At 41.9% G+C, this 53,479-nt stretch overlaps 4 protein-coding genes across 6 annotated transcripts in view; 1 reads left to right on the forward strand and 3 right to left on the reverse strand.

Moving 5' to 3' along the window:
* bace1 (beta-secretase 1) overlaps positions 1-2,806 on the reverse strand; it is a 13,910-nt gene extending 11,104 nt beyond the window's left edge. The window contains exon 1 of the mRNA XM_083914091.1: positions 2,007-2,806. Coding sequence (XP_083770217.1) covers positions 2,007-2,351 — 345 coding nt within the window. The 5' untranslated portion in view covers positions 2,352-2,806. The remainder of the gene's footprint in view (positions 1-2,006) is intronic.
* A 7,206-nt stretch (positions 2,807-10,012) lies between these two features.
* Positions 10,013-11,954, reverse strand: LOC310947381 (apolipoprotein A-I-like; the record flags this gene model as incomplete). The annotated part of the gene is made up of 4 exons (XM_083914171.1): positions 11,816-11,954; positions 11,047-11,098; positions 10,748-10,892; positions 10,013-10,616 (listed from the first exon to the last, which is right to left on the reverse strand). Exons 2-4 carry the CDS (start codon positions 11,087-11,089, stop codon positions 10,013-10,015), a joined length of 792 nt encoding a protein of 263 aa, XP_083770297.1. The 5' UTR covers positions 11,090-11,098; positions 11,816-11,954.
* An 8,331-nt stretch (positions 11,955-20,285) lies between these two features.
* On the forward strand, positions 20,286-36,874 carry cep164 (centrosomal protein 164). Of its 2 annotated transcripts, XM_083914088.1 has the most exons (27): positions 20,286-20,424; positions 20,799-20,882; positions 21,572-21,683; positions 22,622-22,847; positions 23,546-23,710; positions 23,815-23,934; positions 24,055-24,135; positions 24,389-24,490; positions 27,662-27,712; positions 27,815-27,951; positions 28,345-28,887; positions 28,991-29,122; positions 29,213-29,408; positions 31,145-31,219; positions 31,337-31,459; positions 31,666-31,809; positions 32,049-32,132; positions 32,216-32,284; positions 32,370-32,629; positions 32,742-32,927; positions 33,412-33,592; positions 33,702-33,809; positions 34,297-34,399; positions 34,545-34,931; positions 35,058-35,130; positions 35,232-35,351; positions 35,912-36,874. In XM_083914088.1, the coding sequence occupies exons 2-27, from the start codon at positions 20,804-20,806 to the stop codon at positions 36,006-36,008; spliced, it is 3,954 nt and encodes a 1,317-aa protein (XP_083770214.1). In that variant the 5' UTR covers positions 20,286-20,424; positions 20,799-20,803; the 3' UTR covers positions 36,009-36,874. The 2 variants fall into 2 exon arrangements, with proteins under 2 accessions (XP_083770214.1, XP_083770215.1); XM_083914089.1 differs by lacking the exons at positions 20,286-20,424; positions 20,799-20,882; positions 21,572-21,683; positions 22,622-22,847; positions 23,546-23,710 and having other exon boundaries at positions 23,826-23,934; positions 24,394-24,490.
* A 715-nt stretch (positions 36,875-37,589) lies between these two features.
* Positions 37,590-51,434, reverse strand: sidt2 (SID1 transmembrane family, member 2). Of its 2 annotated transcripts, XM_083913595.1 has the most exons (26): positions 50,509-51,434; positions 50,105-50,226; positions 47,983-48,147; positions 47,810-47,855; positions 46,539-46,640; positions 46,274-46,357; positions 45,995-46,160; positions 45,575-45,668; positions 45,116-45,171; positions 44,869-44,895; positions 43,398-43,436; positions 43,237-43,314; positions 42,534-42,649; positions 42,344-42,417; positions 42,198-42,264; positions 42,044-42,117; positions 41,834-41,957; positions 40,942-41,059; positions 40,588-40,724; positions 40,368-40,476; positions 39,861-39,937; positions 39,732-39,778; positions 39,539-39,644; positions 39,325-39,435; positions 39,028-39,141; positions 37,590-38,452 (listed from the first exon to the last, which is right to left on the reverse strand). In XM_083913595.1, the coding sequence occupies exons 1-26, from the start codon at positions 50,770-50,772 to the stop codon at positions 38,390-38,392; spliced, it is 2,580 nt and encodes an 859-aa protein (XP_083769721.1). In that variant the 5' UTR covers positions 50,773-51,434; the 3' UTR covers positions 37,590-38,389. The 2 variants fall into 2 exon arrangements, with proteins under 2 accessions (XP_083769721.1, XP_083769722.1); XM_083913596.1 differs by lacking the exon at positions 44,869-44,895.
* Between the last annotated feature and the right edge of the window lie 2,045 nt (positions 51,435-53,479).

Raw genomic sequence — 53,479 nt, forward strand, 5'->3', positions numbered from 1 at the left:
GGAAGACTGGGATGGAGAATGTTGTGCATTATGGAAATGAAAAAAGTGATCTAAACATTTTTGGGGTATGCACTGGGTTTGGATAACTCATCCGGCATGAAATACAGCGAGGCTATAGTTTGGATCAGTGTCACTACCTGAATCAGTTTCTCAAATCATAATCTTGTCAAATTAAGCCTCTTATATTTAGTCTAGGTAAAGTTATTGTTGAGCTGATTGTGTTTAGACACCATTTGACATTTAAGAACTTTGACTTTTTCGTGTTAAATAAAGGCGTTTTTTGTGATTTTTTTAATATACATCTGAAACTAACGTGGCTTTAATATCGTAATCAAAACTTTGGTATTGCATCGCCACTAAATAAAATATCAAATGATACTTCGGCCTACATTATGGGCACTGCAGCAGTGTGAATGACAATGACTGAAACCCTGACCACTCGTTAAAGGATGCTCAGTCCACCCACCAATACAGTCTGTCTGTCTGTGCTGACCAGCCTTAACTGGTTGGTAGTCAGTGTGGTGCCCAGCGTAACATCCCATCCAGACAGACCTCTCAGATATAGGAATCATCATTAACGCTCAGTAGCAGAATGACACCTCCGTCTCTCCCTCATCATCTCTTATCTCCTTACCCTTGGTTTCTCAAACTCTCTCACTTTCTGTCTTATCTCACTCTCATTCACTCCTGGTCTCCATCTCTTTCTCTCATAGTTTTATTCGGTTCTCTTTTTGATTCCCTCTTTCACCTTCTCTCTCTCTCTCTCTCTTTCTTCTCCTCTTCTACCACCTCATCACTTTCTCATGCCATCCTCTATCCGTCGCCCTCTGTGTGCCAGCCTGTACACCGCAGCTGCACCCAGCTGGCACTCCTCTCTCTGCAGAATTAATGGTTCCATTATCTGTCTGTGTCATTCAGTCCTTTCTCTCACTTTCACACACTCACACACACACACACACACACACACACAGGCCATCTGTCATTGCAGGGCCATCGACAGGTTGACAATTGGATAGTGTATTTGAGGTAAAGAAAAATAACTTTACCGGTAATTTTGCATTACCTATTAACATCATTTTTTTTTAATAAATTTTACATTAGAAATTAAAAAAGGGGGATATAGTTATATGTCTGCAGATTGTGTGCATGGTGCTTAAAGATGAGTTAAATTTACCTTTTATTGTTGTCCAAATAATTTCCCCCTGGGATTATTAAAGTATTTCTGATTCTGAGATATCTCAGTCATGCATCAGCATCAAAGTGTGATTAATGTCACGTGTATGAACCACTCCACTGGTTTCCTGCTTAATTCAGAATGAACTAAAAGACAGTGTTGATTACATATAAGGCACTGCATGACCTTGCCCTCAGTAAGATTTCTGATCTCCTTGTTCCTCATCCTGCTTGACCACTCCGATCATCTAATCTTTTTTCCTCCATCCCCCGCTCCAAACGCAAACAAGAGGTGGTGATGCATTTGCGGTTTTAACCCCAACACGCTTTGGACTTTTAAGAAGCTTCTGAATACCCATCTTTATATGCAAGTGTGTGTTTTTAAGTGCAGGGCCTACATAAATGAAGCTTAACATGTCTTTGATGTTAACGCTCTGGCAATTGTGGGATATTTTTTCACTTCCATTTTATTTGATCAATACAGATCAGTGAATTTAATTTGATTAAAATGATTTTAAGGTGGCACCGTGTCACAGCAGATAGTAATTTAATGCAACAAACCACCAATAAAGCAGATTAGATTTAACAGAGGGAGAGGGACATCAAAGATGAAAATTGTGTTCTGCAGGAGAGCCACTCTGCACAGGGAAATAAGGCATAAAACCCTACCTTTAGAGCGATTTAGTGTGTGTGTGTGTGTGTGTGTGTGTGTGTGTGTGTGAGTGTATGTGTGTGTGTGTGTGTTCTATTCATTTGATTTTCTTGATATATCTGCTATTCATAGGCTATTCAGGAGTGCTTTAACATGCTCTTTTATGTTATTAAACCCCTACCTTCTGCGGAGGAGAGCCCACGGCCATCTCCACGTAGTATCCCTGACCGGACTTCCCACGCAGGTTGTCAATCATGTCCACGAAGCTGATACCGCCCGCTGCCGCTCCTCTTCGCCTGCGCGCAACAACGTGCTTGCCCGCCTTGCCGCGCTCGCGGGTCGCGGCAGCGGCAGACGGCAGCGGCAGCGGTGGCTGTTCATTGCGAGCGCCTTGCCGCAGTGGCACGCGTATGGCTAGAGGCAGGCCCGAGGCGTCCGGAGCGGGTTGACCGCTGCCGAGCAGACACACCGTCGTCCATATGAATATACATGTCAACCAGCGAGACTGTAACGTCGACGTCTCCATGATGAAACTCGCTAAAGTTGTTATATTTTTGGTATACGCTTGGTTTTGACGCTCCGCTCAGTTTGACATCCAGTCTGCCGCGGCACAGGAGCAGAGAGCAGGTGGCGATGATGCTAAAATGACGGCTAAAACCATGATGGATCCACGACATGAAGAGGGGACATGGTGTTTTTATTTCTTCAGGTTTTCTTTGATGTTAAATGGCGAAAAAAAGAAACCAATATCAGAAAGCGACACCTTAAATAGGCTACAAAATAACCAAATCAACCCTCACAGCCACGCCAGGTTGTCACAGATCATTTGACGGGTAAATCGCAGGCTTTCCCCGGTCCCGTGCTCAGTTCATCGACAAACCGCAGGCCTGTGTCGTTTTTCTCCCGCACGTCCTCATGTCAAACGACCCAAAACCATCGTCGGTAGGCAGGCTGGACGGCCATCTACCGTAATCCGCATCCTTCCCCCTTTTCCCAGGCTGACCCGTTCCTTCAGTTCTCCGCCTCAAGTCTTTCACCTCCTCCTCCTCCTCCTCCATCCACCCCGCTGCATCCTTCAAAGCTGCGAGAGCATCACCACCATCAAGTTACAGATATCAAACAGCACCACTTCCTGTGCGCATTTTCTAAATAAGACAGTAACGACTATCAAGCAGCACCGCACCACCAATCGGTAAAATGACGGTATTTCTTCATGTCTGCCTATTATCCCCTAGTGACAGAGGCGATTCTAGAGTCTGTTGGGGCCCTAGGCAAAAATTCACAGGGGGCCCCTCGAACCAGGTTCATCGCCATTAAAATTGCAAATGTACCCTAAAGTTTTTTTATTCTAGTAATTTTCCATATATCAATACAACATTTAAACAATTGTAATTCAAACATTTTAATATGATGAAAAATAAAAAAAAACTAGGGGAAGACAACATTAGTGGGATGGAAAACAAAAACAATAACACCTTGGGTGGAGTCCATAGACTGCATAAAAAATGGACATAGCATACCCGTCGGGGTCCTTTCTCTCAACTTGATCCAATCGTACTCCCCTATGGGAGTCGCGATCTTGTCAAACTTTGCCTCAGCTTTATTTCCTCTTATCAAAAAAAATAGCATTGATGTAACATTGGGGGTAAGGACATACGTCCATCTGGTTGATGTCTACCTCTGAGGAGAAGTGAGGCCAGCGGCTAGCTGTCACTCAAGGGGCCATGCCCCTAATTATTCATAAACTTTAACGTCGAAAAAAATAAAAACTAACCTGGTACCAAAAAAATTAATTCCCCTCAGTGTTGTCATGGAGATATGACCTAAACATACCGACTAGAATGTTTTTCTGTACCAGGCCTTAGAAAGGTTTAACGATGCTGTGAAAACAGCCTATTGAATGGCAGCTAGCCGCTGGCCCTCCTCGGAGGTGTACGTCAGCCAGATGGACGTATCTCCCTCCCCCCATCGTCACATACATGCCCTTTTTGGTAAGAGGAAATTAGGCGGAGTCAAAGACTGACAAGATGGCGACTGGTAGGTGAGTACAATTGGATCAAGTTGAGAGAACGGACCCCGACGGAGACGTTACATCCATTTTTATACAGTCTATGTTATTTACAAGCAGTGTTAGAGTCACAATATTGATTGAAACACACATGCGGGCGATTGCAACAGCATGGGAGCAATTGTACCAACACACTTAATACCTTCAAATAAGTACCAAGGACCACAGTAAACCTCCAAGAATACTACCATTACAAATACCCAAGATAAGTTGAAAAGTAGGATTTGTTGGTTGCCAACCAATACCGCAGCATTTAAAGTTAATACAACATCTGATTCACAGACATTGAAGATTCTGAACACGTGAGAAACGAACTCTTAGTGTGATTGAACCCTGGACTATTTCACAAAATACAGTATACTACATAAAGTATAAATATATTTTTAAACTGAACACACAACACTTTTCTTCACTAACTATTAGAACACATCAATCTAGCTGATGTTGTTATTAAGCCGGACACCATTTTGGGGTCAATTGTCAGACCACCCATGTCAAGAGTTACCCTGCTGACAATGAATCTAGACTCACATTGGCCTAAATAATAATGATCATCCTCATTATGTGTAATGTTCTTTCTAATGTTGTTGATTGCACCAGACCTTATTATTGTATATAACTCGACTATGTTTAATTTAAAATAAAGTGCTTTACAGGATTTTTGGCTGAAGCACATCATAGCCTATAATGGTTGGTTGGTTTGTCACAACGTCTTTTACTTTGAAGGCAAAACCGCTTCCCTTGCTCCTTCAGGAATACTGAATTCTGGGTAATGACGTTTTCACCTTGAAGGCATTTCTAATCCCATGTCATATTATGTATTATTTCATCCAAAGCCATTTGCATTTTCTAAATTAGTTATTCTTGTCATGATGTAGGAAAAATCAGACACCAAGATTTCAGAATGTCATTTTATTATGGCAGACAACAGATGCATTGTAGTTGCACAAATATAACCAGAAAATACCAAAGGCTATTATTCTAATACTAGTGAGACTTAGTGTGTTTGCCATTCTCTGCTGCGAACTTCTAGTATTTTATGTTTTAGTCGTAGTCCTACTTTGCCGTAGTGCTCTTATTGTATGCTATAGTATTTATGTCATTGCAGTACATCATATTGCCAAATGCATTGTGGCACATTAGTATTATCACTATACATTTATTTTGTGAGGTAGACCACAAACTATATACATTTATTATAAAACACAAATTAAAGTTTTATGATATCCAATGAAGATGCGAGCAGTATGTCATATTTAATTCAAAGCTCAGTCAGTTTGCTTCTCTTTCCTTATAACAGACTGCTTCTCTCTTGAGATGATCTTGGACAGTCCCAGTAGGAAGGAACGGGGAGGTAGGACGCGGGTGCTACCACACTCTCCCCATCTGTCTTCTCCATGGTGACTCCCACAGAGTCTTTACAGTGGTGGAACAGTCCACTCTGCTCCGCCAACAACGGGGCTGGGTCTTCCTGTCCTGAGGATGCAGGAGAATACAATTGGACAGTATTAAACCAACATATTTATACCCAATACCTATCAAATATAAATCACCTATTCACTGCTGATTTAAAAATCATTAGATAGCAGTAAGATTGATGAATGTGGCTGAAGGTCAAAGCACTGCTGAATAAACCACAAAGACGGCTTCGATCTGTGTTTGAGAATCATTTATTTAACCCTGCCACTTGTAGGATAGCATCTAATCAGCAAACTCACCCAACAAATGAAAAATAGCTTTATTCAACAAAGCAAATTAAAAAGTCAAAAGACCTTAAACAACCCCTGTGTTGAAATTGTGGATGAAAATATTTAAAAAGAGTGTAGACTAGAATTAAACATTATGTGCGAAGCAAGATTAAATATGTTGAGTCGTTGCACTTAACATACAATAAAGAGTGATACTCACTGGTTGAAGTCTTTGGGCCCCAATTTCTCTGCTCAGCAGGTTTGGCAGTGAGGGGCTGAGCTCTGCCCTCTGGTGGACACCACACCGCCAGGGGTCCAGCATAACCCACCCTACACATTTACACAGACAGATACTGTATCGTCACATAAACCAACACAGTCTCACACCCAACATGTCAAAAACGGACGCTTGGTCAGGAGCCCTTGGTGTTAGTTACTGACTAAAAAGGTCTCCTTAAACGTTGCAACACAGTCTCACACCCAACACATCAAAATCTGACGCTTGGTCAGTGTTGGGTGTGAGACTGTGTTGCATAAACATACTAGACGGTGGTATACATGCCCGTACACACACATATGTAATCACCATAATCATGTCCCTTACACTCAGGGTGTAAAATTCACATTTTTTTCTCTATTAAAATGTTTACTAGCCACTCAATAGATTACCATTGTATTTTTGGCAGAGTGAAGCAAATGTGCTATCCATTAATATATTTTACCAGCGTTTGGGCGGTGTATGATGTTCATTTTTTATACCCTGCTCACAGTTTTCCATAGCCAACAACCTGCCATGTGTGAACCCCCTTTGCATACAAAGGTCAAAGATTAGCTATCATGGAGGCTGCTGCCTTATCACTATGTACCAGCTGATAACAGCGACAAAGATAAACTTTCATCTAGTCTTTTTCAGCAAAAGTGTTTCACATGTGTTTCTTAATCGGGCAAACTGCAAACTCTTCAGACCTGACTGAATGACTGAATGACTGGACGGACACTCACCGGTCCTGGGGGTCTGTAGTCCTGAAGCCTTTAGCGAACGGGTTGCTAGCAATTTTTAGTTGAGTGATCTGAGAGAGAGAGTGAGGGAGATTAAAATAAACAAGACAACAAGCAAAAAAAAAAGATCCTTAATCCTATACTGGTTGTATAAGTTAATGCACAATGTAAAACCTATTGAAGTCTACCGATCCTGGGTTTTCCTACCCGATGGTTCTGATAAGCAGTGACGGCCATGAACCGTGTCTCAGGGAAGGAGAAAGAGCAGAAGTTCCTGAATGCATTTAAGTGACTGTTTGGAGCTGGATCCACATACACCACATGGAAGCGCGGCTGGTAGCAATGCATGGAGTTCAATATCATCTTTCAAGGAGGAAGGTGGAGAAAACACAAAACAAACATGTCAAAAGAGACCCAAAGTGTTCTTGATGAAATGGAAATCAAGACAGTGCACATTTGTTTCTTAGGTCTATGCTCTTTGTATGCTCTCAAAAGTAAAAACATGTAGGTGGCGCATTAAAGACATTGACTGACATGTCCGTTGTCATCCAGCAGGTTGTTGGTGAGCTTGAGAGTGTCGAAGGATACAATCTGCTTCATCCACTGGGCTCCACAGGCAGGTGAGTCTGGGTGGAAATGCATCCTGCTTGGGGCTATAACATCCGCTCGCCCTGCCACCAACCAGGATGAGCTGTGGAACGCATATCTGATACACACGCATGTTTCAAATTTGTAATATAAGACTGGTAAGGTAAGATGAAGCTTGAATAAAGGTAGATGGAAATACTAGAGGAGATGAAAAATACGCTAAAAACGTATCAATCTCTGTTACACATTAAGCACTACACACTCTGTATGTGTGTCTCACCTGTATCTTTTATCATCAACAGGGATAAAGTCCATGAGCAGGACGTATTCCGCCGTAGGATCCATCCCGGAGATTTGCACCTGGAATGTCGGAAACATCCTCCTGCCGTTTATGAACACGCAGATGGGCATAATGTAAGTGACACCAGAGAAAGACAGAAAATGGAGAAGTGCATGATAAGGTAATGAAGAATATACTGTAAATATGAGTGTTATTGTTACCTTCCAGCTTTTGTAACGATCATCTCTGTGCCCAGCTGGTCAAACTCCTGCCAAAGTGCCTGCATCTCCAGCTGAACTCTGACCCCGCCGACTTGGGGGGCCTTGGAGCTCGACAGTGACCCCCCGTCTGCACAGCAGGGCAGAGATAGTTCACAGCTCTGAGACAGATGAGGACCTAAGGAAATAAGAGATTTGCGGTGAGCTGTTGCTCACATTAGATTGGATCACAGACATCTATAGTCATCGTCATCATAGTGTATATTTTCTCCATTGAGTTTAGATCATTTTGATCATAAAACAAACACTTACCATCCATCATATGAAGGTTTACAAGAACTATAATATGAATCAATAATAACAATATTTCTGTTCACTCCGCTCCGTTTTTCCACTTCTGACCAAAAGTAGTAACTGTCATTACATGAAGACCAGTAGGGAACCAAACCCACACTGAAGGCAAAAATCTTCCTCTCAGTCCAGTGCCAAGTGCTGTGGTAGATGTGCATCCAAGTGTTCGGAGTAGCTGTTTGTGTCCAGGAACAAGCTGGTTTTATACACCATGCGACTCTCACTGGGGACCTCATGCCTGCCTCATCCATTACAATACTCATAGTGCCACTGACATGCACTAATCACAGCTGCACGCACATGCTTGCATGTCTCCCCAAGAATTGTAAAGAAACAAATGCGTGTGCGCACACACACACATGCACAGAAGCAGGTACACACACACCCACACCCACACAAAAAGCTTTTTGGAGCATCTAGAAATCCCTGCTTGCATTTCCTAGTGTGTCATATAGCCTAAAGCCATAAGTGGAGCTTGTCTTGACCTACCAGTAGGACATTAATAACATCCTAATCAGCCCAGTGTTACTGGGTGTAGACTGATGAAGACAGCAACAAACGGCTTTTATTATTCATAGCCTATTTTCTTGGAGCAGAGTTTCAACACCATACTAATTAGAGAGTCCGTTATTCCCTTAAAACTGTCTTAAGTGGACATTTCTGGCTTGATTTAAAAGCAAGATTCTAGTTCAATAATAATATGCAACATACCGTTTACCGTATCAGCGATACACTGATTAAGTCCTGGGCTTCTTTCCATTGTTGTCCTTGCTGTCAATGTTATTGTTTGATGCTGGAAAGAGTATTTGTCTCACAGTGTGTGTGTGTGTGTCATGCAAGGCTTTGTGTCACATGAAGACCTGACCGTACTCAATACTCAAAGTAAGAAACAAATAATATATGATCAGTTATCTGATTACAATTGCGAGTGGAAGTATTTAGTGGTGTGGTTGTGGAGTGTGTGTGTGTGTGTGTGTGTGTGTGTGTGTGTGTGTGTGTGTGTGTGTGTGTGTGTGTGTGTGTGTGTGTGTGTGTGTGTGTGTGTGTGTTTAGCCTCATGTGGCTCTATGATGGCACCGTGTCGAAGGGTTCCAGCCTGAGGGATCCAAGGCAGTGTGGGCTTTTCCCTAATAAAGCCCGACATAACTAGTTTATCAATAGGCCATTTTGCGCCGCTTGATCAGCTCATTAATCACAGCTTTCAGGACCACAGGCAGAAATATCTCATATGTTATTGGGTGTCCCTTTAAGTAGAACTGATTGTATTAATAATGTTCTGTTTCAATGGGTCTTGGAATCAATGATGACCCCTCAAAATGCGGTCTATGTATTATGACCTCACCGAGGTCAAAATCACTCCAATGAAAGTGACGGGGTCATTTTTGTTATTAGACTGCATTCTATGTTTTAAAAGTTTGGATAAAGTTAGCTACATTCTGATGTTGATTTCACACGTGGTGAATTGCAGTGGGACATAGATCGTAATAATACAACTTAAATAACATTAATATTCTGCTTCACTAATGGCCACTCATTTAAGAAAGGTTCAAGTTAGAGTCAGAGAGCAATGTAGTATAAACAGTCAGATGTTTATTGAGCTGTATATCATCAAAGCACAGTTTTTTTTCTCATCAGACAAGCATCATTACACAGAGTTTCAGGCACTTGTGGTAGTTCACATACAATTTCTACATAAAATGTAAGCAGTTGGCCATGGCATACGAAGAGTAAAGCATGTGTGTGCTGAGTATGTATGTGTCTGTGTATGTCTTTGCTTGCATGTGCTTGAGCATGTGCGCATGAAGTAAGGTGTTTGCATGGGAGAGAGAGCAAGAGTCCCGCCATTTTGTTGCAAAGAAGTGCATCAGTTAGGCATTGGCTTTTGGGAGGTGGTCTGGCTGCACATCTGAGGAAAGAATGAATGGAGAGAAAGGTGGAATGGCTCTAAGACTGACAGGAAGGGGAGGTTAGTTACAGGGACACGGTAGAGAGGATTTAGTTCTTGGTGACGGAAGAAGCAAAGGCCTCGAAGATACCGTAGAGCTTTGTCTTGATGTCCTCAACCATAGGGGCGATCTTGACCTGCAGTGCAGTGAGCTCCTCTGCGTTGACGCCCTGTGCGTTGTCGTAGGCCTCCTTGATCTGGCCCTTGTATTCCTCGACGTAGGGAGTAGCCATTGCTTTGATCTCCTCCAGACGTGTAGAGATCTTGGCACGCACAGCCTCGACAATGGGCATCATGGCGGTCTTGGTCTCCTCCACATTGGCAGCCACCTTGGTGCGCATTTGCTCCACAACAGGATCCAGCTTGGCCTTCAGGGCATCCATGTGTTGCGTGTGCTGGGCGGCATACTCAGTGATGATGGGATCCAGCTGAGCATGGTACTCTGCAATGTGCTTGTCGATGACCTCCTTCAGGGCAAGACGTTTGGGCTCAAGGTCAGCTTTCAGGGTGTTGATGTCATTCATCAAAGAGGTACGGAAGTCATTTGTGGCCTCAGAGATGGTGGAGACGACATTGTCGGTGACGGGGGAAACGGAAGCCTGCAGAGACTTGATCTGATTGTACAAGGTATCAATGCGCTGAGACAGGGAGGCCCTGGGAGGGAACAGAGATTGGGAAGCAAAACCGTTTTAGCTAAAGTTAAACTAACACATCAATAACTAAATGATTTCAGTGACATGTATTAATGAAAATGAAACTGACTGGGGAGAATGACATGGACTTACTTGAGCTCCTTGTACTCAGTGTCATCGAGCTGCTCCAGGGCTTTGGTGGCACTGTCCTTCACCTGTGTCAGGTAGACATCCATAACAGCCCGTGCGTGGGCCAGCTGAGAGGGTGCATCAGCCTGCAGGGAAGCGGCGTGAGAGCCTGAGGAGGAAAGGAAAGGTGGAGAGGAGAGATATACAGAAAGAGATGGATAGATGGGGTGAAAAAGACTATCAGAAAATGCAGTGTTTTACATGTAAAAGAGAAAATATTAAGGATTTCAGGTTTTGTAAGAAATGGCGCATTCAGTACTCACCGACAGCCAGCAAAAGGGCGAGAGCGAGAGCAACGAATTTCATGATGGTGGTCTAGAGTAGGAAAAGAGGCAACATGTCACACTCACAATATTACATTTAAGGGACTTTCAATAAAACATGTTTGAGCTGCACAAAGAAATTAACAAAACCCCAATTTAGAAAACGGAAACCCATTAATCTAATAAATCTTGAATTCCCCACCTCAAACAATGTTAAAGCCAGATGAGCAGGCTTAAAAGTAAGAACGCTTAAACACAACCCATTTAAGCTACACATTCATCCCTGATTGGTCTAAATGAGTTCCCACTAAGCATATGGCTGCACAGAACCCGTAATCTGGGTAGATTAGGGTTGGCTACAAATTCAGAGAGACAGCTCAAGCAGATTAGCTCTGGACTGCTATGTAATCCTTATTCAGGGTTTAAAGTAAAACACAAGCCACAGAATTACCAAATCATCTCCCTGAGCTCAAAGACAATCTCAATCCAGAGGCACTTAAATTTAGCTGCAATAATATCCCTGCAGACGAAACAGCATTATCCCAAAGTTACAATTAATTCAATTAAATATCTCACAGTTAAAAGTTAACACCAAAATATCTCTTCCTTACAGAGAATTTTTTTTTTTTGCACCAGCTCACAAGTTTGCAGGTTGCAGAAACTTTGGCAGATGAAAAAAGAAAAAAGTTCTCCAGCAGTTACTTTTGTGTGATGACCTACTCTACAGCCCAATTCTCAGTAAAAGAGCCACAGGAGTTGCTTGTCTTACCTGGTGGAGTTCTTGATGAGACTGAAAAACTTCAGCAAGAGCAGACTTTTTATAGTGCCTGGCTGAGGGATGAGTCCATGTGGGGAGGAGGGGTGGGGGTGGAGGTGTGAGGGATGTGTGTCTCCGTGGAGGTGGACCTCACCCCCCTGCCATCTCCCTTAGCAGGGGGACTGGATTGAGAGTTCAATGGTCACCTGCTGGGAGGAGATCACTCAGCACACACGTCGACACACGCAGACAGAGATTTGCTTTACATTATCAGTATCTGTATCATAAATGTACTGTTACTGACACATCAACATTTCTTAGCCAGGGCCTAACAAGTCCCACAATTCATCACATTATTTTAGGACAACAGAATATTTTAGTGATACATATGGGAGAGCTATAAGCATTTGTTTTCAACTTGATAAAGGCCTTTCTTATCTGTCCTGTAGCCAAGTTGCTCTTGTTGTGTGGTAGACAAAGGACAATTCCTAAATCAGGGAATCAAGGAATATGACAAAAAAATGGGAGGGGCTGACAAGACAGAATTATTTTATGATATCAAAAAAAAGTAGAGAGATAGGGGAGCTGAGAGAGGTAATGAAGCAAAAGCAAATTGGCTACATAAAAAAACCTTCAGGTTTCCCCACCTAGCTTAAGCGAAGGTATCCCACAGGGATCCGTACTGGTTCCTGTTTTTATTTTATACATTTTTGCAACTTAACACTTCAAACGACAGTTTAGGTTGCCCCCCCCCCCCCCCTTCAGTGCTTTTCTTACATACCATTTGTACAGAAGAGTGTGTAGGAAAGGAAAGCCACATTATTGACAGTCCCAGTGCTGCCAAAAGGCTGCCAAGAGAAACAAACAAGGGCAAATAGAAAACAGTTACTTTTTGTGATCGACTCTCTGAAGTGTCATCACATTCAATATGCAGTCACTAAATGACAAAAATGCATGCCATCACATTCACACAGTCCCTCAGAATACCACTTAACAGTGCAGTAATCGATCGAGAACAGTGTATCAAGACAAACTTATCTCACTTTACGGATAACCAAGCTTGTGGCTGGTGTGTGTGCGATGATAAATAGGTCAAAGAGTTGTGTGTGCGATGCTGCTGTTTGTTGTCCTATCACCAGTGGACTTTGTCATCATGGCTTCGTGTAATTTGAGTAATAGAAAATGGTTGTAGAAAGTTAACACTAAACTAATAATACACTTATATGTGTATATCCTACATATTATAATGTCTGTTTTCAGGGTCTCATATAATAACCGCCTATCAAAAGATCTATGTCCATTCTTCTGAGATTTGCAATAGAAAAAAATATAATTCATTTCCTGTATTAGAAAAAAAAACGGATACAAAGTGAGTTAAATAAGTTAAATGAGTTAGATAAGGTATAACATGATGTATACATTTTAAGTCATACTTTGCTGTAAAACAATTATACACAAGAATCTCTATGTGATGATTGGTGTACCGTGATAAAGGGAAAATGTCACCAAAGCTATCTGCAAAGTGAAGGCTAGTCTAACTTGTGCAGGGTTATTAGGTGCAACGTTAATCATTGTCATCAGTGGTCAGTGGCAATCAACTGTAACCAAGAAACTGACCTGTGTTTCTTGCATAATATGCTGTACAGTAGTTCCAGAGGACTATTTCAGCACTTTTCTCTGAATACCATCACTCTCAAAATCGTATACTGTCAGCATTTACTCTGAGTGATTGCAACATGTGCAGTTCATATCATATGCAAGGTGAAGCAAGATACGACAGCAAGAATTCAAATCATTTACAGTAACGCACTGTTCATTATATACGACATTCAGGACAATTGAATTGACCATGCTCTATCTTGCAATGTTAACCGAAGTGAGAGATCATTTGTGTATTTGCCCCTTGATTTGGATCCGCTCTGAAATGTGATGGGGTTTTTCATTGGCTCCTGCTACATCCTTTCACCAAGTTTAATGAAATCAAGGCCGGTGGTTTTCCCATAATCCTGCTGACAAACAAATAAAAACCAAACCAAAAACATAACTTCTTGGCAGAGGTACTGAGAAAAGTAAGAACCTCTGTGCTGTGTTTTGAAATCGAAGAGAATGACCCTGCAATAACTACTACCCTGTAAACGTTACGATGTTCAATTAATTTAAGACTCTGTAAAAGGAGCTGACTCAACTAAATGGGAGGATGTAGCTGCTATATTGAAATGGAGTAGATCACAATAGTGACTTTAACTGTTGAATTGGAGGAAATAGGATTTGTACAAACTCTACAGTTCTCCAGCAATGCTTTTGATGTTTAAAAACCTCTTCACACTTATTCCATCACGAGAGTTGAAATACCCTTCAATGACAATGCTTTCTACAATACAGCATGCTGGAAGAATGCTATTGTAAGTTTTCAGTACAGGCTGCATTTGTACCTCAAACTGTCAGAAAGTACAGATGGTGAATAAAATGGACCACATCTGGTCTCATTATCTTCCTGTTATGGTGCAAATGTGCCTTATTTTTCAGCGGGTATGAGCAGTTGAGTCACGGTCTCAACAAAGATGAACATTTATTTATTGTGCATATGTTACATATCTGTCAGAATTGTTTTTTTGCAGGGGTGTTAACCACAAAACGAATGATGGTCTCAGTGCATGTCTGCAGAAAGTGTTCTATGTCCATTCAAACCCAAATCACATTTCACCCTTCTTTGTCTCTCTCTACTTCCATTTGCCTTTTGTTATTTATCATTTGGCACTGGGGTGTCTATCTCGACTCCAACCCCCTGACTACAAAGACATTCACTTTACATTTTTATGGACAGGAGCCAAGCAGAGCTTGATGAGGCAGTGAAGACAGAGGGGCGAGGGAGATGTCACCTCTGCTGACAACATCAATTCTGGTTGGGTCAGACATATGTTATCAACACTAGCCATTTGTCTCACACCAAAAAATACAGCAGACAGGCTGAGGATCAAAGAAAATGTAACAATGGCAGCTTTATAGTTGACATCCAATAATGCGTAAGCCTGAATTTCTCACTGAAGATTGCTTTAGTTGGCTTGGCAAACTAGAGCGCACAAGCAAGGACAACCATGCTTTTGAACCATTCGTGGCAACAACTTGAAGATGCCTCCTAGGACTCCCTGGAAATAGGGAGGGGAATTTTTCTGACTAAACAAACAATTGACAAAATGATTGATCATAAAAATAAGTATACACGTCAAGGCTGAACAGATCAAGGCACATGGCCCCTCTCAATGGCTCCAGCTTGTGCTGTCATTGTACAGTAGTCTTTAGGCCTTTTGCCCTGGCCCCTGAGATAAGAGTGTTCTACATATCAGCTGCTCTGAGCTCAGAGGAGTCAAACAGGCCTTGTCAGAATTATGACTCTTATCTTGAACACCAACCTTTGAGACTCCTTGCGTTGCAGCACGTTGATTCAGCATCCACACGGAGACATCTATCTAGATTACTGCCGTCGTAACTGTTATCAATTCAAACCTAGAACACCTCGCTGGCAAGACAATTGCTAAGGTTGCATGTAAAGTGAACTGAACACTAAAAAAGTTAATCATGGGGATTCTGAAAATCTGGGACTTTTTCACACTGATTAAACTTGGGGATTCTTTATTTAGGGGGGAAAACAGGAAATATTTAAATGGCAACAGTTACATAAAGCCCACTGGTTTCTATCCTTACACGTGTGATGGGATGTATTGATGCTCTAACTAAGAAAAGGAACTTCATTGTTGATGATCAACAAGCAGTTTTACAGTGATCATCAAACAGCCAGACAGATGTGGGGTAATTGCCTGGAGCTGATAAATATTGAATAAGCAAATCCACCATTTGATCAGGCTGTGGCTGAGGTTCAAAGGTCACGTCATTGTTCCAGCTGCCTCCATGATGGAGCACTGTTCTCAAACCAGCAGGGGAGGTTATCTCAGCTGTAAGCAACAGTGGAGCTCTCTCGCTCTTATTTTCTACAACACACACACCACATCAGATTTGCTATACCCAAGTCTACTTAGCTTTTGTGATGTGGTTTTGCAATGTAACATCTGTTGAGGTCGCTTCTGCTTTTAATATAGATATTTGGAACAGAGCCCTGGTCACGGAGCGTCACTGTAGGTTGCATCTCCCTGTGGGTTGTACAGCTTAACAGCAAGAAAGTCCACCCTGAACTCAGATAACCTAAATCATTAGAGGAGCAAAATAAAGGTGACATACAGACACCAGTGAATATTGTTTAATCATAAAATGATCCATAAACTCTCAAGCACACACTCACAAATGGTGAACGCTCACGTAATCAGAGAATAGGGACAGACTTGGGCAACTTTTCTGCCAACAGGTTCTAGTGATATGATATGGAGCATTATCTTCTGCTTTTATGAGCCTCTGTAGCCATTTGCCGCTCTTAAGATGCTGCTCTTATGACGGTTCCGAAGATAATGCAGTGTAATTAAAGTGCACAGTTAAGTGTCAGGGCCTGCCAACATAAAATGAACATGTGCCTTGGTGAACACTTCTGAAAGGCTGCTTCAACAAACTGTTGTTGTTCCTGGTCGCCAGGAAAAAATGCTGGCATTGCACGGAAACCTTAAAGGTGCTGTACTCAAAGATCTGAAGTAAACGTTTCCTCCGCACAGTTCTCGCCGAGCATTCCCCAACTTGTTAAATACCAAAGTTTTGGGATGGCCCTTGGTGTCTGATACAGACACACAAGGCACTCACATCATGCACTAACACGCAGGCGCGGCCAGATGGGCTATCAAAACAAAGAACAGAGAAACTTGGGTTACAACTCATACAGAGGGAGAGTCACTTCACGCTCTACTGTGGCTATACTGTAGCTACGTACTCATAACACACATCTTTACATAGCAAATATGCGTTAAAGCTATATTCATGTTCTCAGTTCTTTTAAGTATATATGCATGTACCAGGCTTTCAAATGATTCCAAAGTAATATGTTAATGTTACACGTTCAGAGCAAGTAACAGAGTCGGATGACATAGTATAACAAAACTCTGCTTACCAGACCTCCACCAGGGAATCCATGCTGCGCGTCCAATGACAGACATATTTTTTTTTACCCGTACCTTGATCTTTTCCTGAACCTAACCAAGAATTTTTTTTTCATGCCTAAACCCAGTCAAGTAGTTTCTTATGCTTTCAGCTAAGCATGTTTTTTTTTTTGCCTAAACCATTTTGATGCCTAAACCTAAGTAACTTTTATAGTTTTTGATTGAATTCACAACATTTACCATGTTTAAAACTCAAAATGTGTTGGTATGTGATGAGTAGGGAATGAGAACAGTTTGCTGCAGTTCAGAAATGTTGATAGTCAACATAGGCCTATGTGTAGTTTGCAGAAACGGTAATATGTGAGCGGGTTGCGAGTCTTAAAATAAGACTTTATTGAAAAGTTTGAACACATAGTTTAGTATAATTAGTCACTACAGGTAACAGGCTATGCTGCAATTCCCCAGCTTGGGATCAATAAAGTATTTCTATTCTTTTCTATTCTATACTGTAGCTACATGTGCTCTCAATAGAATGACACTGCCAGAAAAGCCATATTTCATGAATCATGGTAGTTTTAAAAAGAGTTGAAAGACTGTTTTACGGTACTAGAACTTTACTTGACTGTTTTCATTTTTACAGATTTGTTATACTGTTAGTCCACTTTACCTCAGATAAAGGACTTTTTCCTCCACTACATTTATCTGATGACTACAGGCTCCAAATGTGAAGATTAATATTTCACATGTAAAATAACCTCCTAAACTATTATGCACTGCAAAAGCTTAATCTAACAAGCACAAACTGTGCCATTTTTATTCTTTAGGAGTGTTTTTGACGTAACTGCTAAATGTTTTTTATATACATTTACATTTGTGAATGCTTAAAATGTATTGCGAAAGAATGGCTAAACAATATTGAACCCATCTGTTAGTGGTGGACACATCAGCTTGGTTGCATCACTTTCATGAAATCAAAAATGGGTCACACTGGTTCAAATGTTGGGATGTTTTTTTAACAACGAGATGTAACAGCCACCTCCATCCTTAAGGAAAAAGGACGAGTTGACTCAAATTTGAACATAAAAAAAGATGGACTCGGCTGCCATTTTGTAGCTCATCCACAAACTGAAACCCATACACACACGCGCACACACACACACATACACACACATACACACACACACACACACACACACACACACACACACACACACACACACACACACACACACACACACACACACACACACACACACACACACACACACACACACACACACACACACACACTGCTTGATACATGTTTGGGGTGTTTAGAGAGAAATATAATGCAATCTCACATTAGGACTGTGTATTTGGTGCGTAGGTGTTGTGTTGAACATCAGAGTTTCAAGGCCTGTTTGTAATGCTGAAGCTACCATTGCCCAAGATGTCGAGGCCATTCACCCTGTTACTAGAACCAAACCGCCCACACTATTGACAAACAGGACGGGAAGAAAAGTCATCTTTACCTGAACCCATGCATGTCATGATTCTGGAACACTATGTGGTGCCTATGAACTATTATTAATATGCTAGGTTTTAGGTTTAGGTTTATATTTTCTAATACCAAAAAGAAACATAATATCTATAGTACAACTGAGAATGTGAGGGGGGAGGTTGAGCAGAAGGTGACATTTGAAAGCTATTGGCACCACATTAGGCCTAGAGATTTGCATAATTTACTTAATTCAGTGCATACAGTATAATCACTGTTTTTATATCGAAGAAGTGGAAACTAATTGTCAAGTGAGCCAGTCATGTTGCATCAGTCCCCCCCTCGCCTGCCCTCTTGTGGTGAAAACCCTGAGTAAAGACATCAGGATAGAAGTCAAACTAAAATAGTGTTGTCTATTTGAAGCATTATTCCTAGACTGCACACACAACACTAGATACAACTATGAAAATCTTCTGTAGTTACTAGACAACAGTCAACAATGTACTCCCTTAGAAGAGTGACAAGCATCTGATATCACACCCTGGCTCCGAGACGGGACAAGGGCATCCTTTAGCAACAAAGTGTTAATGCAGCCCCCAGCTGTGGATGAGGCTTTGGGACAGAAATTGCCATTTGCCACACCACAGGGATCCTTCATGCAAAGACACATGCAAAACACACCAGCTTTTCCCTTTGTCACTCGCTCCTGCTAAGCTGTTTTCGCACACATTTGAGAGAAAAAGAGATAGGCCTATTTGAATTTACGAGTCACAATAAAGGCATTGTAGTGTTAAAATGCGGTTTTATATGTATTTTTTTTTTTTAAAAGATTAACTCTCTCTTCTCCAAACAGATTAGCTCAGTTCCTCCACTCAATCTGATGTTAATGATGGATTTAAGGAAATGGCTGTTTCAGGTTTCAGAGTAAATGCTTCATCTTTAAGACGATATGACCAGTGAGAGAGATATTACAGCAGGACCAGCTGCCTGCAGGAATCTGACCTAAAGAAATACATGGTGGAAAGGAGGCTATAATGAATTCTGAAGTTATTTATGAGTCTTTGATGCTCATTTTAAGCAAAGATGGCAGAAATAACTGCCCCACATAAACATATTTCCCTTAACAAGTAACAGCAACTGCTAAGTATCAAGGTAACACTTCAGTCCTAACGCCATGACTAAGAGTAGGCTACTGACGAAATATAAACCTGGATCTCTGGAGGGCTTTGTCTGGCTTGAAGCCACCTCAAATGCTCATTTCCTACATCATACACCCATGAGTGTTCGCCCTTGAGGAAAGCAAAAACAGGCGGAAAGTGGTATTTTAGTTGATTAAGATGTGTTGCAATTGATGCTTTCAGCTGCACGACCAATAATTAAGCACATGGGCTTACCCCAAATGCTTTTCATCATGTTATTGTTTTTTATTGTATTGTTTGAATATTAAAATATATCAATACCATTATCATTTGCGATTTAATTAAATAAATATGCAAGAAATTATAATATATATTTGATAGGAATACATTGTACTTCATAAGTTAAGTTAAAAAGAAACTTGGTTGAAGTTTGAAAAAAAGATAATAACAATGATAATAATAAATAAATTAAATAAAAATTAAATAAATGTATGACAGAGGAAGCTGTGACTAAATAACTAGCCATGGATTATGGTTATTGGTTATATTTATATTAATATTATTAAAAACGTGTATACTTGTATACTATATATAAAAAAACAAATAAACAACTATTTGTTATTCATGTATACCTGTGCTTTTTAATTGTTTACGGTTATCATTTTCTCTGTAGGACATTTTCTGTTTTTCTTTCTTACATGTTTGAAAAAATATTGAAAAAAAAATCAACTTTTGTTGAATGTTGATGAATTAGGAATTTACGAGGACACTTGAACGCCCCATGTTGCTCAGCCAATCAGAGCCACGTTTCCATCGTCAACAGGAAACGGCAAAGCGTCCTTGGAGATGTTGTCAGTCCTGTAACTTTTGCATCTTTCTCCCCCTCTGCGTACACAATGTCCGGGTCAAACAACTGACGACTAATCGGCATTGCCACAGGGACTAATGAGAAAACGATTAAAAGTGTGGAAGGTAAATCACTTATCGCGAATAAGCTATTTTCCAAACTACTTAGCTGAGATGCTAGCTTAATTAGCTTAGCGCATTCCCCTTCCTAGCTGTTCGCCCCGCATTAATGTTCTTAAAATGATTTCACGTCGATATTTTTGTTTATGGATATGTTAATGTGACTTTACTGTTCATCACAGGCATTTTAGCTTCATACATCACCCTCGCTTCTACAATACTCTAGCTAGATTTAAGTAGTTCATCTTATTAGCTGAGCATAATAGCAAGGTAAAATAAATATCTGAAAGAAAAGCATAAAGAGCTAAAGCTGCCACTGCATCAGATACAGTATATTTCCCTCTCTAACGCCATTCATTCTGTTTTGCATTTCTCTGCAGTAACCATGACTGCAGCTGCTCTCATAGGAGACCAGCTGATCCTTGAAGAGGACTATGATGAGGGCTATATACCCTCTGAACAAGGTACACAGTGGTGAGGGTAATAACCTGTGTATGATTGACTCACTGGGCCTATAGATTATCAATACCAGAGATAATATTTGCTAGAACCTCATAGCTGGCAGGTGTGAAATTCTCAGCTCGATTGGTTTTGATATGTTGCTTATTCATGATAAATAATGGAGGATCCTTCCTGACAGCAGCACTGCAGTGCCAATTTAGTTTTATGTACACTATTTTATTCAATATTAATTTATAGAGTTTAATATATAGGGGTGACAGTCCGTGGGGACTTGACTTGGTAACTGGAGGGTCGTCGGTTCAAATCCCTGTACGGACCAGTTAGTGTGGACTGGTAGCTGGAGATATTTGACTTTCCCTCCTGGTCAGTGCCGGTGTGCCCTTGAGCGAGGCACAGAACCTCCAACCGCTCAGGGTGCTTCATCATACGGCTGCACCCTCACTTTGACATCTCTTCATTCAATGGTTTTAAGTGCTGCATACAAATGTGTTTTTCAGGCCTATGTGTGTGTAATGTGATTTTTCCTTCCTCTTCAATCCCATCCTAAACTTTTAGATTTTCTTTTATATCTGTATAATACATATATTTAGTTTTCTCTTTGCTGTGATAACCTGTTAAACCTACTAGATGCTGCATACTACTATTGCATTCATTTTGTGTCATTTGGGTCTTTTTCACTTTCTGTCATCAGAGATCCAAGAGTACGCAAGAGAGATTGGCATTGATCCCGACAGTGAGCCGGAACTCCTGTGGCTGGCCAGGGAAGGCATCGTTGCCCCTCTGCCTGCCGAGTGGAAACCTTGGTAAGGAAGGGGAGAGAGGCTGGGGCAGGCAACATGGCCACTCACAAAAAACAACCTTATGTAGAGATCATTTTAATCTGGAGAATATTTGCTGCGCTTCAGTAGCACTGTCTGGATGTATTATGAAGTCATACTTGGTGAGGAGGCTGTGAGTCTTAGAGTTGAAAGTTGTTGTGAGCAGTAGTGATGATCGTTAGTTAGGCACCAGAGATAACAGCTGTCCAAGCAGCAGCAAGTTCGATTCATTGTTTTTTTGACACTTTAACTAATCAAGGGCGAAGGTCTGTTCTTGACACCTGAAAGTGGAGATGCTTAGCAACCTTCTCTTTCGCCAACATCATGTCAGCTGCAGTGAAACTGTCTAAATTATGCCTCTCACCCTAATAATAAGAGCGAAATCACGTAGATACCAGATTAAATCATTTTAAGATATAGTTTGAAGTGTCTGTGTTGGATTGGTAAAGCAACAAACAGCATTTAAACAAATGCTCAAATTTAAGCCACTATTGGGGCTATTGCTCCACCGTTTCTGCTCTGTATGTGCTAGTGTAAAGTATTCATTTGTGGGATATAGGTTTTGTATATATTTTGGCTTCAATGTGATGCTTTGAGGGAATGGAACTACTGATGGAATTTACTTTATATGGTATATTCATTTATTATTAATATCTCAACTAAAATACACAGTAATCACTATGAAGCTCATTTAGATGCTTTAATCATTCATGGCCCAACACATCTCTGAGATAGGGTTATATAAATTATAATTATAATAATTCATTTGGTCGTAGTGTTCAGTTACGGTTAACAACACAACTCGCTGGTGACATCTCCGTTCACCTACCTACCCATCCACCCGTCATCTCTTCTTCCCTTTCCTGGGGCCTTTTCGGAGGTGCCGAAGTGACCCCCCTCCTCTCCCCCTCCTCCCCCCACAGCCAGGATGTGACGGGGGACATCTACTACTTCAACTTCTCTTCGGGACAGTCCACCTGGGATCACCCCTGCGACGAGCACTACCGCCGCCTGGTGGTCCAGGAGCGTGAGCGTGCCCAGGTCACCGCCACCGCAGGAAGCACAGGGGCCAAGAAGGACAAGAAGAAGAAGAAAGAAAAGAAAGAGAAGAAGGAGAAAAAAAAGAAGGAACCACTTAAGACTCCTGGAGTGAGTGCTTGTTATATTTTTCCACAGTTTTAATCTTGTTTTTTTGTGTGAGAAATGCTTACCTCGCTACTGTATTTAAATGTGTGTATTTTGTCAATACTGAGTCTTAATTGAAACTGACCTCATAGCCATATTAACAATTACTTGTTGCTTGGAGACATCAAAATGACACCTCCGGTTGGCTATTTATAAGAGAAAGTAGGCTGAAAGCAAAATGATGACAAAGACACCAGTCGACATTTTCCAAGACTGGATTAATATTGCAAATGTTTCTGTAATGATGCTAAACAAAACAATATCATACATATTATTAAATCATTATATGACATGGTCTTGACATTCCTGGTCAACAATAACATGGATTCTAAATGTAATTAATTATTGAAGTGTTGCAAAGGGCAGAGCTTAGCAGGAAATTGACCGTAAGTGCGTTGATATCCCATACAACAGGATGAAATTTGTTGAATGAAGGCCTCCATTGCAATGTTGAAACTGGTTTGTGATCGGTCGCCACCCTTTCTTTGACAGAATTAAACCAGCTGAACACACTTTGTGAAGCCTGAAACCTGCTCATTGCTGCTTGCGGCTTTGATTTTGTCAGAAGACATGGTTTGAACCTGGCTTCTTGTGGCTTTATTTATTTAGATGTTTCTATTGTCAGAGTACTTACTTCTCATTGTGTCTTTTTTTTCCTACAGGCACTGAGTTCAGCCCTGGGACCCCTACCGTCTCCGCTGGGCAGCCTGGCTCCTCTGAGAGGCCTGGACGCCCTTGGCCCAGGTCCACTGTCTGGTTCTGCGCCTGCTCTCCGGCGGTCCCTCGGCAGCTCTGGGGGACTGGAGCCCCTAAAGACATCCCTTGGGGTAAGATCCCAGTGCTATATGAAGGACCTATGATAATCAATTTTTACCCTCTCCTAAATCATGACACTATACAGTATACTATATTTAATTTGTTTCTCTTTCAGGGCCCTCGGGGCAGTGGAGCATCTAGTGTTTTGGGCAGCAGGCAGGAGGAGAGGGTGTCTCTCACTCTGCCTGGCTTTGATGAGGATGATGATGACGACGAGAAAATCTCTGAAAACGAGGTACAGTACAACCTGAAGACAAAGTGTGAGATGATGAGAGTAGCTGGTTTAGCTGCCTATGGCTCTGAAATGTATTATACTTTATGTCCCGATCAAACCAAGACGTTGTCCCTTTTTCAGCCAAGTCCTCGTGGTTCAGACCGATTATTGAAGAACCTTCATCTGGACCTGGATGCGCTTGGAGGAGGCCTACAGTATGAGGTAGACAGGAGCTATTACTTTTGACAGCACTGTTTCTATTTGACATCGTCTTGGTTTATACGTTCCTGCAGTAAGTTTTGTGTGTGTGTGTGTGTGTGTGTGTGTGTGTGTGTGTGTGTGTGTGTGTGTGTGTGTGTGTGTGTGTGTGTGTGTGTGTGTGTGTGTGTGTGTGTGTGTGTGTGTGTGTGTGTGTGTGTGTGTGTGTGTCTGTGTGTCTGTGTGTCTGTGTGTGTCTGTGTGTGTGTATGTGTAGGACAGTGAAGTCAGTGGTGGAGCTCCAGCTGAGGAGAGGACAGAGCCGGAGTTGCAGGACTTGTCATCAGGAGACCACAGTCCTGAACCACCGTCCCAACAGGTAAAACACACACAAAACACACACACACAGGTTCCCAGCTTTGTTCTCGTCTTTCTTCCTTTCTCTGCCATTTCTGTGCACTATGTATGTTTGTCACACCTGTGTACCATGTTCTTTGAATGACCATAACATTTTTATAACATAAAAACTTGAACTATTGAGGTTACCATTGTTGCTCTACTGTATCTTTGAACCAGTTAATTTGTACAAGAAGGGCATTTTGTGAAGAAAAGTACCTTGTCACCTGGTAAAAATGCAGACACTGATAACTTCATATTGCATTTCTAGTACTTTTTTCATCAATGAATGATAAGGAGGCTGCTTTTTCTACACATTCCCTGTGTATCACTACCATAGTGTCTTCCTCTTTGTCCTGCTCTCGTCCTACTGTCACTGTTACTGCTTTGCTGTCTGAAACTATATAACAGGAGCATGTGTTAATACCACCAGAACAATGAATACTATAATTTCCCTCTAATTCTGGGATACCCTCAAGACTGTATATAAAGGATGGATGGATGACATGACAGCTCGCCAACAGTGAAGCCAAAACATCCCGATTCACCCCTGGTTGCTGTCATAAACCCTCCATGTTAGTGGATGGGAAATTGGCCAAACAAAAATATGGTGTATGCCATTTTAAATACTTCTTATCATGCTGGTGTATGTTCAGTTGTTCATTTTTTAGTTCGACCCATGACTTGATATTGTGGCTTCTGCCCAGATCACTATTGCACAGGCTCCAGATGACACCACCAGCGTAGGATGGCAGTGCCCGTATCAGGGATGTTTTGGCTTAACTTTTGTGCAGTGGGAGGAAGTGGACATGCGTCGTCCATCTTTATATGTAGTTTATGGGCTTGACCAGTTCAACTCCCCACCACTGCCATTAGATTCTGAGAAAAGTCAATCCTAATTTATGAATCCTGCACATTTCTTACATTACCCGCTAATGAAAGTTGGTAATACATTTATTTCTTTGTTTGAAAGTTACACAATGTTCCAATGATTAAGCAGAACCAATGTTTATGGACACAGTGATTTCTCTCACACATTATCACTTTTGAGGAGAATCGCTGAACCGGTGAAATTACATTTATCAAGCAAACCTGCTCCTGTCTGCGTGCCTGTGTTTAAATGTGTGAGACAGAAAATGTGTATAGTTTTTTCTATGCATGTTTTTAATTGTGTGTTTACCTAATTTTTTCTCTGCGTTGGTTGTCTAACATGAATAATTTTGTTCATGCAAAATGCACGATCCGTCAGTTTTGCATGCAGTCCCTTCAGGACCCCCCCCCCCCCCCCTTTCAACGGGGGTCACAATCTTTTTGTCTGCTTCCTTCCCTCACCTGTCCTTCTCCGTCCTTTTTTCTCTCCCTTGTGTCTCTGCACGCCTTCATTTATGCCTCTGTCTGGGATGGATGGACTGTTCTTCCCATTCCCCTCCATCAAGGACTCTCTGAGGGGCCGCCACCTCCACCTGCCCTCACTGGCGGGCAACAGAAACCATGTCAGTAAGCAGGGTTCCCAGCCTGAACACTCTGCTGAATCGGAGGTAGCAGAGGACTTGCATGAGTCGGTGGAGGAGGAGGAGGAGGGAGACGATGCTCAGGGAGAGAAAGGAGAGGATAAAGGAGGAAGCGAAGCAGAGGAGGAAGGGAGGGAGGAGAAAGAAGAAATAGGAAATGAGCTGAAGGATGGAGAGGCACAGGACGAGGAGGCAAATGAGAGAAATAGCAATGAAGGGGGGGATGAGATGAAGGACGAACAGGGTGGACCTAAAAGTTCTATAGGAAGCAAGAAAGACAAAGATGAGGTAGAGAGCGAGGTAGAGGACGAATGCTGTGAAGGTGGTGATGAAGATGAAGGGGATGGTGGAGTGGCAGAAAACATGAAACACAGTGAAGAGAGCAGTGAAAGAGAGGAGAATAAGAGCGATGAGGAAAGTTGCTTTGAAAACCAGCAGGATGAGACCAAAGACAGAGAAGAGAATGCAGAGAGTGACGATGCAGTACAGGGTTTAACAGAGGAGAAAGAAGAGGCGAAGGAAGAGGGGCAAGCGGAAGAAGAAAAATACAAACTTGAGGAAGATAGCGATGAAGTTGTAGAGAAATGCTTTAAAGGTGATCAAGGTGGAGGAAGTGAGGAGGGGGACAAAAATGACATAGAGAGGGATGAGCTTGAGGGAAGCGTAGATGATGAAGAAGGGCAGTACGAGTGCGAGGAAGAGGAGCTGGAGACATATAGCGAAAGAGAGGAAGAGGATGAGAACGAGGAGGCTTTGGACAGATGCTCCCTGAGCCAGAGGAAACTGACAGACAGTGATGAGGAGCTGTTAAAGAGCTGCGTACAGAGCGCAGGAGGAGAAACAGAGGGGGAGGGACTAGAGGTAGATGACACATCAGATGCCCAAAAGCCCCAAACTGAATCGGAGAGTGAGGAGGAAGCCATCGAGGTTTTTGAGTCTGGAACAGCTCAGGTCCAACCAGCCGAGCTAAGCAAGGAGATGATGCCGAGTGACCTTAAAACGCTTGACCAAAAGAGAGAACCTCTTGCTGGCAGGATGAAGAATGTCACAAATAAATCCCCCCTTTCTGCAGAGGTAGGGTTCGGTGTTGGCTCTGTGCGTGCTCACCTGCCCCCCATTTCACTACCTGACCCCCAACCCTGATCCTGCCTGATCGCTGCAAACAGGTGCATGTCGCTCCCACTATCCAACTCCACTACCTTAGGGGCTCCCAGCCTGAATGTCATCGCTCACACGTTGGAACATCATTTGGTGAAAGGGCGATCCATTTGAGCCCCTGAGGACTGGATTGGAAAGTTCTGATCCCTTTTTCCCCTTGAGGGTACAGGCTTTTGGTAGTCTTTCCTCTTTTAGATTGGCGGTTGAGTTTGAGCTATTTGACCACACACGACTCTCATCTCCTGCCATCGACCTCCCCCAATTTTTGTCTGCTTGCTTCGATTACAGATAGCTTTACTGCGATTTGACAGCATGCCTGCCAGCTCGCCGGCCTTGTTTCGTGTTTGCATGTACGCTCTGCTTTTGACTTGTTCTGTGTGTGTTTCTGTGTCTCCTTTGAAAACGCAGCACGCTTTCAATTTTTAGTTTGTGCGATTTTGTTTGCGTGCGTTCACCGTTGAGCACGTTTGTGTGTGTTACTGCAGGAGTCTGAAGCCAGTGAGAACATTGAAGCTTCATCCTCCGTAGATGTCAAGGTACTCCCATTCACCACCATTCATAACCATTCGATCATTTGTCCGTTCAACTGTTTATTGTCAACCTGTTTTTGTAATCGTTCCGGTTTTTGTATCCTAAAGCTGTCGGATAAGGGTCTGGACATAAACGACCTGTCCCAAACTGACAGTCCACTGGAGAGAGACAACAGAGAAGAAACAAAAGCGGAAGAGGAGAATGGAGCAGGGGCTAAGACAAAGAAGGCAGATGCTGCAGAGAGGTATCTTGTTGTTTTGTTTCATGGAAAACAGCTGCTGTGGAAGACTAGGTTGTATCATCCCTTGAAGAAGTGTGTCTTTATCAGCTCATGAAAAGTGTCTCACAAGGAATTGGAAGTTAAGTTTAGAGCCTTTTTTAATTTTTTTTTTTTCATCATACCTAAATTCAGCAGTTTTTATTCTCACAATGATTTCAGCTGTTTTTGTAAAAGGTATCAAACATTTATTTGTAAAGGTCCCAACTATTACATTATATTATAGATATTGATGAAACATGCAGCTACTGTGTCAAAATGAGGTCAAGAACATTTAGGAAATATCAAAACTTGTTCATTAATAAAAAATAACTTTGCATTTAACATTTGCTTTAGTATAACACCTTTCTCTCTCTTCAGGCATTTGCAGGATCCTGGCAAAGACAACCCTCCAGCTCCGAAAGTTGACCGACTCATCCTCCACCAGTCCAGCCCTTCGCCCTCCCTCTCAAGCCCATCACACTCAGATCAAGGTGTCGGGGTTCGTCTAAAAACTGAAAGCCTCGGCACGTCTCTCGGGCTCCAAAGGCCTGAGACCTCCAGAGGTCGACTGGTCCGCACCACCAAAACCAAACTCAAAGATGCTGAATCCCTCTTCCGAAACCAAGAGAGCCCAATGGAAGAAGAGCTCAGCTGCAGAATCCGGAAAGATGAAAGAGAGAAGAAAGAGAGAGAGAAAAAGGAGGAGGAGAGGAAGAGGGCAGAGAGAGAGGAAATGAGTCTGAGAGAGAGGAAGGAGGAGAAGGAGAGTAGGAAGGCTGATCGAGATGTGGACGAGGAGGAGGAGAGGGAGCATTCGATGAAAGAGAGGGAGAAGAGAATGTTTCTACTCCAGGAGGAGCTGAGGAGAGAAGAGGAAGAGGAGGAGAGGAAGCTGAAGCAGGAGAGCGAGGAAAGACTGAGGTAGGCATGGAGAGTATAACACCTTTTACTGCCTCTACTAAAACATGCTTTTAGAAAAGCATTTTCTTGAATCATAAATGCATGTGTATGCACGTTTCCCCAGGGATCTGCGGCAGCGTCTCCTGTCTAAGAGGCGAGATGAGGAGGCCAGGCTGAATGAAGAGTCTGATAGGATGATGGTAATGCTCAAAGAGACGGCCCAGGAGGAGAGGGAGAGGAAGCAACACCAACTCAGGTCAGAAAACATACATTTACACGTAACAAATGTGCATAAAACAAAAGTGAGGCTAAATCTGCGCGTCCTGTGTGTGTGTCCTGCGCTCAGGGAGGAGAGCGAGGTTACGCTGAAGGAGTTACGCATCGCTCTAGAGGAAGAGCGAGTAGCTGAGCGAGACAGGCTGGAGGCCCAAAAGAGGGAGGACACTGAACGTCTGAAGGCCGAGTTGGAAGAGGAGCTGCAAGAGGAGAAGAGGAGACTCCAGGGAGAGAGGGAGGAGAAACTGAACTCTCTGAAACACGAGGTGACTGAGGATGATGCTGACCTGCTTGGGTCCGATTTTGATTTCAGTATGATTCAATCATTAAAATGTCAGCACAACATGTTTACTTGCTTTAATGTTTAAAGAGACACAGTATTTTTCTATTAGTCTGAATATACCTGTATTCACCCTGTGTCTGAAACACTCTATTTTAGCGCCTGCCTCTTTAAGACCCCCTCCTGAAAAAGTCCAGTCTGATCTGTTGGTTAGCGTTTCCGGTCTTCCGCATCTGCTCTTGGTGTCTCTGCACCGTTAGTGCAGCCAGGGATCAGCTGTAGCAGCACTGTACCGCACTCTAGCTGTATATAGTATAGTTGTGACATCATAACGATACAGAAGTCCTGACGGCTTGTTTAAAGACACAGTCTCTTAATACAGGCTCTGTGTATTTCTCTGTGGAAGAGTTGTTTGATACTTTCACAGTATTTATCTAGCATCTCAACCTGCTTTATAATAAAAACGCATTCTACACAAACTGAAGCTAAAATCAAATTTTACGGCATGTCGCATACCCGTCACACCTCACCGTTGCCTTGGTACCTGCTGCAGGGTCTTCAGCTGGGAGCCATGTTTCCTCCCTTTTATCACCGGAACATCTCAAGACGCGGGGGGCAACAGTCAATGACGTCTCCGTGCTGCTCCCTTCAGCTGAAATTAGATTTCAGGTCGTTCCACTACATAGCTTCTCCTTACTGCAGCTTTTATCTCTTTTCCTTAGCCAAAGCCAAAAGTTTCCTTTTACTGCTTCTTCAGAGAGGTTTCTTGATTTTTGTTGATGTGAAACCGATGTCCCTCAGGAAGCACCTGGTTCGAGGTTGAGGCTCACAAAGCCGTGGCAGCCAACTTCAACTGGGTAAGTTGTTGTTCTCCAGCCTGTTTCTTGGCATTCGGCTGAGCATACCGTGACTTTCATAGGCTTCCCTGTTTATGGGACACCTTATCTGCTTGTCCAGGTCTGCTCTTATTGACCAGGGGCCAAGACCTATGTTCTGTGCTGTGTGGGGCTGTTCTGCACAGATTGTCCAGCTGTAGCAAACTGGTCAAGCTGCTTCTGGTGACGTTGAGGCTTCTTGTTTTGCCAAGGCTCTCATGCTCTCAGGGAGTTCTGCCAACTTCCTTAGCTCCTGGTCGTGCTGCCACCTGTGACGACCCTGGGCCGAGGCGGTCTTGCAGCAGATTTCCCTGAGCTGTTCAGCACAGGCAACAATGTTCTTCAGAGCCAAACTTTTGTGCCAGATTGGCTGGTCATACGTGTCTCTGATTAGAAAGCTCAGTCTCGCCTGAAGGCTCAAGTACTGGGAACAACAAATTTAAACAAATAGCTTGACAAACATCTGTTTGAAAATCAAAGTTTAGTGTCTGTTATTATGTTATCTGGAGCAAAAACAATAATATGGAGTGAAAAACAACATACTTGTCGACTTCTTGACCCACACAATATTAGCAGGGTGGCATATTTACCCAGATACCAGTTTTCATATGTAAAAAAACATATCCTGAAGCCAATTTTGCAGGTCTCAGCGTGTTGTGTTGCACAAGTTTTAGTGACTCCTGTCACCCTTGTCAATAAAGTTGTTGTTGGCAAACAGCAAGAGCGAGAACTTGTTATGATGGTGCTGTCGAGTGGCATGGTGGCATTGGACTTGAGGGACCCAGATTAACGATCTATCCATATGTGTTTCTGTCTCTGTGTTTGCTCTTTTTTTGTCTGTATAAAGGTCAAAATCACAGAGAGGAGGAGGGAGCTCATGAGTCCACGTCCTGAACAGCATCTGACACAGTACCACCGAGAGGTTAGAGGACACACACACACACACACGCATACACATACACATATATTCTGTGAAAAATACATTTTCAATGGAATATAACTTCTTAAAGTTAAACTGACCTTTACTGTCACTGTCTAGCTGACTGATGTTCTTCAGGAAGTGCGGGAGGAAGTGCAGCGTGACCATGAGAGGAAGCTGGAGCAGCTAAGGGAGGACCATAGGAGAGAGATAAACATCATCAGAGAAAAATACCTGGATGAGGTTAGATAGTGTTTCACTTGTGCACGCCCTCCTCCTGTACTTGCATTAGTGGAAACAGTAGAATATGTTTAAATGAGTGTGCCATATTTTTGGTTCCAGCAGCCGGGAACTTCCGGCTTTAAATTATAATAAATAAAGCCACTGCTTGCCATTTTTTTGTTTTGTTTTTATGGCAATTTCTAAAATGTTGTGTTTGTGTGTCCCAGGAGACTGCTGAGAGGACGCGCTTGGTTTCCACTCTGCAGGAGGAGAGAGAACATCTCCAGGCCTCACATGCCGTCCAACTGGAGAAACTTCGCTTGCAGCTCAATGCACAGATACAAAAGGCTCAGCTGACACACTCGCGCAAGGTGAGATCAGACTGACGCACACACTTTCTAACGATTCAGTGCTAACTTGTGGTGCCACGACGATGCATTTCGAGTTCTTAAACCGGTGGCTCATGTGTCCTCCTTACCACCTGGTGGATGGTTTTCATTTAAAACGTATCTCCATTATGTGGACTGAAATCATATTTTGCTCACCAAATTGAGAGAGAGTAAAGAGCAGTCTTTTCTAAAAAAAATAATAAACTTCTCATTTCTATCAGGAGTCAGAACTGGAGGATCTGGCAGATCAGATGGAGCTGAGAGCCAAAGAGCTGAAGAACAAGGAGGCCATGTTGGAGACTAAGGTCTTTTATTCAATACTGTATGTTGTTGAATCACTAAAACACTAACCTTAACCACATTGACTAATGGTTCTGTCTCTTATCAGGCAGCAGATCTGAAGAGGAGGAGGAGGAAGCTTGGGGAGGAAGAGGAGGAAGTGGACAGACAGACAGAGGTGGTACATCTTCTTTACCAAAAGATTATTTTTCACTCACCCGTCCATTTATTAACCCCCTTTTTCCCCGACTATGTGTGTCCAGTCCTTACCTCGGCTGATCCAGGAGAGAGAGCACCTGACGGAGGAGCTGGAGAGGATGAGAGAGGACAAACAACAAGCCAGAGAACTCATCCAGAGAGCCAGGGAGGAGAGGAGTGAGGCCAAGGAGGAGGAGGAGAGGCTGAGGGAGGAGCGGGACAAAGCCAGGGAAGAGAGCAGGAGGGCCAAGGAGAACAAGGAGCGACTGGAGAGCAAGGTGGAGCTCCTACAGGAGAGGTGTGACCGTCTCAGTCGCAGAGTCAGGTATAGTTTCCTACACAGGACGTCCACACTTTAGTTTCAGCCAATGGCATTATTCAACTTTCCAGTGTTCCTGTTTTTTAAAGAGATTGTGGTCGTATTTTCTCCCAATCAGTGAGCTGGAACAAGGTGAAGGAGCGAGCACCTCCCCCAGACCAGGAACTAAACGGGACAAAAAGAAGGCAGAGAAGGCAGAGGTGACAGCGCCCTCCAGTGACAGGAGAGATTCATCGCTACATGTAGAAGACCTGGACGACCTGCCACTCTCCCCTGTACCTGACAGCCAAAGCAGCATGGATGAGTAAGAACACAACAGAGAATATATTTGGGGTTTTAAAAGCACAATATTGGCCATTTGGTATTTACAGGGTAAAGATGTACTATTTTATGTTTATTAGTTGTTACACAAAAAAAATGTCTCAATGGCTTATTTGATGAGTGTATTTGCTTAAACCCTGGGTTGATTTTACGCCGGAATTTCAAGTGGTTGGGCATTGGCCCCTTCTCTACTTTCTACCTCCCTACTTCCGGCGCTCTTGCTAGGACAACACCCATAGTTGAACTTGGCCTTCATTTTGATCTTAACTAACCATCTGTAACGTTCCCTGACTGTATCTGCTGTGAACCAATCTGGCCACAGACAGACACAGACACATAAACACTTAGCAAAAATTGGATTTAAATTAAACTAAAACACAGTAAAGGGACAAGGTATGGTTTAGACGCCCATGGGAGCTGGGCACAAGTTTGTATTTAACCTCATTCTGACTACTGTATGTGTCCAGGTTCCGAAGGTACATCTCCTCACATGGCGCATCCATCCAAAAAACAAAACTCTTCTTGGAAAGGGAGAGCAACCGGCTGATGGAGAGAGAGGCAGCTCTGCGGGCGGCCCAGACCAGCTCCTCCCAGCCCCCCAACCAGGATGGAGGGGTGACTGAAGAGATGATAAGAAACCTCCAGCAGGTAGGGAGGAGCGTGACCCACCTCCTGCTGATTAATAATTGGTGTGATGACTGTGGAGACTGATTTGAAGCAAGTGTGAAGTGCTGGTTCTCTCTCCTCGTCCTGTCAGGAGTCCAGAAACGTGGTGGAGCTGCAGCGGGCTGTTCAGAGGGGAAACACTCTCCTGCGGAGGAAAGAGGAGCAACTCCAGCAGCTGGAGAGCTCTATAGCTGAAGAGGTCAGGAGAAAATATCTGACAGTATCAGTATAAGTGATACTCAACTTTGGATAAGCAATTTTATATTTGAGTACAAAAGGAGTTCATGAAGTCAAGCTGATGGTAAAAATTAATGCTGTGGAAAAATATTATACATCTGTAGTTTTTTTTTCCTGCCTCTCTTTTGTAATTAATTTCCTTGCTCTATCATTTACATGGGGATTATTGCTGCTGGTAATCTGTATTAAAGTCATTCTGGATGATAGAGGTGATTTTAAGATTTATAAAATGTATGTTAGTGGTGTATTAAATGACTGAGCTGTCAACAATACATTGTATAACAAAGCTTAATTACTTAAAACCTAATTTCTCCACAAAATGGGTATTTATTCATTTTCTATTTATTTGTGTCTGCTTTTTTAAATACAAAACAGATTATCAGATAATGCATACAGGCAAATAATAGTTTATTATTAACTACACTTGATTTGTTACTCTCCCTATTTAGCCGCTGTCTGAGGTTCTGTCTCGGCTGGCAGGAGAGAGGAAGGTGACCTTTGATGTGACTGAATCTGACCTCAGCAGCACCGTGGACCCACCGGATGGGACGGGTAACACATATTCATAGCTTTACCAACATTTTTACTGATTATTGCTGATATTTCCTATAGTCTTTCCCAGACTGTTATATTGTTCCAGCTACACTGAGGGTGTGTTCCTCTCTTTCTCTCCATTTCCCCCCCACTCCCTCGTCAGGAGGTCATCCCACTGTCCCAGACAAAGTCCAGGAGTTAGCAGAGTCCCTGCAGCAGATCTCAGGCCAGCTCAACACGGTGCTGAGTGCGTTGGGTTCACTGGCCCAGAGGCCGAGCTCCACAGCCTATCCAGCCTTCCCTCTGCCTCTGTCTCAAGCTCACTCCACCCCAGCTGCCACCTCCACATCTGCCCCAGTCATGCACCAGATGCACCCGCTGGGCCCCAGCACCTCAGCCCCACCTCCCTCAGTGAGGCTTTCAGAGCCGTCCTGGAATTGGCAGCCCCAAGGCACTTCCACAGCAACCCCTCTCTTCAGTACCCCCATCAGCAGTGGGCTGAGGGCCTCCGAGGACCTCATCAACAGCCGATGGAGCCAGATATTCCCCAGTATGCCAACAGACTCCTGGTTTTGTTCAAGACTGAGTGAAGCACTATTATATGTGACTTTGTAAAAAAAAACTTTTGGCATTTGGAGTCATTGTTTTGGTCCTTAACTGTTGTTCTGTTCTCCAGGAACAGCTATGGACCCAATCACCTCCAGCACAATAGGGACAACCTCCGCATACTCATCATACACTGCTGCTAGGTAACCTGCAATACACCCTTAATAATGCTATAGATGATATACATATTTTCATTGTGTTAAATCTACGTGTGTCTGTGTGTGTGTGGCTGTGCTTATCTAAGTGAACATGGTCGTATCCTGCGGTCCATGCAGAAGTCAGTGGAGGTAGACGGCCAGAGGCTGCAGGGGCTGATCGATGGCAACAAGAGGTGGCTGGAGATGCGCAAGAAAGACACCAGCATGTATCCTTCTGTAACACATCCATACACATCATCACCACATATACGCGTTAGTTTTGTGTTGAATCTACATAAAGAGCACATCCTTGTTATAGACTGACATCCTGATATACTGTATGTTTATACCATTATGATTTAGTCCATGACCATGGAGCCATGAAACTGACAAAATGCACTAACATCCTGGCATTTGGTTAAAAAAAGCACAAATTGAATCAATGTGTGTGTGTGTGTGTGTGTGTGTGTGTGTGTGTGTGTGTGTGTGTGTGTGTGTGTGTGTGTGTGTGTGTGTGTGTGTGTGTGTGTGTGTGTGTGTGTGTGTGTGTGTGTGTGTGTGTGTGTGTGTGTGTGTGAACATAGAAAGCTTTATACAGTATGTCTTTTCGCGCTTTAATTATTAAACTAACATTATTATTATTGATGTATTTAAGACTTGTCTGATAACCTTTTACTACTTACTTACAAATTTTTGCCATCTGTTGTCTAAAGCACACCATTACTCACTTACTATCTAAAACTATAAACACAGTGCTGTGCCTGTCGTCTTTAACTCTGCCTTCCAGACCTCTGTTCACTCGCTATCGGGCTCCTTCAACTACGACCGGCCTGCTCCAGCTGGGCCTGGACGATAACAACCAGATCAGAGTCTATCACTACTGAGGACATGACACACAGTTCAGTCCTGGTGCACTGAGGACTTTGGAGCATTGATGACTGTGACGGATCAGTGTTGCCTCATGTGAGCATCCTGTGCCCTCTTCGATTCATTCCTTTTCAAAATCTTTCAGTGCAAAGGTTTTGAGGGAAAGTCCAACCTCCTCTGCTGTGATTGGAGGAAGAGATGAGTGCAGAGGACATGGCTATTCAGGGAGCAACACGTCACAGAGGGCTGAGGACTTTTATCCTCCAACATTACATATGGCTGTGAGCAACGGGAGACTTTTTAAAGCACTTTGTCACGTTTACAGTTTATAGCTCCATGCCAGACCTAGGCAAAACTGTTTTTAAATGGTTTAATTTACTTTGATGTCAAATGGAAACGTCAAGACAATCACAGAGAAGTATTTACTGTTCTTAACTATACTTCTTGTACTGAAAACGTCCCAGGTGTCATCCAACTTATCCTCATGTCGTGAACCCATTTGCTGCTGCAAGCACAACATTAAATCTACAAAGCAGTGCTTTTTTTTGGCTGCATGGAGGTCCCATTTCATTTCATGACAGGTTGCATTTGTCTTTATGGCACTGGTTTTATAAGTGACTTGTGTGTGAAATGTAAGTTTTTAGATTGCGTTGTTTTAGCCTGTCAGGAACAGACATCGCTGTTTGTAAAGGTAAAGCCAATCCACTTTTATTTTACATGAATTGCCTTCACATACTCCACAACTGTAGTACAGCCGTTTATTTGTGTAAACTTTTTAAGATCTGCACAGACAGAGAACAATTTGTTATTTGTGCATATGTATTTGTGTAAAAAGTACTGTATTTTTCTATAAACTATTTTAATAAATGTAGTTTTATATATATTCGTGTATTGTGTACTGGCTGTTATAGGCTTTTACGGTTGTGTGTCTGTGCGAGTGCATGTATGTACGTACAGTCTCTTCCTGTTTTTATCAAGACGTGGCTCAAGTTCATAGATTGCCGAACATCAGGTTTAAAGATTTAATTTTGAACAAAGTGAGATTGCCATGTTTTTTTATTATAAAGCAGGTGGAGGTGCTGTATGAATACTGTGAAAGTATCAAAACGCTCAATCCACAGTGAAATACTCACAGCCCTATTCAGAAACTGTGCCTTTTAAAACTGTACATTTGTGATATCACAAGGACTGGGTGTTTTTCAGGAGGGGGTCTTAAAGAGACAGGTGCTAAAATGGAGTGTTTCAGACAGAGGGTGAATACAGGTGTAGTCAGACTGTGGCTGCCAGCAACATCGACACCATTTTCACATGCCCCAACTGCAACAGAAACTATGGGTCCAGGAAAGGGCTATCAAGCCATCAAAGAACTCACCGTTATAGAAGTGGAAGTCATCATCGGACTTCATGGATAACAACAAGCAAGCATTCAGACGGACAGTATGAGAAAATGTGTTTTTTTAAAACATAAAACCATGAAAACATGTTCTAGAAAAAACATGTTTATATTACTAGTAATATAAAAGTATGACCCTGAAGATCAGCATGTCCAAAAATGGAAGTTACCTTTAGAACACACACATAAATTAGCCCATAGAAAGTTTCTGAAAAGGAGACCTTTATTCAGTAACCGCTCATTGCAATGTTTGACATTAAAATATTTTTTCCCCCCATACAGTACAGTGCAAAAACATACCTCTGCATTCAGACTTGAGGGCAGTCGAGAAGTAAATACAATCATCATCATTATTATTATTATTAATAATATTCTCCAATGAGAAGGACGGCTAGCTGGAGGATCGGACCAACTAGAGCGCAGTATGTGACGAATATGATTAGAACATTAAAAGGCCACTGACAGACTGCACAGAATTCATGTTCTCACATTTATGTTTGCAAACGCGCACGCACGCACGCACACACACATACACATACACGCACACACACACACACAGCATATAAACAGCATACAAACAGTGATTTCAAAATGCATTGCTGACTTGCAGGTCAAAATAATGCGGATCGTATAAAATAAGTTAATTCTGATAGTTTCTTTTAGTGAGTGTGTACATTGTTATCTTCATCGTCAGCCGGAAGTAAACATCGATTACAACAGTTATACTGATGATGGCAGCGAGAGGACAAAACACTTCAGCGTCGCTCGACGTAGGCCCAGACTTCATTGGCACATTTGTGTCCATAGAGGAAGAGGGAGGGGCTACTGCCCTCCCCCAACTGGCTGATTGGCTGTGGCAGGCAGAGAGGTGCCCGCTGTACAGCCTTCCAAAAAACAGGCTACTGGCTGTGCTTTTTTAGAACACAAATGAGATGCGAACAGAGAAAGTTGAGGGCGATAAGGCAGAGAAGAAGAGCTGAGCTCATTACAGAAGATCTGACATATCTAGAAGGCTAAGATCTTGTCTCTCTGGACGGTGTCGAGGTCGTCATCCATGGTCAGGAGGACCTGGAGGGAACAAAAAAGCAGAGCGGTTAGCTCACAGAGTTTCCTGTTTGCTGGTTCCCATTGGTGTTTGAGTGTGTTGAGTGTTAAGGGCCACACCAAAAACACCAACAGTAAATATAAATATAGTTTTTAAAAGGTGGATGGCAGAGCCCACACCACAACTATAACGACATTGACAGTGGTGAACGATATTGGTGGGATCACTCTCAGACAGAAACACTGACAGCCAATCAAAATCCATCTGATTTTACTGGGTGTCACGTTCAAACTCTACATAAAGTGTTGAATATTTACTGAAAAAAAACCATCTCCCTCTCTCTCCCCTCACCTAATGGCTGTGCGGCACAGCAGCAACTGTCAAGTTCTTATTGATAAGAATAATGACAAATAAAAGCCAAATCAAGTGCTTTCGAAATGTTGTGTTTAACGTTTCTGACAGATTTGATGGTATTTAGGAAACACAATAATGCAGAAGACGAGGAAAATGTCCATCTCCGGTCTCTGGTGTGGACGACCCTTTAAGAGTATGTGTATGCTGCATGTCCTAATAAACTAAGACAAAAATGGGATCATACCAGGAAGGATCCAAACATGGCGATGGAGGAGAGAAAGTGCCAAATGTCATGGTCATCGAAGAACGAAAGCAGGATACAGTCCCTGTTGTGCTCACGAGACTCCGCTGGAGTTTTCTGTGTCGCGAGAGAGAAACACACACACACACACACACACACAGTAAAGTAAGGCCTCATTTTGTATGAATTTAACAAACACAGAGTCAATGTGTGCTCTTACAGGCAAAAATGTTTCTCAACTACATGTTTAAGGCTAGTTCTCTTTCTGTGTGACAAAGTATATGCGTGCCAGGTACTGACCTGCCAGGTGCTGAGACCCTGGAAGAAGAAATACAGTGCAAGGCCCCACACTACGGCTGTGAACAGAATACAAACCAAAGCCAGACACTGGATTCTCTCACCGCTCCGCAACTAGAACACACAGAAAAAAAAGGGCTTTAGATGTAAAAAAAAATGTCTACTCTTTTTTTTTAAAACGCTAAACTTAAAAACGTGGATATATGTAAACACGCACCTTCATAATGATGTAAAAGGCAAAGTAAAGTAGCAGGTTGCAGATGGCGATGGCCAACAGGTAGGAGGCAAAGTCGTTAGGTCTTTCTATGAGGCCATACGCAGCTCTACAGAGAGGGAGCAGTGCTGTAAATTCAGTTTTTTATTGACTCTACTTAGCGTTAAGTAAAAGAAGAAACGTGGTGTTTACTTACAGAGACCAGTTGACTATGTTCCCCATTACGAGCAGAACCATACGGTCCTGTCAGACAGACAGAGGGGAGAAAGATGATTTACTCTGTATGAACTGAATTCCTCATAAGCTGTTTCTGGTTATTACTCACAATGTACATAGGTCCACTGCACTGTCTGATGGAATCTGTGTAGATGATGTAAACCATCCTGCGCAGAACCCCGGAGTCTGACGCAAATATACAGACAAATGTTAGCTGCAGTCAAACACTAGTCCAGAGAGTGGGGATCAAATCCACAGCATATTAGCCACAGTAAATGTCAGGGGGATACTTTGAAATGACCTTATTCCTATGAACCAGTACATTTTCAAAACATAGGACACACAAGATATTACTCTGCCAGTACAGTTTACAGTTAGATTGTGTTTCTACATATTAAAACAGAGTTTTATGAAGCTGTTAAACAGCATTAAAGCACATTTTTCTTAAGGAATTTTTAGAGAGCTAGTGTAAAGCCTGCACTTTGTTGGGAACAGGGGAAAATACTAAAACAAATGTGCGAAACAGCAATGGATCCAAACCAACCGTCACTTTTATCAAACAATCATGATTCAAGGGGCTAAAGACAGAGTTTCAGGTCCCCAGCTGTGACCTTACCCAGCCTCCATCGGCCCATGTAGTAGAGCTGTGTGCTGAGGAGCATAGTGGCCAGAATGTGGATCACAGAGAAAACGATCCAGAAGACTGTGTTTCCTTTCCCAAATACCTGAAAACAGACCGTCACAAACATTAGGACACAGCATTAGTGTTTTTGTGTGTGTTAAACGTCACAAGGCGTCGTCTTATTTGTGGTCTGTAGGTCTGCGTGTGTACGTACCACTCCCAGCACAGAAAAGAAGATGACCCCGGCCAGGCAGGCGTAGGCGGTGTAAGCACTTGCGTTAATGTCTGGGTGTCTCTTTTGATACAACTTCAACATACACAGTCCAGCAATCATATACATGAAGGAGGTATCTGCAAAGAAAGACACACATACCTTTAATTATCTAAGTCAATTTAAGATCATCGCAGATTATTGTCAGTGAATCACAGTTTACATAAAATATAGAAGATAAAGTTGATCAAACATTGAACAACATTGTACATGATCTCAAAGAAACAAGAGAAAGCTGTGCCGAGGTTGAAATTTTACATCATAAAGTCAAACTGGTTGGATCATAAGCAGTCTCACCAAACTGGAAGTTGGTGTAGTTGGGACAGACGTGGTAGCAGGCACTGAGCAAGCCCTCCATCATCAGAGCAGTTCCCATGGCATAATACAGACCAAAGTGCTTTGGGATACCACATTCCTGTGGGGTGGTAGAGAGAAAAAAATCACAAATAACTGAGCAATAAAGTTCAATAAACAATACATTTTACTTTATATTCCAAATGTACCTGGATGTGCCTGTATCCTCCCTTCAATAGTCAGTGACATGCCATAGCGACTGATGCTAATGAAGCTAATGTTCATGTTTTGAACCACTAACGATCATTATTTACTCCAGGAATAAAGCTGATAACCATCTTTGTTGACTTAAATCATAGACTGTATATAATGATGGACGGCTTGACAGCTCATCGAAAGTGAGGCCAAAGCGCCTCCACTGCCCCCTGGAGGCTGGCTGCAACATAGGTCATAAGTCCCGCTCCCTCTATGTTAGCGAATGGGACATGGGCCAAAGTACACCTTTAAATAATGAATAAATATTAAATAATTAATATTCTGTCATTTTGGGTAGCTTTAATCACGCTTATGTTTGTTCAAGTGTTCCTGTTCTTCTTGTACGTTTGATTTAAATGAGTTATCTGATGCCATAAAAATGGGGTGAAACATCATGATTGACAACTGTGAAGTGACACGATCACTACTGTGCAGAATATGGTTGCAAAGTGCAGAATATGGTTGCAAAGTTAAAACATGGCGGCGCCCATATCTGTGATTGGTTTCATTTTTGTACAGTGGAGCAGCGTTGTCCATCTTTATATGCAGTTTATGGGTGATACACACATTTTGAGCTTATTTATGTGTGCCTTACAGTGCGTCTACTGTTCATCTGTCTGTGTACGTGTGTGTGCTTTACCAGCGCGTTGAGATCATTGCGGACCAGGGCTCGATTGTGGACAATATCCCTTTTGAGGACGATAAGGAGAAAAAGGAGTCCCAACAGCACGTAACCGAGGTTACTGAGGATGTTGTTGAACGAACTGCGTAGAACAAACAGTGTGTGACGACACTTGAAACAGGCTGTTGTAATAATTACATTGAGGCACCCAAACAGATATGTGCTCACCTGAGAGCGCCCAGAGGGTGGGCACACAGGAAGTTGTAGAAGCAGATGTCCTGATTTCCTGTAACATTGACCACCTGAAGAACAGAGAGTCAGTAGAACATACATCTTTTTTTTCCGTATCTTATAAATCACAGTTTATGTCTCATCAGCGTACCGTCTGATAGGTGATGACCAGCTGGACGACTGGCAGCGCGTAGAACACAGCGATAGTAGCAATGTTCCTGGAGAGAAGATAATGTTGATGTTTGTGATTTACACTTCAATTGTACTTGTGTTTCTCAGTCAAACCAGTATCCTCACCAGAAGTAGATCTGGTATTTCTTGCTGAGGATCCTCTTGTCTTTGCGGGACAGGTCAGACACACATAGATATTTCTGTAATAAGGGATTTATTACTTGTCATCACGTAAATTGGAAAACAGCAAGGAGTGGTGACATTTAAAACATCCAAAAATGAGCAATGTGTATTCAGACTGAGAGCAGAGGTGTACCTTGGTGCGGACAATGTTTTTGTCTGAGTTGATGTCGTCCAGAGTGTCATAGTCGTCCTCCTCCACGGAGCTCAGGGACTCCTGCCTGCTTCGTCCAACACTTTCCAATGATCGCTCTGATGGAGTGAGGGAAGAGAAGGTCAGAGAATAGAATAGAAATACTTTATTGATCGCAAGCTGGGAAATTGAAGGAGAAGGAGAAGGTCATGGAAGAATAAAGAGCCTTTTTGAATTCATTGGTGGGGCAATATGATCAGATCGAAGAGACGGAATTTGAATTTTTTTGCAACTACGCAAAGGTGTTCAGACACATCACATCTTTCAAAATGTATCTGCAATTTCCATATTATACAGATTGTTGGTTCTTTGATCAGTATTGTTTTGATATTCACTTGAATCAGATTAGGAATCTGGCCACTTCCTGGCATCAACATCTAAAGTCTCATTGATGTGTGATTCACACAGTGCTGATTGGTTTGGTCTAAACTTATTGGACCAATTATTCGGCAGTGTGTCACCAATGCGGATGGCTATCTGGTGAAGGTGATTGAGGATTGGACGACGTTTAACAGGTTCCTGTCCTGATGAACACAAAAGACACACAGAAAACCAGTGAGGGAACAGAGCTGCTCGCTCCAAGCCAGGCTGTGGAGAAAGTGTCAGTGATGGGTCAGAAGAAATGTGTGTCCACGCATGTCCGTACCCAAGTATCCATAGTTGTTGTCAGTTGATGTGGCGCTGTCAGTGATAGCCTCTGAACTGAGTGTGCTGCCGTTGTCAGCTAGGGAAAAAGAGAAGGGGGTATTTAAATTAATCTCCACACACACAAAGACATAAGCGAAACCAGAATGGAGCCAAACTCACCAAAGGAGCCATATTCATATGGGGAGGCTGGAGTTTTGCCTGTGGAGACATACACACACACATTTAAAAGTTTCTTTAACAATATGGACACATAGAGACGAGCCACACTACAAACAATATCTGTTAGTATCTTAACGCTGCATAATAAAACACACCACTGCAGCTCTATTTTCAGTTCAAGACCCTGTTTACACACAGATTTAAAAAGCATCTTGGTCAAGCTGCAACCTCCAGGGGCTGAAGAATGAAGCCAAAAGCTAGAGTTCCTCAAATGACCACTTGAGGCTGGCTTCAAGTTCAAAGGTGAGTCATGCCCACAGACTCCCTTGTAAAAATAACTTTGCAGCAGAAAAAATAATAATACAATTCTATTATAATAAGGCTTAAAGTTCTACATAATTCAGGGCACGGCCGCTCTGAGTGACAGCTGGGTGCCGTCACAGGTGGTTATCATACTATAGGCTTCATTCTGTCAGCCTCAGCTTCACCAGAGATCCATCTCTTTGACCATTTCTGGATTAGCTGGGAGTTAGGCGGTGACAGGCACTGCCGAGATGGTGATGTCCCAGAGACTACGTCCATATTTTGTACAGTCTATGGTCTAAGTACTTGTGTGAACGTCAGCCAAGATGCATTGATGATCCGATCACTCAAACCCCTTGCCAAGGTGGTCTGGGGCACATTTGATCACATATCTGTTTAGCTAAAGCCTCCTGATTCGTCCAAGGACGTAACAGGAAAATACGGCGACAATGCAGGACATGGGGGTTGTTTTGTTTGGATTACTAAAATGCATTTTAAAGGTAAGTGTACACAGGGTCACAGAGAGGTGAGGGAGGAAACAACACATGCAGAGTTTTTTTCAGACTCAAAATGCCTGAAAAATCACATTTGAAATAACAGTTTTAGTGAATGGGTGAAGATGTGAGTACAGAATGCTGCAGAGTCTAGACTGTTGTGGAAAGTGGTGGCTGCTGCAGTGAGGATGGATTGTTTTGAGAACTGTAGGTGTCCTGCGGTTTTAAAATCAAATCATGTCAGCATACACTGCAGCAAACAGCCACAGATACACACTGATAGGGAGTACTCGATAAAGAGCCACGTCTGCTGTGTAGACATTTATCTGAATGGTTTTGTATTTATTCATGAAACAACTTATATGTTATGCTTTGGTTTGTCTATCATGTCGTGAGCACTGCTGACTACAATGTAATATACTTTTGTCACTATACTACTGTGACAAATGCAGGCAAGATGGTAGGATGGGAGGAGTGCTTTGTGGTTAGTAAGTACCAAGGTCATGTGTATCTGTATCTCTATGATGCGAGCCATAAAAGCTTAACTAACAGGAACAGTTGAAGCACTACGATCAATCACAGTTATAGCTAGAGCATGCAGAGCATCTGCAGATGAGCAACACAGTGTGAGAGAGGGCAGTAAGTGCAAGGTTGGAGTAACAGTGTCGTTATACCATCTCCGTTCTTCCCGAGCAGAGAGGCTGAAGCACACATTAACATGAGGGAGAGAGAGTGAAAGACACACATTAAGTACACACAGACTGGTTAAATTCTACACAAAAAGAGTTAGGTGCAGTCTCACATCAAATAAGTGTTATGGCATCTAGTCTACAGTTCAGATTTACGACTTTAAGAAACGCTAAACACACCCGCTAACGAGCCCCTAATGGGCCGCTCCATCAAAGCTAGTTGCTGGGTTACCTGTCTCAGCAGGCGACATGTCAGCGGGAATCTGAAACAGCTCTCTCTTTTTCATCCTGAAGAAACAGAGGGGGAAACATGCAAATTCAAATGATTTGTATTCAGTGGAGTGTTCTTCTTGTAGTGGAGCTGTGTTCATCACATTTTATAGAGGTTTTAAAAAATATATTTTTTTGTTCCAAAAATGTGACACAAAAACCTTGCACACTGAGATGCGTTTTATTATTATTATTATTATTATTACAATACAAGACAAAATGCTGTTGTTTTGTCTCTCACTCCTTCTCTCTCATTGCCTCTCTCCGCCGGGGGTTACCAGGCTGTCGCCATTCTCTGCCTGTGTCTTGCATTTGGCACCGCGGCAACCTGAAGAGGCTGAGCTGTACAAGGCTGTATATATGAAGTGGATGTGGTAACTAATGGTTGTTTGGGCAGCAGGGAAAAGTGCAAAAATCTTACCGCCTGTTCTCCACACAGGCCATGAACAAGGTGAGCAGGTAGAAGGAGAGGAAGATACCCAGACAGAACAGCATGCCCATCACATACACCTCCGCTGTGGAGTGTGACAAAAGATATAATGTAAGCATATTCACACGCCAACACTGCAAGACCTTGTCTGCACTGCATAATGAAATATACGGACTCATTACCGACTGCTTACAATTGAGAGAAACAGACACAATATGCATCATGTACCAGTTATAGAAACCCACACCTTTAGTCATGCATCATTCTTTCTCTAACTTTCCCAATTCTGGAAAACTACTTTTATCCATTAGTTCAAATGTTGCTCTTGTCAACAAACTCAATGGTGTACAATAAATCCATATGGGTTATTCCTCAGTCTGAAAAGTTCAAATTTGTAAACATGTGACTTACAGTTGATAGCAGGGGTGACAACCACATCAATGAGCTTGCTGCGGTTGCCGGCATCGATCAGCTCATCGGGACGGAGAGGGTAGAAGCGCAGCGGACCGCCGCACGCCTCATCTTCTGTTTTTACCACTACTACCACGTAAAAACTGTTGCTGGGAAAATCTTTTCTCTAAATGACAAAAGAAAGAGGCATTAGAAGATATGATATGTGGTAACAGGGGTTTCTGTAGTAGCATGTTCTGTATTTCAGAACCACGTACGTGACTGTGTGCGAAAAACTACCTGCACAGTAATTGCGCCTTTTTTGGTCATAGTCTGGTACATCCCAATGAAGGCCACATTGTTGTCAAGGTCATAGACAGGGCACTGAAAAGAAAGAGAGAAGCAGAGGGAGAAGATGAAATGGGAAAGTTCACTGTACTGACACTGTTGCAAGGAATTATGCCCTCTTGTGGTGCAATGGTGTTGCTGCATGCTGAGCACATGAGGCCACTTAAGGACAGCAACTGTCTGGTTTGAGGGGATGGGGAGGGGGGAGTAAGTGTACCTGGATGTCTTGGATGGACATAACAGAGCAGGGAAAGGTCATGTCTGAGTTGACCTTGACGATCACAGTGTCCACCCCATCCGGGAAGATGTACTTGAAGTACTGAGAGAAATGGACAGAGAAGAAAAAAAGATGAAGAAGGATAGAGATACCAGAAATCACTGAACAGCTTTCAGGAGGTTGTGACAATTTCTGTGACAAAAAAACAAATTAAAGGTGGAAACAAAAGTAAATAAACTGAAGCACGGGGTGGCAAGTGTGACTCACTGCAAGGAGTATTAGGTCTACCTGAGACAGGGCTCAAAATGTTTTTTTCTGTGTACATGCACCAATTTTTTTTACCAGCCCCAAACATTTTTTTACTGTACAACTGGGTGTATCTGTCTTTGTATTATCTTTCCTCTGCAACTCCGCCTCGTCTGCGGCTGGACTTTCAGCATTTCAAATTTAGTTTGGAGTGAAAAATTATTTCAAATTTGATATGGTCATAGTAGGAGTCTTTCTGAAGAGATTACATTTTTTTATGACAAATAAATCAAATATGACGAAATGATCAATGTTGTAGTGTAAGTTTAGCTAACGCTCCCATTGATTTTCTCCAGAACTACAGTAAAATAACATTTTTATTTGCCAAATGTTTTATAGAATTAGGCCTTATTTGCCAACAGTTTGATTTGTTATAAAATGTAAGAAATGATTGCTCTATGCAGTCTTCTGCCTCGGATACCATACAGCAAGAATAGACGGGCATCATAATCCAAGCCGTGGCAGTGTTTGACCGCAGTGTTTTTTCTTCTCTGTTCGTGCGCTCTCTGTGTCCTCTTAAACTTGTTTTTCACTGCGAGAGAAAATTGACGTGTGGTGCGAGAAAAGGGGTGACTGCATGACACGGTCAATGCATCCAAACAGTCATGTCTAACGGTGCATGATGTGCTGAGATTTATGTGCACAGCTCAAATATACTTAGTATTTAAAATGCTGTGGGTGGTGCTACAACAGGCCAAACAGGGAACGCAGGTTTGTTCCTTTTTTTGTGTGTAAGAAGCAGAACAAAAGGGATAGAAAAGAATGTCTCAGCATAGTGAATAGTTGTGTAAAATGTGAGAATCCCCTTATTATTACTTGTACTTTCCTCAAATTCTGTCACGTTTGTCGTCATTTGTATCCTCCACCCCCACTCTCCCCCTACATTTCTGTAACTAAACGTGCTTGTTGTAGAGTAACACTCAGTGGCATACTTAAACTCAAACTTTGGGATCGAGCCGTAATACCTGAGGTTGGGATGGTGATGCGTTGAAGCTGAATTTCTTGTCTGTCCTGTAATTAAGGTGAAAATAACACGTCAGGCATTCAAGTAACTTAGTGTAAGCCTGATTGCAAATGCATTAAAGTTGAGAATCCACGCAGCCGCTGCACAGTGTGTTTGTATGATTCTGTCACTCACTGGAGGGTGAAACTTTCAACACGGCTGACCCTGAACTGGTAGTTTGTACCCTGGCTTGACAGGGTAGACACGTCCACAAAAAAGTACTGGGTCTCAGAGGCAGCCCGGGTTGGAGGCTGGCACAATGTCCGGCCAATATGACTGTAAGGGTACTTCCTCTGGTAGCTGGAGAGAGAAAGACAGATTGAAAAACATTGAAAGAAAGAACAAGTAAGCTCAGGTTTGAGTTTTACACTTAACTACATTTACAATTAACTATTAGTATACTACTTGCCAAAGGATTGCTGTTTCAGAATCAGATGACCTAACTAGATATTGCATCTTTAATCATCTCTGAGCAAAATAAATAAATACCCAACTCTAGAAAATGGCTAGCTCAAAACATGAATGTGTGGGGTTTTTTTTTTTAAGAGAGCACGTGACAGAAGCTACATGAAACAGGAGAAACTTCACACTGATGACTTCGAGACAGCTCATTTACAGTAAGCTCGGCCCCTCAGATCTGCACCGGGGGAACTCAGGGGAGGAAATGAAAGTCCAAGGTTCATTAGTGATCTGCTAAAACATGCCTGGCCACGAGACTGCATAGGCAGCAAGACTGTGGCGAGGCAATTTGGGTGTTGCTCAACCACAGAGAGTACCTTGGAGTGTGGGAGACACTTATCACATCACGTATGGGCTGTTAGCCAATGGCTAGTAAACAATTGAACTTATAACCTGTTATGAAATCCCACCTGATTAAGTCAGATTACAAAACCTGTGTGGCCTATAATAACAGAGATAAACCCCACAGATCATATAAAAAGCTGTAGATTGTGTTGTTTCCTCCCCACAAAGTACATCAGCAGCTGATATTGTAGTGCTTACTCCATCCAAGAAAGAACAATTCTACAATATCAACTCTAAAATTCTAGCAAATATCCACATTCAACTATTATATCTCGAGATAAGAGACATAGAATGCAGCACCTGCTAGAATAAATCGGACCCTGGATCTCAGATCTAAAAATCATCTCCATGCACCACATCTACAGTGCAACATGCACAGCTGGCATTTACAGATATCCTTCTCTTACAAGGCTAAGTAGTTCACACGCAGCTCTCTGCTCCAAACAAGAACATTAGCTTCATCATTGCGTGACCTGAAGTCACAACTGTTTACTATCTAAGGAAAAACGGCAGCAACAGCTAGACACTCCTTGGGAGGAACCTTGGGTTATTACTTTCTGTAAGGCTGATTATAAAAACACAATTTAAAAGACACATCCCAGTCCAGTGGAGACTTGCCTCGCAGTCCACATCTGATGTGGTCGATTTAGGCATTGTGACATTTAATCACTGTCTTAATCTATACCTAAGGCTAATGTGTTAATAGTAACAGTAATTCTCTACGGAGGAGTGCACGGATTAAATTCCATTTGAATGAACATGAATAATTGTTTATGTTCAGCATAAATCGTATCTGAGCATGATACTGGAAAAAGCCATTACATTATAGATAATAGATATTTATAATAATAGATAAATATAGATAATCTGCTGATTATTTTATTGATTAATCGATTGACCAAGTTTCCCATGTCCATTTAGGTACCTTAATTTGTCAGTCTAAACCTTAATATACTCAGTTTTATGTGATATAAAACAGAGAAAAGCATGAAATCGCTAGACGTTGAGGCTGAAAACAGCATGTTTGCATAAAAATCTAATTTAACAATCACTAGATGATCAAAATGATTATACATGTAATCTCAGCCCTGCTCTCAAATGTACAGAATATTATTTACTGAGACCTCAGAGGATTTAGACTAATAGGCTGTTGCTGTGGCAAGCAGATGGCAATGAAGCATTATGCTGGTCATCACAGCAGGTAACAAACTAGGAATGTTGTTGGAGGTGTTTTGAGCTTGTACTGGTGGATGCTGATTGGATGGCAATATAAAAGGTTGGGTCTAAAAGAGTGAATGACCAAAACACATCTAGTAGTTTGTTTTCAGTTTATTTTTATTTTTTTTAAAAGATCATGCCTCCAGTCAAATCCAGTTTACAACTAGCGTATGTAAATTGTGTGTGTGTGTGTGTGTGTGTGTGTGTGTGTGTGTGTGGGGGGGGGGGTACTTACAGGCCTCTTAAAATGAGAGGGACTTGAAAAGACAGCACAGCTTGCTTCTGTCGTACCACAAAGAGGATGGGACTCTCAAAACCCTGCGACAACACATCCACAGACACGCGGACTCCCTCCGTCTGTCACCCAAAAAACAAAACATATTAGTACACTCTAGTGTGAAGACATTTTATAGTCTATATTTATAACTTGTAAACTCTGCATCGAACATATTTGTATTGTTCTGCTTTTTTTTGTGTACCTTCATATTTAGTGTTTTATTTCTGTGTATTCTTTATCTTTCTATATTTTTCTGCATTAAAACAAATTCCTAGTGTGTAATCTAATAACATACATGGCAATGAAGTTGATTCTGATGCTAAAAAAAACAAATACATCAGTCTGACAGTGTGTAAACTTACCTTATTCCTGGAGATAGTGTGATTGAAAGCGTAAATGGTCTGGTTTTCACTTGTCACTGTGTCATTATAGGTGACATCAAACTCCGCATCTTTCTGGACCACATTTGTGCCTTGCCCCACCACCACCACCGGCCCAAATCCGCAAACAAACAGTGTCACACACAACCAGAGCAGGGAAGCCGATCGTGGTTGGATCCAACCAAGAAGAGCAGACCCAACAATGTGTTTTTTATGTCGAGACTTCCAGCAACTCCTCAACACCATTTCGTCTGACAACGTCTTCCTTAAAATGGGAACTGATTTTACTCCACTAATGACAACTCCAGCCCCATTCAGCAACAATTACTCGGATAGCAAGATTGCTAGCTTAATTAATAATCGACAATAACAGCAGCTTCCGTTTGACAAGCTCAAGAGACAGCGGAGTGTTTACATTAAAGATTTGCTTCTCGTCCTATTGACATCCGTAACAAACTCGAAGCTGTCAGCTGGTTAAACGTTATGCAACAAATACCACAAGTTTCAAGACAACAACGATACTCATCTGAGAGACTGCCCAGCTGTTAGCTCGCTATGCTACCGTTAGCATTGTTCGTTAGGACGCTGCTACATGTTTTGATATCGGAGTTCCGTCACACAGCGTCAAAAACAAAATAAAAAAGCGAATAGTCCAAATGTGAACTGTTGTCACGGCCTATGTTGAAGGCTCCGTGTCATTGTGTGCAAGTATTTCCCGTGTGGAGGGTGAAGAAGAAATTGAGCGTGTTTACAATGTTGAAAAATCTGTGACATTAGCGCCCCCTCCTTAGGAAGTAAACAAAGTGAGTGTGACGTCATGTCTGTTTCTTCTTCTTCTGTTTCTTCTTCTTCTATTTCTTCTTCTGTTTCTTCTGTTTCTGTTTTTTTCTGTTTCTTCTTCTTCTGTTTCTTCTTCTTCTTCTTCTTCTGTTTCCTCTTCTTCTTCTTCTTCTTCTTCTTCTTCTTCTTCTTCTTCTTCTTCTTCTTCTTCTTCTTCTTCTTCTTCTTCTTCGTCTTCTTCTTCTTCTTCTTCTTCTTTTTCTTTTTAAGTATATGCTCCAATTATCAGAAAACTAGTGCAGTATCTTCAGTATTTAGTTATTTTTTTAATTTTACTTGGTAAATATTTTATTCACAAGCAAAAATGTTCAGCCTCCTAACCAACCTTTTATTTTTAAATGAATTCAATTCACTTTATAAATCCCTAGCCATAGTCAAAAACAAAAATAATACAACATTTTTGACAACTATGAAAAGATAATTATCATATCCCCTGGCATTTAATGGAATTTATGATAACAGAGATTATTACATACATCTATGTATTGACATGACAATGCTTATTTATATATTGATTGATTTTTTATTATATATATGCTGTATTTATTTTTCTATGCATTGTTTTTTTATGTGAAAAAAGCTCTCATGTGTTGTGTTATATTTTAGTATTTGACACGTTCTGTATAAATTGAATATTTAAATGAATACAGAAATTGTACTAAAGACTTACAAAAACAAAAGAATATATATTTTGAACCTATTTATTTTACATGGAAAATGATTCATTCACAAATGCAAACAGACTAAAAAGAGACCACGAATAAAGCATTTTAAAGTAGAATTTGGACATGATATTCAAACATTACATTTGCTTAAAAATAGTAAAGCAATGAAAAAATGTCTGTGATGTACCCCCATGTAGACTATACAATTTGTCTTATTAGTTCTTTTCTGTTTTGTATTTGTTTAAATTTAAATTTGTGTTAAAATAATTGCATGGTTAAAACATAATTAAATAAAGAATAAAAAAGAAAGTGCAGAAAAAAGGAAAAAGAAAAGTATTGCAGTGACAAGGTTTTATCTGTAACAATTCATAATAATAAGGGTACACATCATATACTTAAGTAATGCTTGACTAAGTAATACTTGACTAATGCATGACTCATGATGATTTAATGCATGAATTAATGCAGGATGTATGAATTCCTGATTCATGATTAACACATGATCAAGTCACTATGCCTTTTGTGTATTAATAATAATAATAATAATAATAATAATAATAATACTTATAATACATTGTATTTTTTGGTGCCTTTCAAGACTCCCAAGGACACCTTACAAAACATTAATAAAAACATAAAAAAAAGCAACACAACAAATGTATCAACGGTAAAATCATAGAACTATGAAATGCACGGTCCTTACATAAACTTTTATAGAGGAATCCAGCTTATTTGGTTGCATATCAATTAATATATTAAGATAACTGTGAATTAACATTCATTAACTGGTGATCTATCAACCTAGGCGTGAAGTAATCACATAAGGTTATCTCTCATTAAGGAGCAGACTGATATATTTGATGTGAAATTGTACCTTATGGTGTATGGGGTGGAAGCATATTTTCATATCACACATATTTTGATATTTGATACTTAAGGCAGCTGCATGTTTTGCTCAGTTGGTAATTCAGCTTTGAGTGGCATGATGTAAGGACTCCTCTTTGCCATGGAGTGGTGCTGTCTACAACCTAGTGAGTGGGTTATAGAATAGAAAACAATAGAATAGAATAAAATAGAAGAACAAATATATTTGCCCCATATATTAAAACTGAAAATTTAAGATGCACTGAATCCAATAAGAAGGGGGTATGTCCTATGTTTCCAGTGTTGTAATCATTTCTGGTATTGATTTGGAGTCACTAGGTCACGTTATATGGGAACTATTGAAAAAAAGCCATTATTTTTTGTGTCATATTATTTCTGTAAAATAAAGGAATTCCACTTTGCAATTAAAATGAACTCTGATTCACGAGACCAATATTTTTCAGTCTGAACGTAGCCTATTGGCGAATAAATGGTATTGTGTTATTAAAACAGTTATTTATTGATGGTCCCAAAGTGCAGTGAGGTGAGCTATTACTGGATCTGGAGTGAATGTGAATAGTAAC

This window comes from Echiichthys vipera (assembly GCF_963691815.1).
Source record: "Echiichthys vipera genome assembly, chromosome: 5".
Lineage (NCBI taxonomy): Eukaryota > Metazoa > Chordata > Actinopteri > Perciformes > Trachinidae > Echiichthys > Echiichthys vipera.

Excerpts from the sequence above, each read along its gene's own strand:
- cep164 (XM_083914088.1), top strand. The coding sequence starts at position 20,804 with ATGACTGCAGCTGCTCTCATAGGAGACCAGCTGATCCTTGAAGAGGAC. Across the intron at positions 20,883-21,571 it reads CTATATACCCTCTGAACAAG|AGATCCAAGAGTACGCAAGA; the intron begins GTACACAGTGGT and ends TTCTGTCATCAG. Across the intron at positions 32,133-32,215 it reads AGGCCATGTTGGAGACTAAG|GCAGCAGATCTGAAGAGGAG; the intron begins GTCTTTTATTCA and ends GTCTCTTATCAG.
- sidt2 (XM_083913595.1), bottom strand. The coding sequence starts at position 50,772 with ATGGTGTTGAGGAGTTGCTGGAAGTCTCGACATAAAAAACACATTGTT. Across the intron at positions 44,896-45,115 it reads CATGTCGCCTGCTGAGACAG|CCTCTCTGCTCGGGAAGAAC; the intron begins GTAACCCAGCAA and ends TGTGTGCTTCAG. Across the intron at positions 42,118-42,197 it reads TGGTCATCACCTATCAGACG|GTGGTCAATGTTACAGGAAA; the intron begins GTACGCTGATGA and ends TCTGTTCTTCAG.